The sequence below is a fragment of the Saccostrea cucullata genome, unplaced genomic scaffold (assembly GCF_032062105.1).
Source record: "Saccostrea cucullata isolate Sc308-1 unplaced genomic scaffold, CSIRO_AGI_Scuc_v1 ctg5, whole genome shotgun sequence".
Lineage (NCBI taxonomy): Eukaryota > Metazoa > Mollusca > Bivalvia > Ostreida > Ostreidae > Saccostrea > Saccostrea cuccullata.
Genome location: NW_026940631.1, coordinates 483,020 through 555,108, shown reverse-complemented (window position 1 = coordinate 555,108; position 72,089 = coordinate 483,020). Strand labels below are relative to the sequence as shown.

At 33.1% G+C, this 72,089-nt stretch overlaps 3 protein-coding genes and 1 long non-coding RNA gene across 5 annotated transcripts in view; 2 read left to right on the top strand and 2 right to left on the bottom strand.

Moving 5' to 3' along the window:
- Positions 1-1,292, bottom strand: part of LOC134255792 (uncharacterized) — a 4,220-nt gene extending 2,928 nt beyond the window's left edge. Inside the window, exons 1-3 of one of the 2 annotated variants that reach the window (XR_009989626.1) lie at positions 1,005-1,292; positions 766-887; positions 11-142 (exon numbers count right to left, since the gene is read on the bottom strand). This is a non-coding gene — a long non-coding RNA (uncharacterized LOC134255792). The remainder of the gene's footprint in view (positions 1-10; positions 143-765; positions 888-1,004) is intronic. The other variant, XR_009989627.1, reaches the window with a different exon arrangement.
- A 1,708-nt stretch (positions 1,293-3,000) lies between these two features.
- On the top strand, positions 3,001-4,780 carry LOC134255762 (uncharacterized). Its single transcript, XM_062738281.1, has 2 exons — positions 3,001-3,349; positions 3,889-4,780. Exons 1-2 carry the CDS (start codon positions 3,321-3,323, stop codon positions 4,766-4,768), a joined length of 909 nt encoding a protein of 302 aa, XP_062594265.1. The 5' UTR covers positions 3,001-3,320; the 3' UTR covers positions 4,769-4,780.
- A 15,386-nt stretch (positions 4,781-20,166) lies between these two features.
- On the bottom strand, positions 20,167-44,899 carry LOC134255805 (uncharacterized). The gene is given in 29 exon segments (XM_062738347.1): positions 20,167-20,616; positions 21,682-21,867; positions 22,093-22,533; positions 22,713-22,787; positions 23,194-23,361; positions 23,621-23,687; positions 23,803-23,882; positions 25,269-25,447; positions 25,545-25,692; positions 25,921-25,988; positions 26,186-26,403; positions 26,836-26,960; positions 27,150-27,217; positions 27,530-27,608; positions 27,851-27,937; positions 28,250-28,342; positions 29,862-29,921; positions 30,727-30,876; positions 32,838-32,923; positions 33,717-33,829; positions 34,077-34,246; positions 35,940-36,013; positions 36,708-36,777; positions 38,977-39,093; positions 39,426-39,583; positions 42,590-42,636; positions 43,317-43,516; positions 44,638-44,733; positions 44,832-44,899. Coding segments are annotated over 29 exon segments (3,612 nt in total). The 5' UTR covers positions 44,859-44,899; the 3' UTR covers positions 20,167-20,454.
- A 16,963-nt stretch (positions 44,900-61,862) lies between these two features.
- Positions 61,863-64,149, top strand: LOC134255746 (uncharacterized). The gene has a single exon (XM_062738257.1). The coding sequence runs from the start codon at positions 61,936-61,938 to the stop codon at positions 64,129-64,131; it is 2,196 nt and encodes a 731-aa protein (XP_062594241.1). The 5' UTR covers positions 61,863-61,935; the 3' UTR covers positions 64,132-64,149.
- Positions 64,150-72,089: the final 7,940 nt, after the last annotated feature.

Sequence of the window (72,089 nt, the reverse complement as noted above, 5' to 3'; positions counted from 1 at the left end):
AGTTTCATACCTGTATTTGATTTGCATTGTTTTGGATGCTGATAATTCAAAGTCATGATCAGTATAGTCTTAGGTGCTGCTGACTTTGGATCTCTTAGGAACTGCATATTTTATCTGTGTTACTGGTTCTCTTGTACCTCTGCTATAAAATAAGTTTTAGTGTATACAGTTGTGTAATATCAGTGAATAAATTGAACAGACAGATTGATTGTATATTGTCTATCGTTCCTCTCAAGAATTTTTCACTCATATGGAAACGACAGTGGAGAGCTGCAAATTTTGTCCTAATGACCTAATACTCAGCACTCAGGGCCATTGACTGATTGAGCAGGAAGGGATCTTTTTTTTTTTGCCAACACCTGACCTACTGCAGCAAGGGGCCACAGTTATACTGTATCATCCCAAGGACAGGTCTCCACATCTCACAGTGGGATTCAAACTCATGATGTAAGGATCAACACCTTATTTCGCGACTCTACTAGAGCAGACACTCTAACCACTGTGCCATGCAGGCAAATTTGAACAGACAGAAAAATTTACCAAAATCCATAAACCATGTTCTATAAACAGGAAACATACTCTCTAAAGTGAGAAATATGGTCATCTAAATTTTATTTTATGCAGAGAGATGCATGGCAAAATATATGAACATCTTATCCTTGTGAAATGGATCTAAATTGCTACAAACATTTAATGCTCAAAAAATAATCCACTGAAACAAATTAGGTTAAAATTAACTGAAAAAAAAGTATATTAAAAAATTACCCTAACAAAAATGATGCAGCCACAATATCATAATTTATGATGAATATGACGTTGGTACCCATCAATGACAAACTCCTCCTCTATAATCAGCTGATAAATAACATCTCGGATTCAAGAGAAATCTGTTAAAAAATTAAGTTAAAAGATAATTTCGAAACTATTTCATTCGGTTAAGAATAAAACACTTCATTTTCCCTCAAAATAAACAAGATACGGATGACACTCTCTGATTTGTTTACCTGTATTTCGATCGGTTAATTCCTGGTGGACGCTCGCACCCAATTTCTTATGCCATGAAATTCATACATCGTAAGTCGGACAACCCTTCGGCTTTGTAAAACTATTTAATTTCCCCCTGAAAGCTGTGTGTAACCCAGAAACATGCTGAACTCAATAGTACACATTCACCCTGTGCGAGGAAGTGAATATTATCGTAAAATCTCGCGAGTCACGTGACGAGACTTACAGACTCTGGACCGAATTTTCTCAGCTTTTGAAATAATGAATAAAAAGTTTACTTCCGGTAAAGGGAGAAGTCATTTCAAATGGAATTTAAATAAACATAATGAAGAGAGATATCTCTTTGCAATTAAGATGCAACCTATCAGACATTATTTTACAAAACCATAGTGCTCATTTAAAACAAAGAAATATAGAGAAAACGAACAGTTTTCAACCTTAAAGTTTTGTCAATTGTTAATCAGAAACTCAAGTATCTTTTAATATGAACTTCAGAGTACTTGTGTTTATAATCAGAATATTTCAATAAATATAATTTTGCAAATAACTTATGACCAAAGTAAATAATTTACGAGTACAAATTTTATTGAAAAAGAAGCTGTCAGTGATGTTGCAAAGTCTTGACTATAACTGTAGTAAGGAATGGTTGTATTATTAGTTATCCAGGTTCAATCAAGGGTGTACGGGGATTTACCCCGGGTTGTATTCCATACGTGTATGGAATACAACCCGGGGTAAATAACCGTACACCCTTGATTGGACCTGGATAACGAATTTATTTCCTTTGTACCCATAAAAATGCTTTGTAAACATGATTTTTAGCTTTTATCATAGAGAATGTATACATTGTGACGTCACGTTTTATTTACACCCGGCTCAAGTCGGGTGCACGGATATTTACACCCGACTTTGTAACCAATCAAAGCTCGTGTTACAAGCTAGATAGGAAATAAAGAGTTTTATGCTTATTTTATTGGTAAAATTTTGTGATTTCAAATTTTCCAAATGCTCCTTGGAATTTTTAAGTATCCACTTCTGATTTACAACATTTCTCACCTATACCTGTTGAACAATACCCTTGAAGTTCCTCCTTCACTACTGTTAATATTTTACATGTAAAGAGTAGTAAAAAAAGAAGATTGAAAGAACATTTACTGGAACCCGCTATGTATCTTTGTTTGTAAGGATTTTTATGATGTTTCAAAATCCAGTAGAGATCTGGTAAATCAAATTCATTTTGGTCGGAAGAAATATTTAAAATATTCAAAAATGACGTTTGCTTTTGAAGAATTTTCCCCCTAGAAAGGTACTATTGTTGGTATAAGTTTTAGTTTCTGATATTTAATCCATTTTGATAATTATCAGTGACAGGGAAAGTAAAATACTGAATTCCAATTTTATTGAAAAGCAGTTGTCGGTGATGTCAAAAGCCATGGAATTGATTTTTTCGATGGAAATGGTTGCAGCAAGTTTTAAAAAGTTATACAGTTTGACTCTAACTATTAATAGTCTCTCTAAAATTAAATGAACCAACAATAAAATGTAATTGAAAGCTAAGTTTTGCATTTTATGTCCGAGACCGAGAAGGGTTTCTCAATGAATCATTCCTATTTTTGTATGTATATTTTATATAAATAGTATTTGAGAAGTTTACTACTTAAACGCTTATTAAATGTCGTTATCTTCTTTTTTTCTATTTTCATTAACATATTCAAGTTCAGTTTTTATGCTCTTCAATTCTAATGCACGTGATGATAATGTGTCTAAATTATTTCTTTGATGGTGTTAGTCCTTAATTATGTTAACTTTTCATTATACACTACCGTGTTGTACTTTTATTGACAATACCTGAAGATTGTGTCTTATTTATTTTATTGCAAGAAGTCCTAATTTACATACATAAAAGTGTGCAGAAAAAATGTAAGTTTAGCAGAAATTAAAAAAAATCTTCTCTGGCTACATAAGGCGTAAATGAAATTTTAAATGATTTTTACGCTTTTTGTCATTTCATATAAGAATGGAATAGGGCTGAAACATGTCAGTTTAACACAATGTCAAAATGAAGCAAAGCTTGGGACTTCTCTGTTTCATAATAACACAGTTCAACAAGATCAATTTCTTCTAGACAACAATCTTAAAAGAGAACTTTTACAAAGACATTACAGCAGTTGACAAGTTATGAGAGGAAGATGTAAATACGGCCCTAATTAATTATGCTGAAGGTCCATTCATTTTAAGTGTACAAAGGAAATTCAGATCAAGTGCTTATTTACCACAAAGAGATTAGAAGTAAAGAGATTACGTAAAAGATTAAAATGTTTGATAGAAATTTTTTGGTGCTAAGGTAAGACTTCTTATATATTTTACTTTTTATTTAACAAATATTACGTTTATGATAATATTTAAAAAAAAAAAGATTATGATTTATGTACTAAATCTAACTTATATAATTTTTCCGAATTGTTTTTGTTCACTATTCGGAGTAAAACTGAAAGAAGAAAAGCATTTTGTAAGAATTTCAGATTTTTTCCCACTCTTTTCTATAAGACAGCAATAAAAATATATAATGCAATTATTTTGTTACGGTATCATAATGTAGTCTACTTGTGTACCAGCAGCTTTTGAAGTTGATTCAATCCTGTCAAAAAAAGAAGTTTTTCAAACAATCAAAAAGCTGTTGTAGCATTTAGGCTATAATCTTTAATCAGTAGAGAAACAATAAATAACAAAAGATAGTCTCTGTGTAGGCTGGTTCATTATGCATGTCACAAATTACCATCAAAATCCTTTTTTTTCCAACGAAAAACTTTTCTTTGGTTTTCATCCTACTCTGACTTCGATTTTGTGGTTGTCTGACAAATTCTTATTTTTGCATTCAAATAGGGTGTTTTTGTTTCTGACAATTCTTCTGATCAAGACCTCGAATTGTCAAAAGCTGTGGAATTCCGGGACAGAGGGGAGCCTGACTACAAATGTTGATTTCCCACGCAGAGCGCTAGAACCTGGAGGAGGGATGAGCCATTCCGTGGACCACAATTCGGAATCCGATTATACCACAACGCCAGATACGAGACACAACGTTTTTACCACATCTGCACATTTGGGACATAGTCGAAGGCATTATTCTATTTACCCGTTTTCTGGGTCTCGGAATAAAAATCCAGACGTTGTAGTTGCTAATCTCCCTTCGTCGTCCAGAAGGTCTTCACAACCAAAACATGCAGGAATCCTCAATCAGTCCAACATCAACTCTAGTCACCAGAGACCAAGACTTCCAGGTAACAAAAGTACAAATGGCAGATGGGTGGTGATAAATCAAGGGGGCCAAATACAACCCAAGAAAAATGACGGGATTAGTAAAAATGTCAATCAATTCTTTAGACACAATCGGAATAGTGTGACAATGATCAAGCCTTTCCAAAGGGGATTTTTAAGAAAACAAAATCAGCCACCAAGAACATTGAACAACATGCACGTACATGTACAAGCACCAAGTCCTTACAAGAACATTAACAACATACAGCAAAGAAGCAATTCCCAAAATAATGGCTTTCATTCCAGTGGACGAATACAAAATGTGATTGCTCCATATGATAAGATACAGTCCGGCTTGACAAGTATTAAAAAGGAGGTCCACATTCAGCGAGGAATGATCGCACTTCTGCAAAATTCTGTACTCAAAATGAAGCATATATTTTCTTCGATGCAAGAAGATATACAAAAAGTGGCTCACTCTATTGATGTTTTGGTGAAAATGCAATAATTAAGATCTGATTTTTTTTAAAAACTTTATTTCAGTTAAGGATACAATTCTCTTTAATTACTTCTAAAAGAGAGTCAGGCGATTAGATTCTACTGAGTATTTTTCATCAACATATTCCAGAATTGACTATTAAATGTTTGAATTCTTATATCAATTCTTATCTTTAAATAGGCATTTTATTGTTATGAAAAAAGATAGTGTGTAACGAATGCTTTGCCTTATTTATGGAAATTTTGCATAAAAGTTATAATAACGGTGAAAATAAGCACAATTAAATTATTTCTTAAAATTTAAAATTAAATCTACTGATGCCTTTTGGAAATTTTTTATGTGTGATTTAATTTCACTGACTACACCTTTAATTCTATTTTCTGCTTAAACTTTTTAAGACAATGATATTTTATGTGAAATGGGGATCCGACAGTATGTCTTTATCGGAGGTGTACCAACCAATGGCGATCATTAAATAAACTGCTGTCTTTATTTATATACTATGAGATGTAAAATTATGATGGAATAATGTTAATTACTATATAAAAATGCTAGCAATTATAATTTCTATTAAGCTATAATGCACAATGGCAAGAAATCTCGTGAGCGACTGCATACCAGATAATAAAAGTCACATTTTTAATACCAGTAATTAATTTTGAAATGAACTAAGGACAAAGACAAAAAGTACTTTAATTGATTTGCTTTATAGAGTAAAACATTTGTAATAATATGTCCAGTATCAGTTGTGAGTATTTTTTTGTTTGTGATCATGTTTTAACACTGATTTCATGTTTTTTCTTCAGTATCAGTTTTTAGCATTTTTGTTTGTTTCTGTTTTTACAATTTTATTTAGTATTAGTCATAAGTATTATTGTCTTTTTTCTGTTTCAGTCATTGCTGTAAATTATTTTTCATTTTTAATTAAATATGTATAAAATATAAATAAAACAATTATCTCGTTTTCTTTTTTGTATGTGTAAATAGCTAACTGATGAAGATATAATGACTGGTAAAAATACATCATACATGTATTAAACCTGTCTAATTAGTCAAAAATATTAACTATTTTAATAAATAGAGTAACAGAGAAAGACATTGTGTACATAATGTATCTTACATGTATTTGTCAAGAAAGGATGGAACTTAATTTTGTGGGATGGGAAAAGGGTCCAGAACGGATGGATATTCGATTTAGCACCCTTACTCTGTGAGGTTTGACTTTGGGTCAATGTTATGGCACATCTTTAAGTCAGGGCTTAAATTTTGATCAGTAATAGGTAAGGGTTTTGAATGCACAATCTGAAAAAAATATTTTTACAACAATAATTACAAAACAGTTATGCATTTTCACTTAATAAAGAGACTTAATCCAAGTCATAGAATACAACTGCATTTAAAAAAATACAAAACCAAATAAGGTATTGTGTATGTAAAAGTGAAAAAAGTTCATTACAACCAAAACTTTTCCAATTAATGCAGCAATTCAGACCGCAAATCGTTGAATTGCTCATATCTTAAAATGTTGATTAAGGAATCAGAAATTAAATAAACATTGCATGACTGTTTCTTTCAATCGTGTCAGTACTCCCACATTTCACCTGATTTACAATAGAAACTATTCTCTACTTTTTAATTTATTTCATGAAAATAATTTTAAAATTGATTTGAAAAATATGAAAAGAATGGATCTATTTAAGTAATATCAATTCATCTGCAGACCAAATTTTGTATTCGTGTGAATCAGAATTATTCATAAACTTCGGTCATTTCAAGTTTTTTCTCTGTTCACCTTGTTCGTACGCTTCATTTTTTCTATCCTAAATTTCTCTTACGTATGTAGCAATATATTATCACACGTGGACGGGATATATATCTTTCAGTTAATTCGATACGAAAGATCTAGAGCATGCTCTTCGTACGAACAATTTTTTAAACGAGGCAGGCAAGCAATTGGCAAGCAAGTTGATGAGCAAGAGTATTAAAAGTCTCTTTAAAATCATCATTTCGCAAATTCTATTGTCCATACAATGACCTGACTGACAATTTCATACTAATTGTTGGGTCATTATTCACACACTGAATGGTCCACGGGGTTTTCCGTTTTCCCGATCATGACAAGGAGCAGAGAGCTGGTATTACCGGTGACCACGAGATGATTACTCCTCCTTGGTACCTGATCCATGTTTTAGAGGTCCATGTTTGCTCTGCACCCGTTTTGTATGCTTTCAATGGACTTTGAGTTTAATGTTCGTCATCTCCATATTTCTTTTCATTGGAGTTCTGAGCTTGATTCCTATTTGTTATCTCCATTTGTTATGAAAAAAGCAGTTTTTTCGCTGAGGCAATCAACCTACTAGAACAAGTAAATCAATATATATTTTTCTCACTTTAAAAAAAAATAAAAACCATCCAATTATTGCAAGGGTTTCACAGGTCTGGAATCGACGACGGGCTGAAATTAATTGCTTTAGGTAAAATGCTTTAATAATTTTTTTTACAACCCAGAAAAAAATTCATTCTTAAAATGTTATTTCTATTCTTACCAACAAATGACAGACTGAAACATAATTTTTATCCTTAAGATTAAATGTTTCAATGTCTTCTGAAAACAGTATTATCTAAAAAGTTAAATACAATGTCTCATGCATATCATAAAATAACATTTATTCAGAAAAATCAGACCATGTCACCCACTTTAATGTGAGTGCAAACTTATCAGGCCATAAATTGTATGTTCCTTCATGTTAATGTTCATTTCTTTAAACGTCATCTTGAAAGACCGTGTTTTGAAGGGACAAGTCAATCTCTACAGCTAATTAAACTCATTAAAGAACAAGGTTCACTTTTGCCTTATTTGGCCCTGTGAATTTCTGAAAAACTGAAACCACATAGTTTTTGTTAACAATGCATTGAATATCACTTAGATCTTTGGTGATTGCTTATCTATCAAAAATGACGTAATTTTCTGGCTAGTCAATGCATTATGACGTCACAAAATGCGTCAATTTCCTCATATTCTGAAAAGTCCACAAAATCGGCCAATGTTTAAAGTATTTTTCGATATTTAATATAGAGCGCAATCTCTGATCTAAAATATGCAACTAGTAAATGATAGAACTGTTTCTAAGGATTAAAAGACATGGTTTATTTTTTAGATCAGAGAGTGCGCTCATATTATTTTTCTTCTCTGAAATTACTCAATTATACCTGTTTACCTACAAATTCAAGAACCTTGCTATTTCATAAAGCCAGTTCTCCGAGACCTGGACGTTTAGGAGAAAATTTCAAATAGGATATAAAAACACGAAGTCTCTATTTTATTTTAATGCTTCAAATGAACAATCAAGTATACATAAAAAGAACCGACTTCTTATGCATAAGATAAAGGATATATTTTTCTAGTCATAGTGTAAAGTATTAAGAAAACAAAGGGTTATCAAACACAAAGTCCTTTGGAACAATTTTAATTGGGAGTAGAGGAAAGACGAACCTCTAAAAGTATTATTGGTAGGATCACGTGCTATAGTTGCGTAAACATCCCCTCTCGGCCTGTCCTATAAGCCATATCCCCCTTGTCATGATCAGTTTAACAAAACTTTATCTTAAATAGTTGATATTAAAATGATACTTGAATTTCTGATTGACGATATCTTTGAAATGTATGGAAAAAAAGTATCGTCTTCCAACAATCTGTGGGAATTTCCATGGAAACCACTGGAACCACGTTATAAGTTGAGAAGACTTTTTGAATTCATATGAAGCAAAAGTAATTCAAAACTTTCACATTAAGAGATGTTTCTCTCTATAGCCTTCAATTCAACATTCAGATATATTGACAATGTATGTATTATTAATTTACAATGTCGACACGATATATTACTTTGATCTTGAGATAAAAGAAGAACAAACCTTTCTGATAAACGTGATGACTTCAATTCCCTTATTTAGTTAGCAATATACTATTATTACCTGCACATAGAGGTAATGAGATTTTCAGCAAGTACAATTTTATCATGAAGTCGAATGTTGTTGATGTCTTTCAACCAATAGTTAGACCATTATCTTACTCACTGTTATTTTTTTTCTCTTTTTTAGTAGAGAAATTGCTTTTAATTTTTCAATTAATGGTTTAATGTCTACGAAACATAATTACATTTTAATTATTATTTCATATTTTTTCATGCTCATGCAGCCATTCTCTTTTATTTCATTTGTATATACACTAGCAAAGCAAAAGTTGAACATAATGTCCTAACGCAGTGTTAATTATTGTGATATAATGCACATACATTGTCCCAATCAGTCAAAAACTGAGGTAAAAAAAAAGTCACAAGTTTCGCGTATAAACCTGCTTAAACATCCAAATACATGACTTTTGGAAATCGAAAATTAATCGAAACATTACTGAGGTTCATATCCTAAGACATATTTGCATTGAAAGGTTATTGTAATAATTACCCTTAATCATGATCACGAATACATTACATAATTAATATAAATACACCTCTACAGTAAATTTGTGTCATTTATCAAAAGTTATAAAATAATTAAGCTTTATTGCTCTAACCTTTCATTTTCTGTTTTTTTTTAAGCTAAATGCATACATTTACCTTAAAGATATTTAAGGCAATCATTCAACTCCTGATACCGGTAACAAATGCTAGAACTAAATGCGATTTTAAATTTACTAAATTTTCTAAAGGACATATGCTAGAACTTCACAATCAGCGTTGCAAACACAAAGGATATCAATTAAGCTGGGTAGATTACATTACTATAAACGTATTCTTTAATGTAAACTAGATATTTTTGTATTTTTTTGTATTTTATTTGAACCGGAGACATTACATCTCATAGGTATACAATATTCATACATAAGATTTGTACAGGCTATACAATATACATGTATTAATTGCATAACAATATCATTTAATTATTATTTAGAACATAATTTCTTAATTGATGAGAAAAATACAAAAATTTGCCCAGGTTACATAGTTCTTAAGTATTTGTAGAACTCAACAGCTGTACTAATTTAAATACTGATGGTTTTTTAAAATAATAACACTTAATATATTTATTTCTAAGTTCTTCATATCGAGGACATTTTAATACAAAATGAAATTCGTCCTCTATCTCACCTGACATACATATTTCACATTTTCTATCTTTTCTTTCTATATTACTATACCTTCCCCTTTCTATTCTTAAATCATGAGCTGATAGCCTTAAACGACTGATAGGTATTCTATACTTAGAATGCAATGGTTTTCTTAAATAAGTCTGTAATGCAACATTATCCACTAAATGTTGAAATAGAAAATATTTAGGAGAATTACAAATTCTTGCCATAATTTCTTGTTTACAACAGTCATACATTCTTTGAAATATAATGTTCAGAGTATTATTATCAATACAATCACTATTATACATGTCAGCTAAACCAAGCCTTTGGAAATTCCTTCTTAATGTTTACAATCCATTCATCATTATTTTCAACCATATCTTGATAACATGCTTGTAATATACAATTATCACTGTTTTTTAATTTCACCCAGTATTTCAAAATTTTCTTTTTCCTTTCAAGTATAAGTGGAAATCTACCTGATTCACAATAAACTGCATCATTACTAGTGCTTTGTCTGACCTTTAAGACTCTTTTACAATAATTTAAGTGAACATTTTCTATGTCTTGACCCTTGTGAAATCCCCATACTTCAGCTCCATAACTCATAACACTGTTAACATAAGTATCGAATACAGCTAATTGTGTTTCTACGTTAAAATGCAAATCCCTGATTTTACTATTTACACCATACATAGCTTTTTTACCTTGACATGAAAAATGTTTCTGTGTTTCAGTAAATTTTCCATTATAATTAAATAACATACCTAGAAATTAACCTGATTAACAACTTCAACATTGCAACCGTTGTATATCCAACGTTCATTTTCCAGTATTTTACGACTATTGCAAAAATTAATATTTTTGTTTTTTCAACATTAACAGTTAGATTCCACTGTTATTTAGATATTTAACTTACTTCATACTAGATACTAACATGGAACCTGGTATCTGTTCTGATATCAAAAAGTAGAAAAGCAATTTTGGTCACTACAGTGAGATGATCTATAAAATACTAAAATTAGAAATGAAATCGCAAAAAGCAATTTTATGTACTTGTACTTGGTTCAGATAGATAAAGGTATCAAGTACAATCTCTAGCCTTTCCTTGTTGATTCAAGCAATTTATGATATTGCATGATCACTGTTTGTTGTATTCGTTTTTTTTTCAAGAAGCATGTTTTCAACAGAAATTGTTTCAATATACATTGTACAACCCTGGATCAGTGACATGAAATGCTTATCTTTAAACAAAATTGTTAAAAGTACAAAATAATTCTAAGGACATTAACTAGGCTCTATCTAAGTCTCGTGATTTTGGAGTCGTGAATCTAATTTGAAAGTTTTCAGGGCTTATTAATCCTGCAAACAGTTTATCTTTAAAAAGTTGTGAAGCTCTTGTGCAAATGCCTCGCCACACCTTCAAACATTCAACAGCGAGACATGTATAAAGGAGACTGCTTATTGTATTCATAAAAACATAGTGTTTGGTGATGTGTAGGAGAAAAGGTTTTAATTATGCTTCATATTTTGATCCAAAAGGGCAGACCTATTTTAAATGTCCCATTACTCATAAAGAACATAATTAAAATTGGCTTAGCTGATTCACAAAAAAGACTTAATGTTCAATTCTTATATATGTCTCATGACGCATAGACGCACAAAAGGACTGCAATAGATCACCTGTCTTGAGTGGTCTAAAATTATACATTTATATCAAGATCAAAATATCAAGAATAAGAAAATGTCAAAATAATGCAAACAACATCTGCATTATTTTAACTTGAGGATTAATTATTCAATTCTTTTTAATTATAAATGCTGTCATTAAATTTACCAGAATATTATCAGGTCAAAATTATCATAGAACATACATTGAAAAAATACGCCTTAATATTAAATGGTCCCAAGTCAAGAACATATTTAACTGAAATAACTCATATAGGATTGTAAAAAAAGATCTAACATGTATGAGCTCCTTAGGTATAACACATAGTACTGTTATAGTCATTGCAAAATAATTTTAAAAACATGCACAAATATCCTTATTATCAAAATTATATACATTTAATACTATGGTCGATACAATTACCTTGTCAGCAAATACAACCTATCTTTAAACTGAATGCAGACTGATTTTTTTTTCTATTCAATTTTTTAGCTGTCATTTTCACACTCACACTTGATTTGATAGGCGAGAAAATGCTTTACGTACGAACAATTTAAAATTTCTAAAACGAGGTAAATTATTGACATACAATTTGCTGAAACAAGAATAACAGCAGTCTCGTTTAAAGCCATCATTTCATAAGTTATATGGTCGACACAATGACCTTGTCAGCAAATACAATTTATCATTAAGTCAAATGCTGACTTTTTTCATTATAATTGTTAGGCCATTATATACACACTGATTACAAAACTTCTATGACGTCACCCATTGTTATAAGTCTACGTATATATTACCGATTCAACCAGCACTAGTTGGATATTTAAAAGATCCAACTGACCATCAGTTGGATATTTTAAACATTCAACTGCCTATCGCTGGGATATTTAAATATCCAACTGAGGTGCATAAAACAAAAAACAATGAACACAAGAGAAAAACAATTTTAAAATGTATTTCCAATGCACATGAAAATAATAATTACATGTACTCCAAATTTGCCACACTATTAGAATTAATTTCCAGTGCACACAGAATTATCATAATTAACATTTATCAATTTGCTGCTCACAGAAATAACAATTCCTCCAAATTTTGCACCCTTTCAGAAATGTTTTCGATCTCATCACTTTTTGACACATAAATACATTTTCATTTTGTACATCACTTTTTACTGCTAATATTATTTGAGGGCGATACTTCAGAATGACCTTGTTTCATACTTTTCCGACAATTTTAATTAATTGACAGCCAAATTATTTTTCAAATGTTTTTATTGCAGATCTTGATATGGAATGTTTTTAAAGCAGGTTCCGCATAACACCGCCAATCTCTTTATCTGTTTAAGCACTACTACAAGTATTGTTTGAATAAAACACCATAAGAATCCAACACTTTTCCTTTAAAAACCATCATCTTATATGGTAATATATAATGACAGATTCCCATCCTTTTATCAAATTCTGTAGTTTTCTTCAGCTTTCATGTCAAAGGTATTCAAAACACTATCTAAATCTCTCTAATTTACTTTGGATTTTAAAATATTCTTAGTCTGATTTCATGACTGTTCAGTACAACGAAAAGGGTTGAAATGACATCTGGTCACCATGAAGTTTCACGCTCACTAGTCCATGACATTGTTTTGTGTCACGGTCTGATATTTGAATGGGCTCATCCTATTGTATTACAGCAAAGTTGGATATTTGAATGGGTGAAAGTTTCTTAGGGGCCCAACGTTTTTTTTAGGGATCCGTTTTTTTTTATTTGCTTTCGGAGAGAATTTATTGTTTCCCTTACAATGGACTTTTGAAGACATGGAGCACACAGGGGATGCTCACTCCTCCATGACATCTGATTCCTCCTCTGATGTTTTAGGGGTCCGTTTTTTCTGCTTTCGATTTTATTGTTTAAATGAACTTTTGAGCTTCGATATTCGTTATCATCAAATTTTAACCAGTTATTTGAACAAAGAAGATTTCTAAACAAAAAATCTGAACGACGACAAAAATGTTATTCTTCAGCTTTATAGTGATAGGGTTTCATATCCCCAAAGTATTATATTACATCAATGAAATTGTCTTTTTTATATTCCATGTTTGTTTCTTTTTTGAAAATATCTATACTTATGAAAAATGATAAGAAATAATATTTACAGTTGGTGCATATATATCTTTCATTTACAGAGTTAACGACCTGCAAAACTCTCTGTCCTACAGCTACACTTCTACACATGTCATATTCTGTATTTAAAAAAAACTAACCAATAAACATAAGGAGTTAAAAATAGAACATATCGTGACATTTTCAAGGAAATTCACCAATCATGGCTTTAGATAAATATTTGTGAATGATCATATTGACCTATCAATATGAAGTTTATACCATTAATCATATTAGTATCAATATAAACTTAGATATTTCAAATGTCAATCATTTTTTTCTCTTTCATATTTAGCATTTTAAGATCGAAGTGACAAAATATTTACATTTGCATCAAAGCATTAATTAAAGGTATTTAACAGATATTAATCACGCCCGTCTCGACCGAATAATATTGCAAGTTAATAAATTAAGTTCACATTTTGTTGCATGTCTTTGAGCAACAGTACAACAGTTCAGAGATCTTAAAATATTCAAAACATGCATTCTCGATGAAAACTCTGAAAATATTTTTTTAAATACTTTAATTCCCCCCCCCCCGTAATCAACGATTCAATTGTATATCGTTTTTGTCCTGTCCGTCCGTCTGTCTGTATGAGTGTATATGTCCGCAAAAAAACCCCTTTCACCTTGTCTATAAATTCATTATGTTTCTTGTGATAAGACCTTTCTTAGGTTACCAAGATATTTTACCTCTTCACCTTGGAATTGGTCCCACTTTTGTTACTATTCATAAAACTTTAATCTAGCTAATAATTTTTTAAACAAATGGTGCCAAAACTTTAACATTGGCCATATCTTTTGAACAGTAAGTACTTGGTTTTCATATTTCATAGGCGTGTTAGTATTTCCTGTGTCAAGACCTTTGTTTGGATACCAACAATTTTGACCTTTTAACCTTGACCTTTGAGTTTCACCTCCTTTTGAAAACTTTTACCTTGGCTATAATTTTCAAAAGTTGGTGTTAGTCCTTTTATAATTCGCATGCGTTTTCTTGTGACGAAACCTTAAGCTTCCCCGGCATGTATATAATTAATTTTGACATTGACCTTGGAGTTTGACCCACTTTTAAAACAATTTTGACCCTGGTCATAATTTTTATACGGTTAGTGCCTTTCCCAGGTGCATTCGTCAAGACAGTTCTTTTGTTTTGGGTGACATTTTTGGTCCCTGAACTTTGGTATTAGACTTGCATTCAAAAGGTTTTATCATAAGCTGTCATACTGGGGCATGTGTAATTCACAAGCACACCTCATTTAAAGCACTTCCTTCAAAAATGGCAAAAAAGTAATACTAAGTTTTAGCGACATGAGAGTTTCATGAGGCTCATGCATACAGCGATCTTTTCCTGGAACTAATCACATTTGTCATTATTACATTCAGTTCGACGATTTTTTTCTTCCTGTTTTATTCTTCAATACAGTTATCTTGTTCTTATTGCAATGGACAGTTTGTCAGATACGTCACAATTATACCTAGTAGCCATGAAAGATTTACTTTTCGCAATGTGATATAACAAAGATTTTTTAAAATTACATAAGCTGTTCAGTAAGAATTTGATACTGGAATAAATGTTAGTTGTTTTCAGTGAAGCATGATTTTAATTTTTATTCCAACCTTGCCATCGTCAAAATTACATCTATATTTTTCAATTCCATTGGTTCAGTCAAGTTCCTTCTATATAAGCTGCAATCTCCTGTAAATACTTAATTTAAATTTTCTGTGAATAAAATATGGACTTTTTTTATATTACAGATGTACTATGCAAATCATCATGTAAGCCTCGTACTTTTTTTCAATTTCATACATAAATTTACTGAATATATTTTCGAAAATCTAAAGGGGATGATATTTTTCTCACAAATTTAAAATTATAAGCAGTATATCACTTACAAGGATTAATTTATCGTGTTACGTTTGCATACTCCAGCAGTCAACAAGGAAATCATATTTATGCCTTGCATCTTTCTCCATGATCTTTTTTATGCTGGAAACATAAATTTTACAATTTTAGTCAAGAATTCCTTACTCATTTTTTTTTAAAGTGTATTTCTTCGAGATATCCACATGTATTTCTTTCTGCATTATACATTTTTTTTTTTACTTTTAAGTGTATACATGTATCTTTAAAAATGTCTACATGATTAATCTAAAGAGATACATTGAATACTTTACCATTAATCATACTGAATAAATACTGAAGCGGACTGTAATATGTCTTTCAGGAGAAAACTTGATTAATTTTTTTTTACATAAGCTGAAGAATAAATATCATGATGATAACTCTGAAGTACAGGCAGTATATAAATTGTTTATTTCTACCTTCTAAATATATATATATATATATATATATATATATATATATATATATATATATATATATATATATATATATATATATATATATATATATATATATATATATATATGTACATTATATCTTTCATTTGACGCTTTACGTATTAAGATTTTTTCAACGAGGTAAGTTTTTGGCAAACAAGTTGATTGAAGAAGACTATAGAAATTCTCATTTAAAATAATCATTTCGTAAGTTTTATGGTCGATACAATGACCTTGTCAGCAAATATAATTTTTTCATTGAGTCAAATGCTGACTGAAGTTTTTCATACTTATTGTTAGTCCATTATTTATACTCTGAATTGACGACGGGTTTTCCGTTATTTCCCGATCATGACAAGGAGCACACGGTGGGTGTGACAGCTCAGCAGTGGAGCTTCTTTCCTCCATGACGCCTGATCCCACCTCTGATGTTCATCTTTGCTCTGCTGCTGATTTGAATTGTTTGAAGGACTTTTGGGCTTAATACTGATATCTCCATATATTTCATAATAGAAGTACAAAATACAATTTAATTGACACAAATTCAGCCCACAAGTAGTTATGCGTCGGTTCATGCTATTCAATTATGCGCTGTTGAAGTTGCTAATAAAGCCAATAAATAAAAGATCCAAAATTTTACAGAGACTATTAAACCATGTGATTATGTCAGCAAAAACATATGTTGATACTATTATGATTTTGAAGTTTTCTTTAAAAGCTCCCAAGTAAAGGTTCCTTTGTTTAATATGTATACATACATGTAATTATTTACACTACTGCTAAAAAATTCCTGAAATGATATCATTAAACCAATTTCCCACAAACATTCAATGCAAAATATTTGACCAAGGATTATTACTTTATAATGGATATTATTGCTTTGGCATTCAAATAAGCATATCATCAAAAGATTATTAATTACATGAAGATTAATAATTTATATGAATATATATTTTGACAGTAGGACTGTCTGTCAATCTCATTCCCTAGCGTATTATTAAACAGATCATAAATGACACTAGTTTTACACGTATTGAACTTCCTGACACAAACTTTATACCTGGATATATATTAGTTAATATAAACTAGAGGTACTGTGAGCAATGATCTCACTAAATAATACCCCCGCCTCCCATATGAATATAATGGCAGTGTCCATGTTTTGCTTTAAAAAATGAAAAATATATGTCAGATCAAAAAGCAAAATAGGAGGTGCACAATGGCAATATGTAATTAAGAATCTGTGAAAGTTTCATTAAATTTCCTTCAGTGGTATGAAAGGAGTTGCGGATAAGAGATGGGTACCCCAAAGCGTAACAGACGGACGGACGGACGTACAGACGGACGGACGGAAATACCGATTACTATATACCCTCCCACTTTTAAAGTGGGGAGTATAATAACGTACAACTCTATGTATTTATTTCTTTTCTATAAATTGTAATTATAAGTATTAAGGAGGCTGGTGGGTCAACAAATTAATCCCAAATTAGCCACCAGATTTAACTTAACTTTTTAGATACGGTATCTTTAGCTGTCAACTATCATTTGACAAAGAAAAAATTCATACAACATTTTTGTATATCTTTATATGGAGCTCTCCTTTTAAAGGAGATTGAAATAGTCTAAAAATGGCTGCCACCCCCCAGCCTCTTTAAGTAAGTATTTAAAAATACTCTAAAGGATTAAAACACAAGGAATATAATTCAGAAAAGTTTTGGCTGAGAGATCTACACTAGGATGCAAATAACAAAGACGAACCATAACCATACTAAATCCTTCTGTTCCATCAAACACAATCTGCAAGTCCCCCACAAACAAAAGACTGACTGCCTGGTTTAGGCCCCTTTAAAAATATCAAAGATTTTTGGGATTTTTCCCCTTATTTTGAGAGATCTTTCAGCTGAAAGTGGACCGAAAATGTGTTTATGTGTATATAATACAAATTAAAAATCTTAATACCCTAAAAATATTTCTCTCTTTCAAATCTTGCAATGATCTACGGAGATAACGAGCAGTATTCAAGCTCAAAAGTCCATAAAACAACAATCTCAAAATCTCTCAATGACCTCTTGAGTAGATATAAATATACTACAAGAATCAGGTGGTGATTTCTGATGTTTCTCAGATCTCATCTTTAAATGCCAAAACAACTTCGTAGTTTGTTTGAAAGATTTCTGAGAGAGATTAGGGGGTGAATCATAGAAAAAACGGTATCGTAATTAAGCTCAAATGTCCATTTAAACAATACACATCGGGGACAGAGCAAAACACGGACCTCTAAAGACATCAAGGTGGAATCAGATGCCATGGAGAAGTAAACATCCTCGATCGACTGGTTACACCCACCATGTGCTCCTTCATGATCAGGAAATAACGGGAATACCCATAAACAATTAAGTGTGTAAAATATGGCCTAAGAAACAGTAAGAAAAATTGTCAGTCAGCTTTCGGCTTAATGAGATAGTATTTGCTGACATTGTCATTGCAAAACAACTTGAGAAATGGTGCCTTTTCATCAGACTGTTGATATTCTTGATTCATCAACTTGTTTATCAATAACTTGTCTTTTTTTTAGAAATTGTTAGTACATAGAGATTTAAGTCATATTTAAAGGGGCATGGACACAGTTTCAGCTAAAAATTTTCACATTTTCCATTTTTTTTATGTTCACATACTGATTAGGTACAGTGTATTTCTAATGGTCGTCAAATATTTGATTTTCAGTTGTCGAAATACAAGACAGATTTAGAGCTCCCAAACTTTGTTATGTAAACAAGGCCCGTGTCATGTTTTTGTTTGCATAGGCTAAAATATACTAAAATATGTTTTCTTTTCAATAAAAGAAAGTTTTCAATAAAGGAAAGTTATGTCCTTTTGTTATAATAGTTTTCAATAACAAAAAGTTAATTATGAAGAACTTTAAGTTCTATATCTCCTTTGTAAATCAACAAATGGTGTTTATTTTTGTGATTTGCCGTATTGTAAACATTTTGTTATAAATTTCAATTGAACATGATATTTTCTATATGTAAACAAAAACAAGGCATGTGCCTTGTTTACATTATGAAGAACTTTAAGTTCTATATCTCCTTTGTAAATCAACAAATAGTGTTTAAATTTTTGCTGATCATTAGACTTGCCTTAGTTAAGAATTGTAAACATTATAATTGGTAAATATAAATTTCAATTGAAAATGTGTTCATGCACCTTTAAGCGTTCTTTGAGAGGCACCTTATCTTAGCAATCGTACACTCTGTTTAGATTAAATTCATTTTGTAGTCTTCCTCACTAATATGACATTTTTATCAATTCATAAATTAAGTTGACTTTAGGTGATACTCTTCTATCATGCACCAAGCTACTCTTGAGCTGCCTGTCTAGGTTTTTATACTGGTGCAACATAAAATATGCTCTTGCGTATTGAAACTGGGATATAAATACCATTGGTTTAAATGATAACAGTATAATGGTGTCTATTTCCATGTACAATTTAAGAATTTCAGTAATTAATGTGATTTTATGATGCCTGATAATGCTGTACTCTTCCTCTGATTCAAATTTATAGGAAAATCAAGCAGAAATTAACTTTTTATTAATTTTCCTCTATAAATACAGGGATTTTCATCATATTTGTTAAAAACACTTGGTCATATTACTTCTGATTTTCTGTATAAGAATGATGGTACTAAAAGGATTTAAATTAAGAATAACTTGAAAAATTATCAGAGAGAAATGTATATTGTAAAGGTCCTGTACCTTTATATTGTGTATGTCATTAAACTTCCGTTTTTCTAAGATTATTCTTGATTTTTTCCCTATAAAAATTGCTGCCACCAACATTTTTCAGAATGTGAGGATTGGTTGTAAAAAAAAAAAAAATAAATAAAACATCGTCCAATTCCTGTTCTAACATTGTTTCATTCAAATATTTTTTAATAAAAAGCTAATCATATCATATCAGATTAATATTTCATAAAATGTTTCAAATCAAAAAAAAAACCCACTTGATAAAGAAAACCCATTTATTCAATACTTTAGAAGTATACAATGTCAATGGGTAAAATATGATACAATGAAAACCTTTAACTTGCTTCAAGGACTGGAGCTTCAATACTGAGCTAGTCCAAGGATCTCATGATAAATGGATTTATAGTACAATACCTCATCAACAAACATCAGATATTTGGATCACTGTGATATGTCTTTAACACTGCATGCAACTTATAATGTGTACTTACATGTACTTTGGCAACTTTCTACTCAATTAATACTGAGCAAGAGCAAAAGTGGCTGTAATGAAAAAACCACACTCTGTACATCTTTTGGATCAAGATTCTGGTAAAGAGAGGACTACAATAGTTGTCCTATTCCTTGTTAATTACAACACTGACTGGATTATGTTGCCTCTGACCCCTGTTCTGTTGCTGGGACTGGATATTTAGACCTGAGTTCACGGAGCAGTGACTGAACCTCTGGACAGATGGTGTGTGCGTCTCTTGTCAGTGTGTCCTGTATAGGGCGGAGAAGGTGTTTGATCTCTTCTAGTCTCTCAATTGTCTGAAACCATGAAAAATACGTACGTAAATGAATTATTACAAAATCTGCTTTAAAACCACATGTACAAAACAAAGCTGAAACGGTTCCACTGACGTCAATCCTGCATCACTGTAAAAAAGTCAGGTTTTATGTTTTAGACTAGATGACAGAGAATTTGCAATACTGGGTACTGCTATACATGTATAATGGAATCATCATTATTCAAGGAGGACCAATGTTCATGGGTCTACCTTAACCACCAAATTACATTCCCACAAACAGGAATTTTATCAATATATTTATTGAATTTTCTGAATATACATGTACTAAGTTACCCATTAAATTATGTACCCCATGTCAATGAACCAACAAAATTTTGCATACCCATGCATGAAAACAATTCCACAGTCTATAATGAACCACAGATTCTGTTAGAAGAATTATGAGATAAATTGTATGGTTGAACATCCACATATTGAACATTACTATCTTGAACAGCCAGTCCCAACCACTTTTTTTATGCATTTTAACCTCAATACCGTAAACCAACGTTTATTCGCGACAACTTTATTTCGCGATTTATCAGAGGTAAACTAGTTGGCGACAATTAATATTCGCGATTAGACCTTTTTCAATCTGTTGTAAATAGACAGAGAAGCTTTAAGTATCGGTTCACGGCGAGAAATATTCAAGATGACGAGGTTGTCGCGAACTTCGCGGAAATTTCTCGCACACGAATAAAAGTTGGTTTACAGTATCTCAATCCTTAGATATCTTAAAGATTATTCTTGGTCCTATTGAGTTCAGAACAGAGGCCTGACCATTTATCAATTAGAAAAACAACCTTGGGCCCTCTATAAAAAAGGTTCATAATACACAATCAGTATAAACGTGACAGAAAACACAATGGCATGCACAAAAAAAAAGAACAGAAAAAATTGGCAAATGTATTGCATATAATGGAATAAATGTAACTTTGTTTATGTTTTTACCTGTTGTTTGTAGGCTAGGTATATATGAACTAGTGTTCTGTTTTTACCTGTTGTTTGTAGGCTAGGTATATATGAACTAGTGTTCTGTTTTTACCTGTTCTTTATAAGCTAGGTAGAAGTTCCCGGACTGAGGATCGTCCTCCAGACATGGAGACAAGCGGAGCTCTACGTAATTCCTCAGACTCGGTGCCACCATGAAGATTTTGGCTGACAGGACCTGCATTAGTTTCCTCCAGTAAATCATTACCATCCTACCAAAGACTGCCTCATCAACTGTCACCTGTATAACATTCCCAGATTATAAACATTGTAATTTAACATTGAAATTTGGTAACAAATACCAAAATTATTATTATCCAAAAAGTACTTTTTTTTAAAAAAAATGAATCCCCAGATGCTACATCACTCTGAACATTAAACATGTATGGCTATTAAGAACAACCTTTCCTAAATTGTTCAATCCTCCCATTAGAAATAAAATTCTTGTAAAATTTGAAACAAATACCTTGAAATCCTCTATGACGGTAAATCCTGCCAGTTTAGAGGGCAGTGCTATTTCTTTAATTTCTTTTGTCTGGAATTCTTCCTCCCACAATTCCTCCGTTTCCTCCTCCTTTTCCTTCTTTGTTTCCTCTTCATTCAATTTCATCTTCTCCCTCTCCAGAAGATTTACTTTCACTTTGCTCTCTTTTTCCCTCATTTCTTTTGCTAACTTTTCCTGCTTCTTTCTCTCTTTCTCCTTCTTCTTTCTCTCTTTGGCTGGAGTGGGTGGTTTTTCTTCCTTGGTCACAGTAGACATGTATTTGTCGTATCTGACCTTGTACTGAATCATCTCCATAAACAGCTGAGTGAGGTCCTGTAGGGTGCTGGTCAGAGCTATCAAGTACTCCATCTGGGCCCCCATACTGTGTAACACATACCAGGCTTCCACAATAAGCTTATGTTCCTGTTTAAAAAGAAAAGTAAAATGTATTTTATAATTCTGAATACGGATGTAAAACAAGCTCTTTTCTAGGACAGTTCTTGAATCTTTCATTTGTACAGAAATTTGTTTATATTAATAGAGAACCTGTGATAAATGTTCAAACTGATCCACGTCTGAATCTGTCTCTGACTGATGCTTACCTGTGATAAATGTTCAAACTGATCCACGTCTGAATCTGTTTCTGACTGATTCTCATTGTCTTCTTCTCTCATCACCTGTATAAAATCAAAGGATGTTTTAAACAGGTCTTATACACAGGGTCTTACAATGCACTCCTAAGGTCAAAATTTTGTAAATGAGTTAAGTCCTCTAGAGTCCATTTAATTTTCTACACTTTTTCTAAGCACTTGTAGATAGGACCTTATAAACTGATTTGTGGTATGTGAGTGCACCTTGATGAGGTTTAAATTAATTTTGTGTTTTTCTCTACTGCAATGATTTCTGATCGATGTATGAATTTTAAATTCCAAGAGTAACCAGGTTATTTTGGCGGTAAGGGACTGGCATTTTGAAACATTCTCAAAATGCTTGTTTATTTGATCTCAACCTCAATCTTGACCAACTTTAGTTTGAAGAAGTAAATTCCTGATATTTTTCAACCCTTTACCCCCTGATCCATACCAATTGTAGCAGACTTTTGAGAAGCACCCCTCTGTGGACCTCTAACCACTCCTTCTGCTGGGCCCCCATCACAATCAGCTGATCCACACATTCCTCCCCCGTCACCACATTCTGTTCCTCATCACTGTCCACGTACACGGTCTGTCCATTGTCACGGTGATACTGGGCCTGAAATATCCACAACTGACAATTCATACATTACTTTATTGAAAAAAATATTCCTAGTATCCAATGTTGTTAAAAGTACAAGTCATTATATCTCAACTAAAAGCATTTAATTGGGCTAATTCTTATTCTGGATTAAAATGAGCATGAACAGTAGTTGTTTTACCTAAGGAAAAAAAGGATACTTGGATAAGAATTTCAAATAATTTCTGAATTATTTCCATAAACAGAAAATTTTTGCATTTCAATTTTGAAAACTCACTTTTTCCTTTGAGAAGAAGATGCTCTGATAGATGGTCACTCCACTCTCAGGATAAAACAGTTCTGGTCTGAAGGGAGAGAACATTTGTCAGCAATTTCAGAAAGAAGTTAAGAAATGTAGTGATTGTGTACAGGAATAAATAGCACAGGACAATATCAAAGAAGAAGTGAACATTGTTTTACTTGATATACTTGTCTGTGTGGTAATGCAATAAGAAGTACTTCTCAACAGTTACATATCTCCATTCCATCAGCACCAAAGCCTGTCAAAGCAAGACCACTACCTCTCCTCAGGAAAACGTTTGATAAAATATTGAGTTTTTAGAGGTTTCCCTCTTATAATTTCAATAGTTATTTTCTGACATTGCAATTTCTTGAAACAGATACAGTGGACCCTCAGATATCCGGATGCTTCAGTATCCAGACCAATTTTCTTAGGAACAGAATTTTTTATTGTTATTTATTCTTGTTTAACTGGTAATTCAGATATCCAGACACTTCACATATCCGGACAAATTGACTAGGACCAAAGTGTCCGGATAAATGAGGCTTCACTGTACTCAGTTTATGTGCACAAGTGAAAAAATTAGGGATGTCAACCGGGTACTCGATCGAAGTGAATACTAAAATCGGTACTCGGTTACTCGGATGTTTATTTTTGAATATTTCTAATATTATTTATTAATGCATTAAACAATCCGTTTTAAAGCGTAAAATGCTCATTGCACTTGTACATACAGTAATTAGGGTTTACTACGACTCTAAATGACCGTTATCGCCTGTGGCAGTGTTTATACAGTAATTATCGTGACCAAGTACCTGGGGTACCTGGCTTTTCTCACCTCGCCTTCTTCCCTTATTTTTTGTTTGGCTTTAATTATTTGTTTTCACTGAACATCGTTTAAGATCCATTATGTTTAAATAAATTAGATAATTTTGTCAATTCTCCGAAAAGCCGTAAATTCTCGGGAAAAGAGCGGATGATATTACATGTGTGATTGTTGATATGGTTGTGTTTGATTACATGCCAAAACAACTGGTTGAAGGCAAAGGCTAAAAAAAAAAACTGATGTCCATCGTTGCATCAAACTACAAAATACCGTCCTGTAATACTATATAAATCTCGGATCGAACAAGTGTACTAAAATCGTAAATCCGCTCTATTAGGAGATCTTGATCAAGTTCAAGTTGATACTGTACGTAGCTCTGACGACTGATAGTGATACCTGGTTGTCAAAGGCGACAAAGAGTTACATTATACAATTACGCAGCAGATTATTTTTTTAAACAAAAACACAGTGAACAACTTATGATTTTATTTCTTATCTTTATCTGATAAATTTAAAAATTGTTATATTAAATCTCATCGGGCACGAAGTGCTCATCATTATTACAACAGAAAAGCTAACCTCCTATAAGTGCATCTGGTTTTATTTCTACAAGAGTTTACAATGTTTTACAGTCTTCAATTTACTTACACTTTTACCGAGTACCCGGGTACTCGATCGGAAAAACGTCCGAGTAACCGAGTATTGAAAATTGACCGATTTGACATCCCTAGAAAAAATGTTTACACATGTATATTGTGAAATATCAATATTGGAGAGCTACATTTCCTTGCTTAGGGTTCAAGATTTGGAAAGTGTTACCTTCATACAGATTGGTTCTTTCCTTTGGACATGATGATAAACTGTAGATGAGAAGGCTGAGAATCCAGCCTTCTCGTGTCTGTTTAGAATGTTCTCCCAGGACCAGCGTTCTGAAGGAAAGTAAACTCCAATCACTGCGATCTCGTTCTTCTTTATCAGCCCAAGCACATATGTCTCAACTAAAAACAAGAAAACTCAAACAATAAAATGAACTTCCTTTTACAAAGATTTTAAAAACATAATCTTATCATCAGATTAATTTTAAATATTATATACCCAGATCAGCAAATATTTGAATGGCGTTTTCTCTCTGATCTGCAGGTCCCTTTAGGTAGTAATGATCATGAAGGTCTATCTTCTTCAGATAAGGCTGAGGTTTGCCGTAAAAAATGCTTGGACCACTCATAGCTGTACTGACATGTATCTACAATAATTCAGTGTACACACTCAGTAAGAAATTCAATCTAAATACATCTTCTTCAAATTTGAACTTCATACTGCCACCCTAGGACACTGTTTCAGATCATTTCTCACATTTATATCAATTGCATAGGCAGACGAGAGTACGGGGTTTCATGCTACAATTATGAGTATTTGAAATGCTTAGTTCGAAACTCTAAAAACTTCTTGAATCAAAGAAACAATAAAATACCATAAACTGTTTCCTTCTCTGTGGCTGGTTGTTAAATTTATGAATTAATGGTTTTAAATCAAAAATTGCTTCATAAATAAATCGCCGTGCTTGATTGCATTGTTTTCCTCGAGGCGATAGATGATTGACACGCCGAGAAGCCAAACTTTAAAGGTGCTAATGATAATTATCGAGTAACAACTACCGGGGTAACAATAGTTTAATAAAATTATAATTTGGCACAACTATTTAAATCATAGTTTAAAAATAAAAAAAATAAATGCACTTTATATATGACGTGATGAATCAAAAATTACATGTAGGTCTACAAGTTTTTTGGAAAAATGTCTCCAGTATAATATGATCTTACCATGAGCATCCACTCCGTTCATGTAAATATCTGACATCTTATTTTCTTGCCCATCTTTTTTCTCTTCAGAGATTGGATTAATTTGAAACAAAGCCTTTAATATCTGTGATTTAGACTGATATACAAGATCCATTCTGCAAAAAAAAATTAAATTAAAAATTTGACATTTATTCCGGGCACTAAAGCATATTCAAACTTTTATCAATACTTTAGGCCTTGGAAGTTGGAACTTTTCTTGAGTAGGCAAACAAGAAGTCCAAGGGCCTTAACAGTCATTTGAGTATACATGTAATACAATGCTGGTCTTAGTAGCCAGTAAGAAATGTTAAAGTAGACTTATTCACTTGCTCGTAACCCCCCCTCCCTTTCCCATTTTTCATTCATTATCACTTTGCAGACTTTACAAAATGGTAATGCTATAGAGCACTTTTAGTACATGTTGTCCCATCTCATTCCATCTCACATTGACCTTGCTTGTTCTCAGGTGAACATTTAATGTACAAAGCAATGCTTATACAGTACTCTTTACGTGTATTTTAGTAAATTCTGATAAAAATTAAGTTTACCTCATGGCCTGTTGTCTAAATAGTGAGATAAGTGAGGGGTAAGGGTTTGGAGGGAGGGGCTCTTTATCTTTCAGGGTGGTCAAGTAACTTTCCCATGCTTCATCTAGATGTGTATCGATGGAATACTGAAAACATAAACTTACGTTTAAATGAATATCAATATACATGTAATACTGAAAATACAAATTAACATGCAAATGCATATCAACTGAATGCTGCAATACATTGCTTTTAGTGGCATAAAACAACATATTTACATGCTGATGACTACTTCATTTTAAATCTGCTATCACTTTATACTATCTTTTACTTACTTGCATTAGTACCCCCTCAACTCTAATCAACTGGTTATAATCACTACCATTTGCTTCAACGTCTATAACTGAAAGAAAATACGTGTACATGTGTTTCATCACAACTATAAAATACAGCTTTTAATGCATGCTATATACATGTATGTACCTTATATGTCATTTGTCATATTGCATCAAATCCATTTCAATGCATTGAAAAAATGATTTTTGATTTTTAATGCAATTCTTTATAATCTGATACAGAGAAAGTCTACAGATGAATACTGTTAATGTAGTAAATTTCTTTTGTTGCTATGTAATTACAGAGTAACCTAAACATGAAGCATGCCTTTTCAACTGACATATGTATGTACTATTTTATTATTACTAATACTACTCACCCATGCGTTCATGTTCTAGATCTTTCATTTTCTCATCTTCCATACCATGATCAACATCATCCATGTGTTTGCCACCTCCCTGTCCACAAAAATTACACAAAATGCATCTGTGTAATATTCTACTAAAGTGGAGTTTTAAATATTCTACATTTAAAGACATTTGCCTAAAACAAATAAATATTCTTGTCATTTTATAACTTATATATTGTACTTATCATATTCAATCTTGTACACATCAAATGACAATTAAAACAGTGCAGTTTGAGAGAACACAGTAATTTTTCCACCCATTTTGTACACATTGTTTAAGACTATCCTTACACTGGCATCAGGTCCCTGTCTTCCTGTGAACACTGGTTGGGGCTGTACATCACGATGATTCTCCATGGCAACATCCAAAATCTTCATCTAAACAAATCATATAAATTGTTTTATGTTACTGTGCAATATCTAATATGCACCAAATCTTTTGATACTTACAATCACTGTTTTGTAACACACCAATAAACAAAGTAAAATGTGAGATAGTTTCTATTACATGCACATGTTTTACTCCAAAAACAAATTAGTTGGCTTGCTCTCATTTTGTATTTTACAAATAAGTACTAAGGCATTGTACTCAATAAGGCATCAAGTGGTCAATTTTACATCAATATCATCCAATTTATATTCTAACAACCAAATGAATTAAAATTCTAGAGCGGTCATTGTTTAACTCACTGTCAGAATGGGACAATAATCCCTCAGATGCTCTGAAACCTGAATCAACATTCCCTGGATGTAGAAATACAATGAACACAGGCTTCCATGGAGCTAAAATACACACACAAAGTCATGTTATTCACTTAGGCAAACTATGGTGGAGCTATAATATTTTTTATATGCTTATAAAATGAAGTCCAAAGAGATGGACACTTTTGGTTCCTTATAAATGTATTTTGTGAAATCCATCTAGTGTATATTTTAAAGCCAGTGGGAAAGAAAATAACTTCACTGTTAGCATGTTTTACTGTAATTAATGTCACTTATTTCTTAAAATGTATTATCTGAAAATTCACTATTATTCAATTGAGACACTTTGTAGGAATATACATATGTAAACAAGTCAGTAGGTTTTTGTTCTGAAAATTTTACCACTATTTAGTATATATATGAATATACGAAAATTTCAAATATATATATGCATAAATAAACAAAATATAAATTTTATGTAAGTACTAAATAATGAAATGCTTTGCTCTTTGTTAAAGTTACTCTCTTAAATTTATATATTTCATTGATTCACATACGTGAGTGTCTATAACCAGTTAAAGTACCAATCTGGCACATACATGCAATCTTCTGAAGATTTACTATGAAGTTACTATTCTCACCATCAGTCAACTAACAGACAATCTCATATCACCGGTTGACAGCGTCTTTTGCTATTACAATAACAGTTTGTCCGTATGTTTTGTATACCTGCAGGGGACTCGACAAAACACGTCCATTTCTTTATATACTAAAGATCTGGTGATTTTTGTCATATTTTCTTTCTCTGTATTCATTTAAAGTCGCATAAGGTGTCATTAAAACATTTTAACATTTTTAATCATCAATAATCGCAATTTTTCGTATATTGTGTTTACCACTTTCCCATTTCTGCTCCAAAAATTAACCAAATACCTTGAAATTTTTATAAAGACGTCAAAATTGATTAATGAATCGAATTATGATAATTTTTATCCCAGGAAAACTTTTATTCCGACTTAATTTTTGTGTATTCTCTAACATAACCTTGTCATTTTTACCGTGCGCCGTAGGACTGTACCCTGTGCACATTCAAGCATAATAAAATCTTTATTTTTGTCTATATATTATCAAAAACATAAGGATGCACTAAAGTATGATGAATAAACATTTACTAATTTCCTTACTTTTCGGTGAATTTGCCCTCGTACATGTAATAGTATTTAATGAAATGCTTTGCTCAAAATAATTAATTTCCTTGATATATATTTTTTGACATTTTGATTTGTATTGATATAAATAATAAATCTTATAAAGAAATCAATATATATATAATTCCATACAAAATTTTGCACAATTTTTAAACTTTATGACAAAATCTTATAAAATCCTCCCGCTCTACTTTGTAAACATTATTCAGGTTTTCAATTTAAATGTAAATCTATGAAAAATAAAAGTGATTTCTGAAAAAAGTTTGTTTGTGTTATTTATCCTTAATGTTGTACAGACCTCTTCTCTATTTAAGTCCTCCAACAGATAACTGGTGATTTCAATTTTTTGATTTCACAAAAAGTCAAAAAACATTTTTTTATTTGACAAAAACCAAGCAAAATAAATGCTGTTGGTCCAACTGTCTTCTAATTTCCTTGGTGAATTTGCCCTCCTATAATTTATTTCCAAAATAATTAATTTTCTAACATTTACTTACAATATACACTGTAAACCAACTATTATTTGATTTTTTCGTGAAAGTAGGTCGCAAAACTCGCAAATATTTCTCACACATGAATAAAAGTTGGTTTACAGTAACTGAATATATCTAGGTACATGAACATTATGTGAAATGACTGTGCATTCATAATTCAATCATTTTGGCAAGTTTCATATGGGTTCAAGTTACGTGTATAGTTATTTTGAAGTAATCCTAATCTGAAAACTTTAACTATTTAGTCATTCAAAAAATATATGCCAGCATTTGAAGCTTACCTGATAAAATGCATCCCTAGATGCTTCATCTATGCAAGATTAAACAACAAATGTCTAATAGTTCCTTGGAAATGAACCTTGATCCAAAAAATTAAATTTCATCATTCACCTTGAAAAGCTAGGTGAGCACCCAGGATCAAATGCATGTCCAAAAACTTAAACCAGGTCACTCATCCAGAAAAAAGTAGGTCAAATCCAGCATCCACAGCCAGATTTTTATTGTGCATCCCTAAATGCATTAACCATGCAAGTTTCATTTAGGCAAGTCTTTCTGGGGAATGCACATGCCCCATTTACTTTAACCTGGATGTCTATACATTGGATTTAGCATAACCTCATCTAGCCTTCTACATGGTTATGATGTGTCACATGACTAAGATTTCAAGTAAGGATTATTCCTACTTTAAATACAAAGCAGTTTTATTTTTCACTTTTTGTGTAGATGTAATGGTAAATCTTCCTAACACATGTATGTAACTTACGCTGTCATGCAGTTTGGTTAGTAACAGCAGACTTTTACACTGGTCCCATAGAACACCAATTTTGCCAAAGGATGATCTTAACAGTAGAAAGAGCTCTTCTGCTATCTCAGTGGGGTATAAATCTCTAACAAATACAAGAGGCCCACGGGCCTTATAGGTCACCTGAGTTTCATGTAACAACTTTCCAACAATTGAATTTGGTTTGTGTTTTAAACCAGAGGCCATGAAATTCACAATTTTGCAAAGAGGCACTGCTGCTTATCATAATTATACACTTAGCAATGCTTACCAGATAGTCACTTAACACCCATAAGTAGATTAGAGTAACTAAGAGAAAAATGCACTTCCATTCTAAACCATGCAATTGTGCACCCCATCCCACAGAAACCATAGACCCTGGGGCCATTTTATCATCATGAAATTCACAAATTTGAAAGAGGCACTCTTGATCATAACTATGTACTTAGTTAGTTTATTTAATACCCAGAGCAGAGAAAAAGATTTTCAGAGATTCAATGCATTTTCACTATATAATCAATAGAGCCCCGCCCTAACACCAGAACCCCTGACCCTGGGGCCATAAAATTCACAAATTTGAAAGAGGCACTCTTGCTCATCATAACTATGTACTTAGTTAGTTTATTTTTTGAGATTCAATGCATTTTCACTGAAAATCTATATAGTTTGACCCTGGGGCCAAGAAATTCACAAATTTGGAAGAAATCATAACTATGTACTTAGTTAATTTATTTAATATCCAGGAGCAGAGAAGAAGATTTTCAGACATTCAATGCATTTTCACTATATAATCAATGGAGTCCCGCCCTATGTTGAAATTCACAAATTTGAAAGAGGCACTCTTGCTCATCATTAATGTACTTAGTTAGTTTATTTAATACCCAGAGCAGAAGATTTTTTCAATTATATAATCAATAGAGCCCCGCCCTAACACCAGAACCCCTGACCCTGGGGCCATAAAATTCACAAATTTGAAAGAGACACTCTTGCTCATCATAACTATGTACTTAGTTAGTTTATTCAATACCCCAGAGCAGAGAAGAAGATTTTCAGAGATTCAATGCATTTTCACTATATAATCAATAGAGCCCCGCCCTAACACCAGAACCCCTGACCCTGGGGCCATGAAATTCACAAATTTGAAAGAGACACTCTTGCTTATCATAACTATGTACTTAGTTTGTTTATTTAATACCCTAGATCAGAGAAGAAGATTTTCAGAGATTCAATGCATTTTCACTATATAATCAATAGAGCCCCGCCCTAACACCAGAACCCCTTGGGGCCATGAAATTCACAAATTTGAAAGAGGCACTCTTGCATCATAACTATGTACTTAGTTTGTTTATTTAATACCCTAGAGCAGAGAAGAAGATATTCAGAGATTCAATTTTCACTATATAATCAATAGAGCCCCGCCCTAACAACAGAACCCCTGACCAGGGGCCATGAAATTCACAATTTTGGAAGAGGCATCTTTCTGCATTATAACTATGTACATAGTTTATTAGTTTAATACCCAGGAGCAGAGAAGAAGATTTTTGATGAATTAATGCATTTTCACTGTATAACCTATTTAGTACAGAACCCCTGCCTGGGGCCATGAATTTCACAATTTTGGAACTCTTATTACATTCATGTCAACAGTAGAAAGCACACCCCACCCCTCAGAGGGGGTGGGGATCTTTTTTGTTCCCCTTCACCCATAGATGCTGTATACCAAATTTGGTTGAAATTGGTTTAGTGGTTTAAGAGAAGAAGCTGAAAATGTTCAAATGTTAACACACGACACACGACGGACGACGACGGACGAAAACGGATAGCAATAGGTCACCTGAGTGACTCAGGTGACCTAAAAAATGAATAATCCAAAGTGTTATTTCACCAAAAATGCATGGGATTTTTCATACTGAAAGTTTGCTGTGAGAAATGTATATTATCTGAATAACACTATGTTGAAAAGCAATCAGAATTTTTTTTTACTTAATAATGAGGTAGTTCACCGTTTAACAATGCAAAAACAGGGGTTCATTGTTAACTTCATCTATTACATTGATGAATTAATTATAAACTTCATCTAGCTTTATTCATACACACACATACCTGACTCCTTTAATGACTTCTCTTGTAAATGGTCCCTTAGGTATGAAACCTTCAGTGTCCTTCACTCCCCTGAAGACTGTAAACAATGTCAAGGTCATATTTATTACAATTATTGATGAAAGAATATCCTAGAACAATATTATCACAGATAATTCAATTTATGCCGCTATGAGAAATCTTTTAAATTTCACACCAGCAGATAGTTACAGATTTTTTAAACCAATCAAAATTTTTGTTTTTGTTATGCCATTTCTGCTAGCTTGTTATTGATGTGGGAAAAAAAACACCACCCGCCCTTTTTATGGATTCGATTTTGTATTATTTTGCATTCTAGTCAAAATTTTTATTTTACTAATAACTTGTAATACGTTTCTTGGATTGCCGCAATTGTTTGCCATTGGAAACCTCCAAGGATTAACTCATTTATTTTATATTTTATGCATATGTATATGTACTCCGATATTTTCACTGCATGTAAATTTCTAGCCAGTCTCAGGGGGATCACACTTGTACCTTTCACCTATGTACATGTTTTTTTACTGTATTGATTAATATTAGGTGGTCCACCTTAATGGTTTGTTATACATTTTACTTTAGCTCATTCAATTAAATGATCTAATGGACAAAACTGCATATCTGTGTTTGGGTTATATTTTGCTGCACTTTCAGGCTGATATTTCTCATAGGAGGCATAAATGTTATTCTTTGTTTTCAGCAGACTTGTATCTTTGCTTGAACATCTTGAAGCATAAATAAATAGTTTTAAATACCATATTACTAAGATTTATGTTAAGAAATTTTCACTCTGAATTTGACATTTTAAAATTAAATTTAATTTTTTCAATCACTTGAATATTTTTCTATAGTACCAGATTTCTCAGTGTCCTCTTGAATGAAGAGATTGAAGTAATACTCAGCGTGATGTTTGTCCAGATAAACTCCATCATACAGAGATAGCAGGGGGGTACCCACTTCTGGAAGTCTTCATAGGGCAAAAAGTATACATATTTATCAATGAAAACTACATATGGGAAAAATCTTTCATTTACATGTTTGCCAGCAAAAAAAATGCTTTTCAACATATTTTAATCAATATCCAAAATAAGCATTATTTTCTTACATTGCACAGAACCCTCAAGGTTTTAGCCAATCAAGTCAAGAAAATCGCATAACATTCATGTCTACATTCTTAATGGCTTGACATTTAGTTGTAACACAGCCTGACGTACTTGATATCCTCTTGATAAGGAGCGCCCTCGGGTGGATGACGGAAGTTGACGGCGTACTGTATCTGACCAGCGGAGTAGCGATCCCCGGCCGCGTCCAGAAGAAACACACAGTCTACGGTAGGATATAAATGATACAACACAGCACGGCTCACTGCCTGTATAAAGTTCTCCTGTGTGCGAAACAAACAAAAGATTGTTTTCTACCCAAAAATACACATATTTAATGAAAGACATTAAACAATACACAGTCAATCATCATTATCTCAAACTCAAGGGGACCTGCAAAATATATGATATCCATGCTTATATACATGTATGGTCGAGGGTCCTATAGTCCTGCATGCCCAGTAGTCGTGCACCATTTTGTTTGTTGTCAAAAGTTGGTCACGTGCTATGATATTACGTCATAAACAACTGATTTTCAAAGAAGAGAGAAGGAAGTGCCTATATAAAACAAAAAGTCAAATATGCGGAGGAAACATGTATAAATTAATCAAATAAACATAAGCTATATAAAAGCCGCCATTTTGCTAATACTCTCTTCAAAGTTTCTAAATACCGGTATATACTCTACCTGCACAGAAGCGCCACCTATGGACATGGCGAGCACATGGCTAATTAGCATAATCATACGTGATGGTCATGCGGTATTTCATTTTTTTCCATTTGTCAAGAATTTTAAAAGATGACTTCATAAAAATGCTATAGTCCATATACTGAAATTCGCAATTATTACAAAGGAATACATGTAAATAGTGATGAAAAACTTATGACTTATTTTAGAAAAACAATCGTACACCTAGTCAAATCAAATAAATTCTAAAAATGATTGAATTGGTCCTTGAAGAATCACCTGAAATTTGTTTTTATTGTTTTCATTTTTCTTGGCCCAATATTTGCTGTTACATTGGAACGCACGAATACTGCTCCAAAACAAATGTGGCTGACGTAAACCTCACTTGTTCTGTGCCCCAATATTAAATTTAATAAAGCGCTTAGAAATATTTTTAATAACAAGAAAATTAGACAATTACACGGTAAGTTAAAATATCAGATGAAATAACTATAATTCTTATTTAAATTGTACTTAGCACTGATACTCTCTTAAGATCATGACTACAGGGCACTCGAGGGTACTTACAGAATAAGCAGTTAAGACTTATAAATCACTTTGACATATCTGCTGTATTTGAGATAATGTTTGAGATTTTGAAGTTCAACTGTATATATTTACATTCACTGTGTTTTTCTACTAAGCCAACTGTGAAATTGATTTGAAAACCATTTTCGTGTATACCCACATGTAGAAATATACTCAGAGAAACGTGCATTAACGTGACATCACATTAGGGCTGCAGCAACATTAGTAAAAATGCAACAATATAGGGCAGCAAAAAATTCAAATATTGAGTATATTTTAGCTGCTTCTAAACATATAAAATGTTAATATAAGGAATGTTTTTAAGTTTTGTGTGAGTTACACAGACTTGGTGTGTGAATCACAAGCTTAGAAAAATTGCACGTAGGCATATGTGTTTCACACACCAATAACTCACACAAAACTTACATTCCTTATGTACTTGAACTTCAATATCTCAAACATAATCTCAAATACATGGGATATGCATGAATATATGCATGAATAATCAATATTAACTGAACTGTGAATATGAAAAATATGTCAGTCATTAATTGTCTTACCAATAATTCATAATTTAAAATTAAAAAATGTAGTTTATATAAATGATTCAACCTTATATAGAATGGGTGTTAACTGTGAAGTCTAGCCTACAGATTGTCATATAAATAAAATCATTAATTTTTTTATGAAAATGAATTAATGATTCTGTCTTTTATTTATACCTTGTCTGTTTCTACATTTTCCAGATTCCATTTATCCACAAAGTGCATCTTCTCATGGTGTGGAATATGTACATCTGTAATGATATACCAATCATTTGATTAATGTGCTTTTGTTCTATTTATAGCATTAAAGGAATGAGAGAGGAAAAAGTTTAAATATTACAACACACCATCTACAAATCCAAAAACTATTTAGTCTCTACAGTCATTTATCCTTTAAGCTATCAAAACAGTAACACATCTGAATTGATTGAATTCAGCTTTTAAAAGAGTGCGTAATACTTCTAGCTACACGTACTATAACTGTCAGTTACACTACTTGTAATCCCAACAGTCAGTTACACCACTAGCTATTGCAAGTCAGTAAAACTTCTACCTACATTAAAGCAGTAATTTACATGTATGCTTCTAGCTCCAACAAGTGCCAGTCAAACTTTTAGCTATCATACCAGTCAGTTACACTTCTAGCTATCACGATAGTCATTTTCATTTCTAGTTACTGTAAACAGGGAAATTTTCGTCCCCGTTTTATTTTCGCCCCTTCACCCTACACTTGGTTGCGCAAATTTAAAATGGGGCGAATTCAAAGAATGCAGTATAATATCTTAAACAAAACTGTGAATGGGCGAATTTAAGACAGGGCAAAATTGTTTGCAAGTTTGAAAGGGCGAAAATAAAGCAGGGTGAAAATAACCCTGCATACAATATTACATTAGTCTGTTAATCATCTAGCTATCATAACAGTTAGTTGCATGTCTATCACCTTACCCATGACATGGTGTCTCTCGTCAAGGTCCCTCATGTGGCTAATGATCCCATCTGCAAACTCCTGTATACCCTAGAAATAGGAAAAATAATCCTTACAAACTTAAAAAATTAAAAATAAAGTGAAGATGTGCATCCTCACACTTAATCAACATTTGTAGGCAGGCTAATTTTAAAATGTGAACATGTATTTATATATGTACTTTTTATGCATATTTTCATTTCTCGCAAACGCAAGTAGGAATGCATTTTTGTATGCTTTATATAAAGGATGTGGTTAACCTTGGTTAATTCCCCGGTAAATTGACAAAATATAAACTGTGGTATATTTTGTTCAAATTTTTGCATGCAGCTAATCACTGATATGTGTACCTTTAAAAATACTATTTTTTTTAAACAAAAATAGAAACGTATTTGAAAGATATAGACCCTTTATTGGGGTAGGGGTATCATGTTTACATCCAATTTCTTTGCGTTTTAAACGCCCCATCTAAAAGCCCTTAAAATATTTTCATGATATATGTTCTTTTTAGTCACTGGATTTTATTGAAATCTACCTATTTGTAAAAGGAGAAAATTGTACCTAACTGCGCTCACATGCTATTTTTAAAAAACTGTAAAATCTATTTTTCGCATTATGAACAGATCGACGGAACTAGATTTTCTGAGTCAGAATAAATTCATATGCTATCGAGGCACTGGCGATACTCTCTAACTGACCAATCAGCTAAACAAAATTCGTTACGATGAGTACCATAAAAATACTATGGAAACATGCTTGGAATTTTACTGCTATCCGATATTTTTTTTTATACATTTGAGTCACAGATTAGACACGGATCAACATATGTACAATTTCAGATTACAGTAAGATTTTCATACAGTTACAAACAATTTATAAATACATGACAGTATACATTAGTTAGTCTGGTAGCGTGTTTGGTGAGCAATTCGCTATAGGTCTACGCGTATTCCCTAGTATCAGTGAATACAAGTTTCATGTGCATTTCTTGCCCTAAAAACCGTAAATGCTGAAAATACATGCGTATTAATAAGTACAAACAGACTTGACTGACCATTATAAAAGTCTGAAATGTAGAAAACTATGACAGGTAAATTGACCTAAACCACGTGTCTGTGATAAATTGTAAACGTAGTAAACCAGCATGTTTTGTTGTTCTGTCATCGGATTGGACAATGACTATGTGCGATATAATAACAATAGCCATATAAGGGCTTCTCGGACACGTATATTCTTCTTTTGTACTAAGACCCGCCCATTCTCTTGCCATAAAAAACATATTCTCACAAACCTGGCCTAATTTAGCTGTGATAGGGTGTAAAAAATCAAAGGTAATGCAGTTTTCCTTGCAATTAAAATGTGTCTGAACCATTGAAACTACTGAAAAGGCGTCGTATTTATTCACTCATGTTTGAAAACTACCAACATCTTTGTAGATTAAATATAATTCGTCGTGGAAAAAGGGGCCCAAGATAGCAGTTATGTCACATCATCCTTTTAGCGCTTGCACTTGTCAGTAAAAATGTGATTTTTTTTTTTATCCACACCCGTATTTGACTTTTTAGTTAGTCAAGCACGGAAACACATTAGTACTCCCGTATATCAGTAAACATTCGTTGACTTTACAGCGGTACGTGTTGCTATCACATGGACGTGGTACAATGTTAAAATTTATTATATTTCTATTTTCAATTAAAAGAAATGGAGTATTTACTCATTTAAATCACATTAAAATAATGCATGCATAGACAGAAAATTACTTAGATAAAACGGTAATCCTAATCAGGTATTTTCTGCAAGCTAAATCGCCGTGCTTGATTGCATTGTTTTCCTCGAGGCGATAGATGATTGACACGCCGAGAAGCCAAACTTTGAAGGTGCTAATGATAATTATCGGGTAACAACTACCGGGGTAACAATAGTTTAATTAAATTATAATTTGGCACAACTTTCTGTCTTCCGAACATGTGCAGTGCTAGTGTGTATAAAATCCAATGACCCTTGGACATTACGTTCCGGTTTATATGTACTTATGTAAAAGCTTTGAACACACAAAAATGATATTTAGAAATCCTTTAGCGCACAATAAATTTTAGTGCTCAGGGGCTCTTGCGCCAATGGCGCTAAAATTAGTAGTGCGCCAAATATTCTCGTTTTACAGTATGTACTTTTTATGCATATTTTCATTTCTCCAAAGAAAGAAATAGAAAAACATTTTTGTATGCTTTATATAAATTGTATGTGGTTAACCTTGGTTAATTCTGGTTGATAGACCGTCACCTCCAGCCTAAACTGTGGGGTATGGACTTCTGAGTAGTATGTTCCCTCAAAGACAGCTGGCCCAACCAATGACAAGGACATGGACCTCTGTAAAAATTTTGATTTCATAATTTTTTTAAAATTACTATTATACAATGTTTATATGAAAATTCAATTTCTTGAAACCTTCATATAAAATCTTCAAATATTTTCATGATATATGTATTATTAATGTTTTATTATGTAAAGTTGCATCTAACTTAAGTCCCACAAAATCATGAACAAAATTAAACATTAAAGTAAAACTTTTTACTTTTCTAACTGAATTTAGTCAAATAAACCTAAAAATGGCCTTGCATTTTATATAAAGAATTAAAAATATCCTTTTTTCATGGAGATGGCCAGAAATGGATAAAGTATAGGATACTGTTAGCACTCACAGAGTGTCCGGGAAATGTGCTGAGGTCTGAGACAAGCCAGGCATACTTCTGTAGATGAGTGGGGGACACAGCACTAACCACTCCGCTCAGTCCCCACACATTGTGATGACCCCTGACACTGACCACGCCCTGCAGGTGAGAGTGGTCAAACTGTGTATCTGTGCAAAAAGAAGGATGGAAATTAGCTAAAAATAGAGCAGAAACAATATATCTGTACAAAAACAATTATGGAAATCACCTAAAAACAGACCATATTGAATTGCAGAAAAAGTCTGAAAGTGAAAGGTGCACGAGTGGAAAGCCATCATGTTTACCAACTTGTATGTTTAAACATAGGTAATCAGAGATTACAGAACTCACCTCAACGAATGTTGTCTTTAAGTAAGGCAAAGTCACACAATTAACCAACAAAAAGTGTACATCCAAAAATGCAAAATTTATCCAATTTTGATTTGATACTTTGGAATAGACCTATATAAAAACTTCAAACTAGTTCTTCATCATGAAAACGTCATTAAAATCCAGCATCTGAAGCACGTTTGAGAGTTTTCATCCCTTGATGCATCATTTGTACAAGTTTGGTTTATATAAGCCTTATAGTTAATAGACCTGCACCCATAACTTTTACAAGGTCTATTACCGGTATCTGGAAAAAGTATGTCGAATTCAGCATCTGAAGCAAGTCCATTAGTGTGCATCCTAAGATGTATCATCCATGCAAGTTTACTCAACATAGAGCTCAAAATTACTTGGAAATGAAACCTGTATAAAAAAACTAACCTTTTCACTAATCCAGAAAATGTAGGTCAGATTCAGCATCCGAAGCCAGCCTAATAGAATGCACCCTTAGATGTACCATCCATGCAAGTTTGGTCACTATAGTGCTCATAGTTACTTGGAAATGAGACCTGCACTGAAAACATAAACCTGTTCACTCATGCAGAAAATGTAGGTCAGATTCAGCATAACTGGAAATGAAACCTGCACCAAAAAAGAACTATATGCGGTATATTGCATATGTTTGCCCCCACAAAAGTCAAATTTTGAAAACTTCCTGAAATGTGCTGAATTCAATAAATTGTACGAGAAATATAAGTTAACAAAAAATATTATAGTTCCAGAGCAGTGTATTCACAATTTCTGTTTTTATGACGTCACAAACTTCCGATTTTATATCCTTTTTCAGAAAGAGGACAAAATGGACAAAATTTCAACAATTTAAGCTTTAAAATTTATAGAGCGCATGTGTGTTCAGGAACAATATTGACATATTTCATTGATATTATCATTCTACACATTATATCAAAATATTTATCCTGAACACACATGCGCTCGGTGACTTTTATTTAAAATATCGATGAAATATGTACATTTTTCTGCAAAATTCATAAAAAACTGAAATTTACGTCATATTTGTGACGTCATTACGTACATATGACGTCATTACTTATGAAATTATTCAGTGCTTTGAAGTCAGCATATACTCCCCTGTTTAAGGACTTAATTAAATATTACTCCATCAAAGTTTGATTTTGGGGGGCAAATGTTGGTTAATACCGCATATAGTTCTTTAACCTGTTCACTCTACCAGAAAATGTAGGTCAGATTCAGAATCCAAAGCAAGTCTGGTAGTGTGCATCCTAAGATGTACCATCCATGCAAGTTTGGTCACTGTATGGCTCATAGTACCTTGGAAATGAAACCTGCACCAAAACTTTAACCTGTTCACTCAACCGGAAAATGTAGGTCAGATTCAGCATCCGAAGCAAGTCTGGTAGTATGCATCCTAAGATGTACCATCCATGCAAGTTTGGTCATTATAGGGCTCATAGTATCTTTGAAACGAAACCTGCACCAAAAACTTTAACCTGTTCACTCAACCGTAAAATGTAGGTCAGATTCAGCATCCGAAGCAAGTCTGGTAGTATGCATCCTTAGATGTATCATCCATGCAAGTTTGGTCACTATTAATAATGCTCATAGTTACTTGGAAAACATAAACCTGTTCACTCATGCAGAAAATGTAGGTCAGATTCAGCATCTGAAGCAAGTCTGTTAGTGTGCATCCTAAGATGTACCATCCATGCAAGTTTGGTCAACATAGGGCTTATAGTTACTCGTAAATGAGACCTACACCAAAAACTGCACCAAAAATGTTAACCTGCTCCAAAAACATTAACCTGGTCATTCCTTTGCTGAAATTGCAGCATCTGAAACTTTGACTGGTACAACGAAACACACTAGAAACATCTTCCATGCATGTCTAATCAATATAGGACATAGAAGTACTTAAAAAGAAAACTGCTCCAAAAAACTTAACCAAAACCTGGGACACCGACGGTATTACATAAGCTCCCCCAACTTTGTTGAAGTGAGCTAAAAATGAATATGGATGAAAATAACCTAGGCACTGTATCCTACAACCATAAATCATTTTAACTACAAGTAAATAATATTTTGCAGTTACTGTAATATTAGATAATAGCTCAAGAGCCTTTCTTTAAAAATCAAAGCATGCAACACAATTCAAAATTGACAAAACCAGCTGTTAAACATTACTTATAAAAAAAATTATGCAGTAAAAACAAAAATCAGTTCCCCATTACAGGTGAAAACATTTTTTTTGTAAGTAACAGATAAGTATAATTTATTTAAATTATGGTAACAACACCTTAAGTTAGGAGCTCACACAAGTTTAATATTTTTCATATCAGCTACATGTTCAATTAAGGGTTCTTCTCTTTGGAATTTTGAGTAAGTCAGCAAAATACATAAATTCTCTACTTTTCATCATATTTATCTTGTATTGTACAGTGATATAACCTACAAAATTGATTTTCAGTCATTTTAAAAACAACTGACTGCATTTATGGGTCACTTATTCTTTGATTTTAAACAGATTAAAATGTCTTTCTGTGATGATCATGAGCCAAGTACATTAAAAGATCAGCCCTGCAAAGTGCAAAAGTTTGAACATGTACAGAATATTTCTTCCTAAGATTTCCATTCTAAATACTCTAGGTTATCATATAAAATATTGCAATTAATTACTGTATTTCTAGCATTGTATTTCGATACCTTGATTAGAAACACAACTCATTAGTTACCAGCATTATGAAAACACATCTGAAGCATATATTTTTAAAAGTGCTTGCAATCATTACTCAGTAAAGAATAAATTATTGTTCCATCAATAAGATTCAGAAGAAATCTGAAAGGAAAGAAATAGTGCAAGCCATACAGATAAAAAATGTATATGACTGGAAAGTTTATAACCTTATTTTACCCCAGACACAATTCCTCTTAACTTCCAAGGTTTAATAATTCAAAAACTTATAAAATAAATTAAATAGATGATATTGATTTAATTCAACTACCAACAATTAAATGTGTGCAATGTAAGTTATAAATTCAACAAATTAACAGGGTTGTGGTTAACCATTTACATCCTAGGAGCCATGTGGCCCCCTTACTTTTAAAAATTTAGGGGCCCACAATGTGGTTTACGGGCCCACATACCTCATCAACAAAATATTTGAAAATGCTGCTTTTCTAAACCGCCACATTATTGGTTTCACTAGGGCATACGTCTAAGTCACGCAAGTGCTTGTATCGTATACAAATGTAATAGTTTGCACACGACACCAAAAGTCATGGTTAGCGTAGTGTTTGTTATGAAAAAAGGAAGTGGATTATAAAAATACAAACAAAGCACGGTCATGTTCCGGGAACAAGACGCTCGCCATGTGGGCGATCAAATTTTCATTTCTTCATCGCCCACTTGAAATTTTAATCGCATTGGCGAGTGGGCGAGTGGTTAACCACAACCCTGTAATTAAATTTGAAAACGCATAGTGTTCATAATTATGATTTGGTTTTAGCACTACATACCCCTCTTCTAAGCTAGAAAATTGCATCACAAATCCTGGGTATGGATTGTATGGAAGCCTGGACATACTGAACAGCTGCTTCATTAGAAGTCGAAACTTTGCCTGAACTTCTGTCTCTTCTAGGTACGTAAGGAAAACTCTCATCTGTTCTGTGTTAAAATCGGGAGTCGGAGGGTTATAGCCTCGAGGTCGTGCAATCTCCTAAAATCAAAATGACACCACCTCCACAGCTACACTTCAGGTTCAATGTACAAGTTCCGTTTCTTGTTCTCCATCCTTTACAAAACCAGGGGACATACTAAAGACCTGATATACTAAAGACCTGATATTGATCTGATGGAAATTTTTATCAATGTGGAATTTCCCGATCTATTTTTAGATCAATGTAGAGAAAATAAATCCTTGTATTTACCTGGAACGTCACGTGCAGGTCAATACAACGTAGTATTTTTCTAACAAAAAATAATGATACAGACAGAAAAGACAGAGATTTTATACGTTTTTATTTCCATCAGGTCAATAAAAATTATCAGGTCAATACATTTTCCTAGTTTATGCTCGTTCCCCATAATTATATCAATATTTTTTCACATAATTATACCTAATATATCTGTCTTATACCCCAGTAATATAAGAATAACCAAAAAGTTAAGATAAACACAGAAAACAGAGAGATATTATTAATTTTTTTTTCATCAGGTCAATATCAGGTCTTTAGTATATCAGGTCTTTAGTATCTTCCCAAAACCAGGGGTTAATTGACAAATATATTTTTACGGCACTTGTCCATGAGCAAGTACATTGTCAAAATTCACTTGCCCTACTTGAATTTTTGCTAGCCCGATAATACTGTATTTATAAATATTTCATAAAAAGAGGTAGAAAAATACTGAGTAGATCATGCAAGCCTCAATGCCCAGCTTTAAATCTATGGCTTACATATTGATTTATTTTTGATAAGTCACTTGTCCACAGACAAGTGGCTGATAAAATTTCACTTGCCCACCCCTAAAATTCATTAGCCCCGGGTTTCGGGCAATGGGATTTGTCATCCCCTGCAAAACGGAAAGAATATTCTTCATCAAGCAATATAGCAACAAATAATACAGCATATACATATTGCAAAGGCTTGAGAGTTTATTCTGCATTTCCTAGAGTGTTCTAATTTAATTTTAAATTCTTATTTTTAAAATATCAATCTCCCTTCTTTTTTCTTAGCTAAAGGTCAGATTTTTAAAACTGTTATGCAGTTATGAAAATATCATTTAAAAATTAAAATGTTGAAAGTGGCAGTGGCAAGAAAATCTTGAGCAGTCTAATACCTCCTCCGCTACCTCCTCCTCAGTGTCCTGGAGGGGACGTCGTCTGACCTTCCGAGGTCGAGTCCTGCGGACATTCCTACTGTCCTCCTCAATTTCCTATAAAGAACAATAAACATTTACCGGATAAAAAGATGAGGAACAAGAAAGAAGAGACGTTATTTTCACCAAGTCTAATTTCGAAAATGCGAACTCACTGTTTCTTCTGTTCCTGGTCTTGACATGTTTTATATTAAAATATAATATCCCATCAACGTCCTTAGGATTCTGCAGTTTGTCAAATAATATAAATTTACTTTAAATATAAGCAAAATTTGGGGAAAAGGTAGTTTGCCTTACACTTTACAGTTTGAACTTGTTACAAACATTGGCGCCATCGATAATCAAGAAGTTAAGACTTACGTCAAATAATTCGTATTTCACAATGGAAGTGTTCCCCAATCTATTCCGGGTGGGGGGGGGGGGTTAATATATAAGAATCTGAATATAATTTTAATCTAGGTTGTTAAATTGCATATGTTAGAATACATTACAGCATAACTTTGTATAAAAATTGTTCAAGTTTAAACCGGAAAAAGATAACTTTTAATTTTAATTAATTAAAATTTAAATCATTTGCAGAGACATTTTCAATATGTCTCTGATATTTCTTAATTTTGTAAAAAATATTTTTAAATTACAATCAAATGTTTTTCTTAAGTAATGCATTAATTGTTCTGGAAAATATTATTGAGCCATGCCACATTTTTATGTTTGAACTCTCATCTATATATCCAGCTGGCAGTTGCCACATATTACTATTATTACAATAAGCAATGTATATATAAGACCTAGAATAACTTTATTCTTCAATAATCTTAATTAAAAAAAACTGACAAATATTGTGAGTAAACTGATGGCTTACCGTCATGAATTGAACGCTCAATGCAAATGGAAGGGCGGGGATTGCGTACGTTACCTACGACAAACAATGTGGTTCCAAAATAACACTCTCAAAACGAAATAAATTCATCAGTTCATCTGTTTTAATAAATGCTTATAAAAATGTCAATAAAATTAAATGCTCTCAAACAAAAATTCTGCTATGCTTTTATAAAGTTTGGATTCTGATTTCATATTCGTCCATAAAAAGGGGGGGGGGGTATGCATCTAAATTAATGACAAGTAATCTTTGAATTCAATATTGAATTTTAATCCTATTTTGTGACCAGTGAACTCTGATCAGTTACCCGTTAATATTGTAAAATTTTGCAGTCGTAAATTAATAAAATCTATAACATCACTTTGCGGTCTTTAGTCAGTTTAATTTATCACTATCACAACATTTTTTGTTTGGAAAAGTAGAATGTAAATAGTCTCTGAAATCTCATGCAATGGTCGTGGAAGCCAGAAACAACAGAAAATGGTGAAAGTCTCGTCATCAGTTCGTAAGATTTCCAATGTTCCTTGTTTAAGTGATGGAACCATTCTCACATTTTGGTAAGCAAGTTTTTTCTGAAACCCTACAGTTTTTAAGATTGATCCCCAAGAAGTTACGGAACTTCCGAGGGATCGATCTCCTAAACAATGGACATACAGGAAAACTTGTCAACCAAAAGTTATTCCTTTATAAGTGTACTGATGCGGATTTATGATATTTATTGCCAAAATAAAAAATTACAATTTTTGTACTGTAAATTTATAGCCCATTTGGGATATTATATCCCAAACGGACTATTATATCCCATTTGGGCGATTGGTCCCAACCTGTTTTACAACCAAATACACTTGTGTACATTGGCAGAAAAGTGTTGGTTAAGCATTTTGCCAATTTGTACGTCTTCAGTCTTCCGTCATTTGGATCATGGTAAAGAAGCCGCGACAACTCTAGTAGGGGCGCTGTAATGCGAGTGTTAGTAACACTGAATGCGTGTTCCCCGTCCCCAGTGATGGCAAATATTTCAATTGGGGCAACTTTGTGAAGACAATGAAGGTAGGAGAAAAGAAAACTCGAATTTTCTTCCTCTTGTGATCTTGACTCTAGCTCTGCAACATTTTCTATATCTTCCGGTGATATCTGAAAACACAGACATATATCAATGCCCACGTCCATATTGTTCTTTTCAGAGAAAAGATGGAGAGTTGTAGCAATGAGTGATGAACAAACGTCATCATTATCCCCGGGAAATCTCCTCCAACCAGAAGGCAAAGAGGAATCGATAATATTAAGGATTGTTTTCAGTATCAGCTGCTTAAAAGTATACTTTAAAAACACGGAACCCTCATCAAAATCTAATAAATCCGGGACCTCCGATTGCAAGGTTTCCATGAATTTTGTCGGTTTTAAAGCAAATTTAAAGTATTTATCTGAGAGACGTAGATCAAACGTTTCCCCGTCCGATAATACATCCAGAACCAATAAATAATCATATTCATCTGCTTTTCCTACTTTTGTTCCCTCGGCAACACTTCCACACTGTATTAATCTACATCCCTTGAAGAATACTCCTGCGGTCCTCAGGTTCTCTGAAAATGTCTCCATCAATTCCTGCACTTCTTTGTGAACATGTGCATTTGTTCCGTCTTCTAGCACGTTGGTAAATAAAGAAGGGTACCTGTAAAGTGCGAAACGAAATAGAAACGAAACGAAACGAAACGAACTGAAACGAAACGAAATCTGCCGAAACGAAACGAAATCTACCGAAACGAAACGAAACCTACCAAAACGAAACGAAATCAAGACGAAACGAAACGAAATCAAAACGAAACCTGCTGAAACGAAACGAAACAAACCTTTCAAAATGTTTATATGGTCTATTTTTACTTCATATGAAATTTATATAGTTCAAGCACCACAGGCAATTGTTTCGCTTCAAGTTCCTACATAGGCGTCGGAAGGAAATTGAAAGTTGGGGGGGGGGGGGGGGGGGGGGGCTTAACCAACAAAAAAGGTAAACCCAGTTTTCAATACCTATGTAATATATATCTTTGCAAGATAGTGGGGATTGAGGCTAACCCACCCCCCACCCCCACCCCCCTCCCTGCCGCTTCCGACACCTATGTCATATTTTGTTAATATCTTACTGAATAATTTACCTACTTAAAAGTGACATCGTTCGCTTAGAGAGACTTAAGCTTTTTACTTGTCAGTTAAATCGTTTAAGACGTCTATGGTCGAGCCTCTTTATTGCAAACCACTCCTTTCCTCCTCCAAAATTACCTCGATAAAAATAGGACCATATGTACGTGTAGAAAGGATACACAAGATTTCGGTTGGAGTTACATGTATAATCTGATTGAACAAAAAACCAGACACCTTGGAATGGAATACTAAATACTCTAAGTCTCTGGTTTATCCTATGTTTTAGGACATTCGCAATACAACAGTACAGTGACTTTATTTCGACCCGTACATAAACGAGCCTTTACATGTATAACATCAATGTTGATAGATATGTTGAATCTAGATAAATAAGGACTGAAAATAAGAGTAAGATATAAAAATTAGAAAATAATGCACATATTGAAACTATACATGCATAGTACGCTCGTGTATATTTGCAGCTTGCAAACATGTAAATGCATCATTAGACTGAGAAGGGAGCATAATTTATCGGTAATTAAATTTTATATTAACATGTGCTTGAAGTATATGAATTTTATTTGAAATAAAAAAAAAAAGTCCACATATAGTTACACATTTATAATTATATACATGTACCCTGATTTACAAAAAAAAAAAAAAAAAAAAAAACATTTTGATAGTTTTGTTTTGTTTCGTTTCGGCAGGTTTCGTTTTGATTTCGTTTCGTTTCGTCTTGATTTCGTTTCGTTTCGGTAGGTTTCGTTTCGTTTCGGTAGATTTCGTTTCGTTTCGGCAGATTTCGTTTCGTTTCAGTTCGTTTCGTTTCGTTTCGTTTCTATTTCGTTTCGCACTTTACAGGTACCCAATAAAGAAAGATGATCTAAAAGTTCCTCCAAGGCAGAATTAGTTTGAATTGTCGGTAAACTTTGATAACGACATGGTACGTGTACTACATGATCATTTTCTGCAACCATCTCAGTGACGCCAGATTTCTTGACCTTCTCCCATTGGTCGTATGGCCATTTGGGGGCGTTTATCTCGTATTCTTCTTGATCACTTGAGACAGGCGACTCGTTTCCAATGTTTGAAGCCATGCATTCACGCACGTGAATTCAATTTTCTAAATTTATAAAGACAGAAATGAGTTATTATTACCATTATTATTTTCATTATTTTAATTTAAAAGATATACTTAAACAATAATTATCAATGAAGCTCATCTTTATATGAAAAGCTTTATGCCTGCATATGTTTGAAAAATGTTGAATTAATTAATAATTTGAATGTCGGATTAGGATTTTTAACTGTCGTGGGCTGTCGTGGGCTGCCGTAGGCCTCTCATAGTCTTGTTAGAAAGAAACATTAAAAAGGAGGCAGTTTGATCCTTTTCAAGGAAAGCTTTATACCATTTAAATTTACAAACCTCAACATAAATAAATACAAAATTATACTTACAATATTATCACATGAAAAAAAATAAAGGAAAAAAAAGTAAATCAAACCTTGTTATTTACTATTATCCACTTTCGCTTTATAAAACGTATCGTAAGGGGCGATTTGTGTGACATAATGTGGAAAGGTTTAAAGATTCTGGAATCAGCAAAATGGCTCGAAAGAGCTTTCAGTCAAATAACCTAGAAAGAAACTTTGAAGGATAAAGCAAATTAGTAAAAAACCAAGACATAATGTGGAAAGGTTTAAAGATTCTGGAATCAGCAAAATGGCTCAATAGAGCTTTCGGTCAAATAACCTAGAAAGAAACTTTGAAGGATAAAGCAAATTAGTAAAAAACCAGCAGGAGTAAAGTTTTCAAGTTTTACAATTTTATGCCATTCATCGAGTAAATAATATTTTCCTCTGATTAAAAAATAATCTTGTTGAACAACTCGATAGACTATCACCAAAAGGATGTTTTCTACTAAAGAGTGAAATAAAGGTTCATCGACATTGATAGCTTAAAAAGATGACCACCCCTAGACCATTAACAATACTGATTGTATGAAAATGTTTTAAGTTAAACCTTGATATCAAAGCCTAGAAATTGAAATGTTATGAATCACTTTTCATATGAAATTTTGTCAGTTCAAAGTAGTTTGACGTCTGAAACGGTCTTTAAAATATCTTAAAATAAATGCCCCCTTTTGAAGATCAAAAAGATTATTTAATATTACTGTGATATATCTTCCAATGACATTACATTAGACTTATCTGCTTTAGATCTATGATTACATACTTTTCACACAACATAAATTTATTCATGTATATCGTATTTCAAATTGAAGTTAATTGCAAATTTATGGGAAATGTCATAACTTCCAGAGAAAGTTATCTTTCTTTTACAAAGAGTCAAAGAAGCAATTTTTTTCAGACGTCTGAAAACTTATTATTATCGCGATAATGATGTTTTCAGACGTCTGAAAAAAATTGCTTCTTTGACATCTGTAAATGTGTCAGTCTATCCGTCTGTCATAAAAAACTTTAACATTAGTCATATCTTTTGAATGAGAAGAGACAGTGCTTTCACATTACACATGTGTGGTCATATCTTTTGAATGAGGAGAGAGAAGTGCTTTCACATTAAACGTGTATTACCTGTGACAAGACCTTTCTAAACAATACACTAAGATTTTGACCCCGTGACCTTAAAGATTGACCTACTTTTAAAAAATTTAAATGGTGCAATGAATTGGCAATAACTTCTAAATGAGAAGAGATATGCCTTATATATTAAATATTTGTATTACCCATGACAACAAGATCTTTCTAAAACACTATCACTCTATGCAAACCTATTGAACTTGAAGTTTTACCTACTTTTCAAAAACTTGAACCTTGGTCATGACTTTTGAATGAGAAGAGATAGGGCTGTCACATTTCACATGCATATTACCTGTGACAAGACCTTTCTAAATACACTATGATTTTTTGTCCTGTGACCTTAATTTAATCTTGACATTTAACCTACTTTTCAAAAATGTTATTTCTTACACCTATAATATATTGAACCTGAGGTTCAAAATACTGTTATATAATTTACTGACCATGGGTTCGAATTTTAGCAGAATATATGACTCCATTAAAAAAAATTCGCATTTCCTTTTTGGGTGGATGTGTATGTAGGGTTAATAAGGTGGAGGAGCACAAGATATAATGATTGCAAAATACAGTCAAACTTGTTTTAAGAGGCCACCTTTGGGAAGTCTGGAAACTGGCCACTTAAGACAGGTGGACTCTTATTCCAGCTTGCCCTCGAAAAGGACATTTGGTTAATAAATAAACAACATTAAGCACTACAGTTTAATTAATTAATCATTATTAAACAGTTCAATTTCACAAAAGCTTTTTATGTGTATATATAATCATTATAGCTCCTTTAAAAAGAATATTAAAGAATTAGAAATGTTTAAGGTTTTGTGCATGTTTCTGTTCCTACATATTAGTTAAACATCTTGCATTAATAAGTGTGCTTTTGTTACATTGAATTATTAAAAAAAAAATTTAATTTTCATTTGAAGAAATACATACAGTGCTTTACTATCATCCTTTTATAAACAAAAAAAACACCAAAATACATTTTAATGGTAAATAAAATAAAACATAGGTATTTAAGTAAAAATATGTCAATAAAAATTTCACTTACATAAGTTAAAAAGATAGCAGTGTACCCCCCCCCCCCCAACTTAATAAATCGGTAATTAACTTACTTGCTGAAGTTTATAAAGTCTGATTAATTTTATTGTTTATAAAGCTTTCAGAATTTTTATATAACATACAGACACAGAAATAAAATTAACCAGTTGACCAGAGATATGTATTTACGAAAATCATTCCATAACACAGGTGTCAAATGCAGTAGAGCGTAACTAATCCCTATCGACCCTCTCTTGATAGTGAAATTCACGAGATAATCATGCCATATGAAGCACTTTGTTTTTACAAGAGTAGCAATTAGGGCTTCTACATAGAATCAAAATCTAAAAGGTGTGAATTTCTTAAGCTAGAGGAAAGTATCAATTGTAATAAAATTCTTTTAATTTTTCCATCGGCGATCTTGAAAAATAATTACAAATTGATCTAACAGGATAAATTTTTTTTTTTCATAAACACAAACAGAGTTCAGCGTATCTAAAAGCAATTTCTTTAATTGCATTAATAGGTTAAATTGACTATCGAGGATATAATTACCCAAGCCAACACGTTTAAAAACGTGATAGAATCGCAACAAGTGACGAAATGGCCGCATAATACAGTGTCAATAAGGCTGTTGGGGGAGGATTTGAGTGGCCGCTGGCCGCGTTACACAGGTGGCCGTTTATTCCAGTTAAAATATATAGTAAAAATCATCGGGGGGAACTGAAAGTGGCCGCTGACTGCAAGTGGCCGTTGATTTCGGGTGGCCGCTAAGACAAGTTTGACTGTATTAAATATTTGTTTTCAAATTAATTATCAACTTATGTATTTATGTAGAATGTTGCCTCAGTTGCAAAAATTAGTAGTCATGGAGGATTCCAAACTGAAAAATGGTAAATAAAAGATGTCACAAAGAATAGTTGGTTTACAGCTTGATTCGAGATGAGAAATATTCGCTTGTAAACGAAGGTCCCGAAACTAGTGGATATTCTCGTTTATGAATAAATGCTGGTTTACAGCATCCTTGGAGGATAAGTTAAGGTGTGAAACTGACTTAATTTTCACTGCAATACCTGGTTGCATGCACACACACCTGCTCGCTGGAAAACAAAATATTTAGGACAGAAAATACTAGAAAATTAAATGTTCAAATTGAATATACTAAATCCGTAATGTTTTAATCCCCCCTTTACTGTACAAGACACAGCCAAACATTTAAATACATTAACCACATCCCCCTAACTTTTGATTTATACAAGTGTATAATTGGGGTTCAATATTTTGCAACATTATATTGTGACCATCAAATAATTTATAACATCACAGGTAGGATCAGGTGCCATGGAGGAGTAAGCATTCTTAACGTCAATACTGCATGTTGTATAAATTTGAGGAAAATAATAGACAGACATAATTTAAAATTTCACAGGTCTATGTTTCAAAATGATCAGAGTAACAAGTAAGAAACAAATGCATTCTTAATAACATCACTGATTAAACAGGTACACATGATTCAGTGATAATTATCACTGGAAATGGGAAATTTTTTTTTGCATTGTTATGAATGCTTTAAAGCACTGTCACTTCTTGTGAGCAAACTACTTCCTGTTTTACAGCATATTGTTGTGAATAAGAAAAGTAAATGATTCATCTTCAGTTTATTATCAAAATGTAATGAGAAAAAAAAAACACAGAAGATAACAAGCAAAAACAAAACATTCATAACAGTATATATAACTAAGTAAATCAGTTTGTTTCAATTCTTAAACAAAAAATCAAAAAAGGAACTACCATAAAATATCAATATGGATAACCATTCAAGTTTGTTGAACAAAGTAGACCCAGAATATTAATTGTCCAAAGGGAAGTTTGATCATAGAAGGGGGATATTTACAATTGAATCTTCCTTTTTTTTTGCCGAAATATGGCTGAAATATTGCCGACTCGGTGTTAAACAATAATATTCAATCAATCCCTTTTTTTTTTTACTAGACATGAAGAATAATTATTCTTGTTGCAAATGTAACTTTCATAAGCCCCTCTCCCCAAAAAATTTTTAAAATTCGATGTGAAAAATATTAAAAATCAGTAGGATCTTGTACTCACTATTTGTGTGATATTTTTTTTCTAAATCATGATTATAAATTGTGACTTTCCCTCTTTCTTAAAAAAAAAATGGATCCTAAAACTTTACAAGAATGCAAGGTAGCAATAGGCCATTAACAACAACATTCACCTGATTCAATTTGTCTGATTTTCTTCATCAAATTAGCCCCCTTCTAATATTTTGATTCCCTATTCCCAGGGGACATGAGTTGATCAATTTATAAAAAAAGCTACCTTTCAGGATGTTACATCTTTTCTAGCCAAGCTGTTCTTAAAAAGATAAATCTGTATATGAAATTTCATTTCAATATGTTCTACCAGGGTTCAAAATTAAATTTTGTAAGCACTTTTTTTGTAAGTTTCAGATTTTCTGGCCCAGTGGTTCTTGAGTAGAAGATTTTTTAAAGACCCCACCCTATTTTTGTCTTTTCTTGATTATCTCCCCTTTGGAGGAGACTTGGCTTTCATTTTAGCAATTTAAACTCCCCTTCACCCATTAGGAAGCTTTGTACCAAGTTTGGTTAAAATTGACCCAGTGGTTCTTGAGAAGTCGAAAATGTGAAAAGTTCACAGACGGACAGCTAGACGGACAAAATGTGATCAGAAAAGCTCACTTGAGCCTTACAGGATAAAACAGGATACAGAGTAAACGATGAGCCCATTTCTTAAGCTTTTAAACATTTTTTTCTATACATCACACTTAGTAACAAACAAACAACAATATAACGCAGCATAGTTGACAATGATGTTGCACGTCAAAGAAGGTAAATAATGTAGAAAAACCCTCTGGTCACTGTTGTGATTTTTATTTATGCCAGTTTTCTAACAATATATGGCAATTAAAATATAATTTAACAAAACTTAGTTTACCAAAATGAGCAACATTTTCAACCAGTTTTTCTTAACGTGTTGGAAACACTAGCTATAGTATGATGTATTCATTAAGAGTTACCTCTCTTAGTTCAGAATTATATCCCCTTAAACTAGGACTTAATTTTTTAAACTAATTCTTTAATTTCTTTAAACTAACCCAATAGTATGTACTTTATCTACATCTGACACACTTATCATGAAAGGTGTATGAATAGGAAAAGAGTTTACTTGGCTTTATAGAATATCTGGCTTAAACATCCGTAAGTTTAAAAATTCCTTATTTTTCCTGCTCAAGTGATTCTGCATTTACTTTGCGACAAGACTTCATGTGTATCTTGAGCTGTACATTCTGTGGATAACCTTTACTGCAGATCGAGCATCTGAAGGGGAGGATCCCAGTGTGTAGGCGGGTGTGTATCTTCAGGCTTCCCTTGGTGGATAAACTCTTGTTACAATACTCACACACAAACAATTCCCTGGATCTCTGGAGCCTCCGTGTGGCACCAGTTCTTTTCCTAGGCTTTGATGCTGTTTTCTTGCAAGCTGAAATTATTAAAGATACATTTATAATAATCATAAAAATCACTGTAACACCTAAAACCTTTCTTTCAAATTATTGAAATATTAGTGATCACTTTGAATGTACACTATGAAAAAAAATATTTTGGAAGTTTTTTTCATTATTTATGCAAGAAAATATAAAATTAAGAATTTCTTTTCTGAATCTTTGGCATTGAATTACAATTTTTCACAACACATATATGGAATTAATAATTTTAACAACATACTAGTTATTCATATAAACCTTTAGAATGACTCTCAATGGAATGGTTGTGTAGTTCCTCTGCTGTGAGGAATGTCCTTCCACACTTTTTACACTTGATCCTTTCACCATGTGTCTGGATGTGCTTCCGGAAGCTTCTCATGTTGGGGACAACTTCATCACAGAGTCCACAAATGTGAAGAATCCCCCCTTCCCCAGATGTCCTCCCTCTCCAGTGCTTGGTCACACAACCATACACCTGTCTCAGGTAGGCATTCAGATTCACTGTGGTCTGACTATTATCTTCATGTTTCCTGTGATGCTGAATTGCTAGTTTCTCCGACTTGAGAGAAATTTCACAGGCATGACACCAGTAGTAAATTGTACAGGACTGTAAAGACTCTGGGGTCACTCCTTGATCATGCTTTTCCATTAGGCCTGCACTGGTGGTATCAGGATGCTCCATAATACTTTTCATTGTCTTCTGAATCAAAATGTTGCTTATGTTTTCTTCTTTACATCCGTAATCAGCCCTTCCTCCTTGTAAATCTTCATTTTTCCATTCTTCTTTACTATATCCATTGTTGTTCACATCTGTGCTCTCTTCAATTATTCTTCTTGAATCAAATTCATTTTTTAACTCTTGAGTGTGTGACAGGTTTTTAGCACAGACAGACAAATTGTTAGATCCCCAACTGTTGGTGGTGAAATACTGACCATATTCAGCAGAGTCCCATTCTCTCTCAGGTGTAATATGTAAATCAGCACTACAGTCTACCCACTCTCTGGTTCTTTCTATCTCTGGTTTAACCAGTAAATCAGCACTACAGTCCACCCATTCCTTGGTCAGTTCTCTCTCAGGTTTAACCAGTAAATCAGCACTACAGTCCACCCATTCCTTGGTCAGTTCTCTCTCAGGTTTAACCAGTAAATCAGCACTACAGTCCACCCATTCCTTGGTCAGTTCTCTCTCAGATTTAACCAGTAAATCAGCACTACAGTCCACCCAGTCCCTGGTCCTGTGAAGACTTGTATCTCTACAAGATTTCTCAAACTTTCTCAAGAAATGTAACTTGGGTTTAAATATCCTATATTTGTCCTTATATTCAACAGTCTCCCTTATAAATCCAGTGTTTTTCTTGCGAGATTCCTGGTCCTCCTCATTTTTGGCCTGAGTTCCAGTACAATAATTGCTGTCTTTGTTTTCTGAAGGCTGGTTCCCTGACACTCCTAACCTCTTTCCTCCCTGTAACAGGTTTGTTAGTGGCAGTAGTTGGTCATTAGTACTTTCACTCAACAGACCACTGTCTATAAGTAACTTGGGACTAACTGATCTACTGTGGATCTTCAGTTTATCAGTGGTGGATCCAGACACAGTTTTAGGACTGTGACAAGAAGTCTGCAGATTAACATCACATGAAAAAATGTCCGAGTCAATGCAACCACTTCTACCGACTACGTCAGGTATATCTGTAATGTTTAAATCTGTTGTTAACCAGTCTTCATCTTGGGGATTTTCCAAGGTGTCAACATCTTAATATAAACATCAACAATTAGAAAATAAGTTACTTTTTGTTTGTGAAACACTTATGCCTCCCTCCCCCAAATAATTGGAATTTTTTCTAAGTCCAAGGTGCATAATTCTGTCAAAAATGGTAAGATCTTACCCAAAACAGATCTTGGCCTAGATATTCATATGATAAATCTGTATAACAAATTTATCAGTATGTGCAACCGCTGCAAAGAAAAGGAACAGAAACTGCTAGAATTTCTCTAGGTCCAAGGGGCAATCCTCTGACAAAAATGGCTCAATTGTAACCAAAACAAAATTTGACCTAGATCTTCTTTTGATTAATCAGTATACCAAATTTCATTCCAGCATGTGCAACCGCTGCAAAGAAAATTAACAGACACTGCAAATAATTGGAATTTTTCTAAGTCCCGGGGCATAACTCTGTAAAAATGGCTCTATCTTACCCAAAACAGAATTTGACCTTGATATTTTTATGATTAATCTATATATCAAATTTCATTTCAGTATGTGCAACTGCTGCAAAGAAAATTAACAGAAACTTCAAATTGGAATTTTTGTAAGTACAAGGGAATTTTTCTAAGTCTAAAGGGCCTTACTCTGTCAAAAAGGGCTTGATCATACAGAATTTGACCTGAACATTCTTATGATAAATCTTATACCAAATTTCATATCAGTATGTGCAAGGGTTTTGAAGAAAATGAATGAAAATTTGGTGGAGAAGCATGGACAGACAGCAGCAAAGAGAGAAAGGGGGCATAAATATAAATAATTTTTTCTCACCTCTTAATGTTGTTCAGAAAAATCAATAAAAATCTTACCAAAGTTACTTTCTGTATTTGCTACTTATATTGTTTATTAAAATACATGAACAAATTTTGTGACAATTAAATTATTTAATACCTTGAAGATCTCTGTGACATGAAATTGAAGACAGACATCTCCCTTCAGGAAAGTTCTGAAAATAAAGAAATAGAAGCATGGATAAAAAGCATGGCTAGAGAAAGAAAATAAATTGAATAATAATATTTTACAAAATGCTAGTGGTAAATAAATCATTATAATGGCCACTCCTAAAGAAATAAATGCCACCAGAAGCAAGTCTGCTGTACAGCATGAATCATCATACATATACTGTACAACAATAACATCTGGTAGGAAAATTCCATTTAGGTAATGCTATAGTTTACTTGACAAAATGGTCAAACTAAGTATCCAGAACGGTTATGAATTCCCAATCATGACAAGGAACACAAGGCGGGTGTGACTGGTCGGCAGAGGGTGCTCACTTCTCTATGGCACCAGATCCCACAACTGATGTATTGAAGGTCCATGTTTGCTCTGCTCCTATTTTGTAATGTTTTATGGACTTTTAAGCTTGAATACTATTAGTTATCTCCATATGTTTCATGGGACCCTATCACAAACATCAATGCTTATACATAGTGGTAAGAGTTTTAGCATCAGCAAAAATTGCTTATTTTGTCACAGTGAACTTATAAGTATTCTACACAAGCAGGTCTAAAGCACTTATGTATTAGATGTAAATTTACTTAATGTTTGTTGTTACTTAACCAGTTATCACCCCTTACCTCTGTAATAGTCTGTTTCACACTGTATCTCCCAGGGGATGAAGATTGAAGAATCTCGTGATTGGAACAAGATGGAAAGTCATCTTCAGAAAATGAAAAATCATTGTCACCATTAAACTGAATCAACTTATTTGCACTGGGTACTGCAGATAAAAGGTTATCATTTACAAGTATATTATCTAAGCACAGTGGATTTTTAACATTATGACTGGATGAAGGTCCTTCATAATCTCTGGCTTTTCCATCTAGAAAAGGGATGCACCTGGTAATTGTCTCAGTAGGTCTTGCTATTTCTTGACAGAGGGCATCAAGATTTTTCTCACCTTTTTTATTTGTATCTTTTTCTGAGTCTATGAATGATAATATTGAATCTTCATCAGTAGATAAGAAGTCTGACTCAATATCCTGTAGCTGTTGACTTTCTCTAACATCTTTTGTTTTGTTCTTTGATTGACACAAGGAATTGATACCATGCTTTATAAGTGGTTTTGTTGTGGATAGAGAGCTGGAATTTCTGTCTTCAGTGTATACCCTTCCTGGTGAATGCTCCAAGTTAGTTCTACAGGACTGTGCAGGATTCCCCCTGAGGGTCTCTTCTTGTGCTTCTAAAGGCTGGGTTCCTTGTAACTTTGTTGAGCAAGGGGTTGCAGCTGAAAAAGTATTGAAAGAAGGAGGATAAAAATTGTTCTGCATTTGTAACAATTGTCTTTCCTCATATGTATACCACTCTTTTGGGCTATTTGGTGTCCGTTTGTAAGGGTGATTATCATTCTGTGCTGTTGCTGATGCTATTTTACTCATTTTGTCAGAAAATCCACTAGGACAATGAGTTTTGCCACTTTGATTAGAAATTGAATAACTGTTTTGCCAACCAGCTTTGGCTTCTTCTTGTTTATTCTTTGTATGGACTCTTTCTTCATGTGAAGTGGCAACAAACTGAGGTTGATGATACTGCCATGATGAAGTGATACTACATCCTGTGTGATGTGAGTCACGTAAAAACCACTGTGCAGGTGCTTCAGATCTTTGACAAGCCTGACTTGTGTTTATCCTACAAAAGGAATAATCCCTGGGGTGAGAGTAATATCCGCCATGTTCTTGTGATGTTCCTTTGTCTGGTGACATTGCTCTTTTCCTATACTCCTGACTTGTGGTCCAAGTACAGTTGACATCCTGGAAGCTACTCCAATGACTGTCTGTATTCCAACTACATTCAGTGTTTCTCTCCATCCAATAAACACTGGGACTATATGAGAATGGATGAGAGTAGGAGCTTGCAATATTTTGATTATTTTCCTTCACACAATGGTTAGTTCTATATTTCCTCATATTCTCTGTTTTATGGACACTGTTCATGGAAAAGCTCAGTTTGTCTGAAAAATACATTCATTCAAAATGATTTTAAAGCCTATATGCATAAATCATGTGACCATATACATTATTGAATTTAATCAAATGTTTTGTACAGTGAAGCAAATATTTAAGACAGATTCACATCAACCACAACTGATCATGACCTATCATTTTCCAATAATTACATGTGCAAATGTATTCTGTTATGTATATGAAATTATTTTGAGCAACTATATTATATCTATCACTGTATATACACAGGTTCCTCACATCACAAACTTTTGACACAATTTCTCTGTGATTTCATAAAGTAGTAACGACCTTTCAATGGATCAAATTGTGCCATTAAGTTTGAAAACTATAACATTTCATGCCTTAAAGATTACAAGCAAACATGAGAGATAAAATATGTAACAAATTATGTAAATATAAGTAATAAGGTATTTTAAAATATTTATAGGGACATATTTACATTCAGTGTAATTTTCTTTATGAAATCCTTTAGATATCCATGACGTTCAAATCTCTATAACACACACAAAACCTTGTCACCGTGCATTAGAATACACAGTAGGAACTATATACGTTTTCAATACTCTAGGAACACCAAATGTAAATTGTTTTGACACAATTTAATAAAAAAAAAATTAACCCTGTTAAATTAACGTAAAAATACGACAAATGTGCTTTTCAAATTAATTTGTCACTTTTTTTCCTTGCAATGTTCGTTTGCGTTATTTAACTTTGCAATGTCACAAATGGCTCTTACGTCTATAAAGCACACCAGTTTTGAAGAGCGCTAAATTCACATTAAAGATTACCGAAATAAACAATTACGAAGAGGAAAAATTAGAAAATGTAAATAAAAGCATTGAATTCAAATGGGATGTCTTCGGTCCTATAACACACATGGTCGTGCCGACAAATTATCATACTGCACTAACGCATGGTATTCAATTTCTTGGCACTGCCAGGTGTGTTATAGGACCAAAGACATCCCAAAATGTGAATTCAATGCTTAAATAAATACGGGTTAGTACGAGATCAAATTTACCATAAAGTCCATTTGATCTTGTGACCAACCCGTATTCATATCCCGATAAATAAAATTGATACTACGGGTAAAACGGTTCACTGCATTATTGATTAACTGTGGTACTTTTTCTCAGTTTGATACACGTGCAAAATCTTTACTTTTGATTCGTTTCATTTTTGGGGCAGGATTGTTATTCATTTGGATAACATAAATTATTCACTTGGATTTGGCATAAGGTATAAACATGTTACCCAGTATAATTAAGTATAACAAATGTACATTTTTGCACACTGATAGTAGAAAATAATTTTTAACAGTCAAATCAAGCTCACCAGCTTATTTGCATCATTTTGCACATAACTTATGTGACTGAATTTAGTAAAAGAAAACATAAAACAATGATGAATTTGATTTCTTCTATGAAACTGAAATGCATCGAAATTAACTGTACCAAAAAAAATTATACAATACATACATGTATAGAACCGTGAAGGAGGTGTATCAATTCACCCCTAAATCATAGGCGTCGGAACCGGGGGGCTACCTACGTCCCTATTTTTTGCAATATAGATATAATACAGAGATTGAACACTGGGGCATGGGTTTAGCCCCCCCCCCTACTTTTAACAGGCACGTTGAAGTTAAAGTCAAAAAGAGGTAAGTGGAAGTGTATTTGGTACATATATTGAAAGAAGATTGTTCCCGTTGATTGGCCTTGGAGGGGGTGGTGCTTAGTTAAAAGAGCACCTGCCTAGTGATGCAGGGGTCCCGGGTTCGATTCCCGGGTCAGTCGTACATTTTCTTCTTTCACGCACAACATCATGAACATGAGCATGCAGCATGTTCCTGATTGTGATACAACATGATTCATATGAAGAAAAAATATCAGAAAATTCGTTTATGTCATGGTATATTACCTATAAAAACTACCTCTCCTATTCCTATCAAAATTTCTGGTATTACTTGTCTCCAGTAAAGGTGTTTGTTTACAGCGTTGTTTTTCAAAAGACTTGGGGACTTTTTCTATCTCTAAATACCGGGGAGCAGGAAGGAGGAAGATACCTCGGGGCAAATTTATTCGCGTTGCTCAACATTGACTGCTCCTTTTTAAAATCAAAGACCTATCAATATTTGTGTTAGCTTAGAGATTTATGGTTTATTGTAGCATAAATAATTTCAATTTAATTTATTATCAACTAAAACTAAAAATATTTTATACAGTGAGATAACATTATTTAACGTAGTGGTATTTTTAACGTGCGTTTTAACGCACACAGGAAAAGTGTATATTGCTAAGCAACAACGTCTACTTTTTTTTCAACGTCATTGCAACAAAAGGAAAGGATCAAAACAATGGAAGAAGGTAATTTTAATTTGTCGAATTTGAATGTCGTGGCTTGTCAGATAGCTTGTGAAATTGTTGAAGAGCAAGTGACTGTTTCGAAAATCGAGAAGCCCTTACAGCTACAGGATGAAGAAGCAAGATTTTCTTGGGCAGATGACAGTGTCCATGTTGCATGTAATGACTTACAGGAAATCAAATCAGAAGAATTTTCGGACATTTCTAACTCACACTCTGCAATCGAAGAGGACCAAAATTACGATCCATTAATTGATCAAAAACTCAAATCACAGCAGTTAGTCACTCCAACTTTTCAGGAACATCCATCACCTTCAGACGATCTGTCAACTCCCTACAAGGAAATTGACACTTTGCCGGACAGCTATTATAAAAACATGTGTTCAGAGAGGTTTGTCATTAATCCAGATTCCAGTTCTAGCGATGAAGATGGCGAAGGCATGTGCCAAAAGTCAGATGACGTTGAGGCAGATCTAGAAACAACAAACTCAAAAATTACAGAAGAAGCTAGCGATAAGAATGAGCAGAAAAGTGACACAGAGGAAGAACAAAAGGCAGCCCGGAGCTGTGAGTATGGACAGAAAAGTATTGCAGAGGGACAACAAACAACTGCCCAGCAGAGCGATGAAGTTTTAAATGATCTTGGAAGTGCAACCGAAAAACCGGCAGATAACTCCGAAATACATGTACCTTGCGAGACATTCCAACAGAATATATATCCAGAGCTCAGCAGTTCGTGTGAAAATAATCAATCTTTTCAAACAACAGACAATGGACAATGCATTGAATCTGGCGCTACTTGCTATGTTTATCAAACATACCAAGGTTTTACCACCGAGTCATCCGGAAATATGGTCTACTTTCAAATGCCGTGCTGCAATCCACATTTCATAAACGGGAGTTATTACTATATCCCTCAAGAAAATTCGGTGGTAATGAATGAAAATTTAGAGAATCAACAATTTGTTTCTGTGACAGATGAATCCCTTTCAACTAACCAGAACACGACAGAAATTAAAGAGACATTACAAAATTCTGACACCCTCCAGGCAGAAAACCAATCTAACACTCCGTTTGAGGGTGTTCTGAAAGAAGAGACATCGGAGGTCTGTCAAAATGAGGAAATAAACAATGAGGGTGAAAAACAATCAGATAATTGGGACAATTTTACCGAATTATCGGACTGTCCACAGACAGATAGTTATTGTTCCGAGTTTGCTTATCAGTTTCCCTCATACGGAGACCCTGATGGAGGACTGACGCCTTTTAACCCTTACCAGACACTTCAGCAACCTTTGTTTGCCACCGACATTTACCAACCGTTCACGGACCCAGTCCGACTCAACACCAACTTTCAGTACCCAGCTGTATACGTATCTCAGTTTGGGTTGATAACAGTTCTTCTAAAGCACGACGTATCAGTTGAAATGACAATTGATCGAGCAATCCGGTTGGTTAGTCACCAGAAAAATCTCGTTATTGCATCGAGCGCCAAGGGTGATAAAAACTTTATTGTTCATCCAGCAGGGAAAATATCGCATGATGCATCAGAGGTTGAAGCCGATATTTACCTAAAGCGTAGAGTTAAGATGTCAGACGAGGCAATTATCTTTGGCAATGCAAATACAAGCTACAGGTTCAACAACGACAAAATCAAAGAGGAACAGAAACCTAACTTCTCAAAGCTGTCGAAAAATAGCTCCGTTGGCATTTTATTTGCCTCGGACAAATCTCCTGACAAAAACCTCGTCATGTCCTGCATGGACCTAGTGGCAAACGCCCAGTACCACCCAATAAGACACGTATCTGGAGGCTACGTAGTAAAGATAAACCAAATCAAGGTTATACAAAATGGCAACGGAGACGTGAAATTGGTGTGTCCTGACAAGTATATGAGGCTCTCTTCAGTTAGGGAAGATCTTTTGCTGAGGAGCAAACACTACATTGAAATGGGGATCGAACCCGACTGGAGCATCTGGGTCAACCACGGTAAAAACTTTATGAGAGCAAACAGACTGGGTCTGGTGTTGTGCAACAGTTGTATTGAGGCGGGGTTTGATGCCCGAGATTGTGTCAGGGCTTGTCGCATTCCGAGCGGAATTCCGATATTTGTTGGCGAAGAGTCATTTCTACCCAAGCGACGATATGTTCCGAGGGCTCGCCAAAAGTCTTCCAAGGAGTTTGATTGAAAAGCAGTATAGCAAAAATTATGAAACTTTTGACTTTACCAGAAAAATAACCAAGTCCTAAAATGTTATAAACAATAGATAAACATTAATTGAATTAATAAAAGAAATAACATATTTTATTTCTTTTCTTGTTTCTGATGTTTAAATGTTCAAAGAATAACTTGCAATATTACTTTACAATTTTGGGTTTTGATGAAAAAGAGAAATATCAAAGGTGGTGGTGAAATAGACAAAGAAATTTTTATCTAAAAAACAAGATGTGTTTGTGAAACACTGATGGCCCCGTATGGCAACATAGTGGAGTTTAAACTTTTCTTAAATGCAAATTAAATTATGTTGGTACCCAAAGTAAGGTCTTGTCACAAGAAATACAACTGTGAAAAAATATAAGAGCCCTAATTATACCTGTTCAAAAAAGTATTGTCAAGGATAAGTTTTTGAAAAGTGCATCAAACTCCAAGGTCAAATGGTCAAAGTTGTTGGTTTTAAAGTCTTGTAACAGATTACATATAAATGAAAGGTCCTTTACCATTTATCAAAAGTTAGAAATTAATTTTTATTGATGCTTTACAACTTTAGCTTGATATCAAATAAAAGTGTTGTCACAAGGAATAATTTGTAGGTAAACAAGATGAAAAACTGTATTTTAAACTGTCATTTTCAATGAAAAATTAAGAAAACAAGTCATGAATATGGGAGTTTTTTTCGTATTCGGCAAAGGAAATGTATCCAGATTGCCTACAGTCTTTCAGAAAACGGTAATTAGTATGTTCATGGCCTCTTCTTTAAATCAATATCAAATTCAATATGGGTACCCATATGATTTTTTTTATGATTTCATATGATTTTAAATTGAATGACATGAAAATACCCTATTTTCTACATAATTCTGCTTAAGCCGTAAAGTACGGGAAAAAGAATGTTGAAATTGATTAAGACGTCATAATTGATCTAGCACCAAAAAAAAATAGTCTCAAGTTATTTACTAGATCTTGATCTTAAAGAAAGGTCTTGTAACAAGAATTACATATTCAAAGTATGAAAGCCATGTCCTTTACCATTCAAAAGTTATGACCAAGGTTAAAGTTTTTAGAAATAGGTCGAAATCCAAGATCAACGTCAAAGGGTCAAGATTCTTGATATCAACTGAAAAGTCTTGTCACAAGGAATAAGTATGTGATTATTGTGAAGTATGAAAGACCTAACCCTTCAAAATATATGGTCAAGGTTTGTTTTTTTAAAAGAAGGTCAAACTTTAAGGTCAAGGTTAAAGTTCTTGGTATCCAGTGAAAGCTCTTCTCACAAGGATTACATATGTCACTATGTGAAGTATGAAAGCCCTAGCCCTTGTTCAAAAGTTATGGCCACAGTTAAAGTTTTTTCGTAAGTTCGGAAATCTCCAAGGTCAAAAGGTCAAAGTTGTTGGTATCCAATGAAAGGTCTTACCACAAAGAATCGATATTTAAAATATGAAATTCCTAGTACCTACTGCTTAAAAGTTATGACCAAAGTAAAAGTTTGGGTTTTTTGTGTACAAGTGGGTCAAACTCCAAGGTCAAGGTCAAAGGGTCAAAGTTCTTGATATCATGATATCAAATGAAAGGTCTTGTCACACGGATTAAATATGTGAAGGTTTTTAAAAGTAGATCAAACTCCAAGGTCAAGGTCAAAGTTCTTGATATCCAATGGAAGGATAAAGTTCTTGATATCCAATGGGAGGATTTCTCACAAGGATTACATATGTGAAGTATGAAAGCCGTAACTCTTATCGTTCAAAAGTTACGGCCAAGGTTAAAGTTCTGTGATACGAAAATCTCCAAGGTCAAAAGGTCAAAGTTGTTGGCATCCAATAAAAGATCTTGTCACAAGGAATACATATATGAAGTATGAAGGCCCTAGCATCTACTGTTCATAAATTATTGCTAAATTAAAGGTAATGAAATTTTCTAATTAAGAATGCAGTATAAGTTAGGTAACTTATATTCAATTTGATTGTTGGAAATATTAAAAATATCTAAAACCACGTATGATCTTGAACAAACTCAGCAATTGAAAGGGATTTATGGGTATAAGTTGGATTACCACTTGTAGAATTAAATTCCATTCTAAAATACAATTGAAATAAGGAGCCTTACAAACAAAAATAATTGCGCTACCCGCTTTATCAGTTTATTCTAATCGTGTAATCTAAATTGTTCTTTTCTAACTTCCAAATTATTGAAAACTGAGAAGGTTAGACTATTTTCATTTTGCTCTTTAATGTAAGATTTTAATATTCATCTTTCAATCCATTCTGACAGTGTCAATGTCTTCATTTTTATGTTTGGTCCATCGTCTGGCGTATTCTTCGACTGAATTCAAAACATGTTTGGAAATTTGACTCAATTTCAAAAATTGGGGTTCCCTTAATTTTGACCCATTTAAATAAGTGATTAAAGGTCCTCATTGTTATCTTTGTTTACGTCACCTGTAATGACGTGTCCAGCAAGACTATTATATAGTTGAAGGAAGAAGAACACGAATGCTTTGGAGGATTATGTTCCATGTCTTGGCACTGATCGAAGAGTTTATTTTGTAATTAAGATGTAGTCGATGTTTATTTGGAAGAAATACATGTATAGGATGTGGACTTAAACTTGAAATATTATACATAAATTTATTACATGATAGTGAGGGAAATATGAATATATCTTCATGTTTCCCGAACATTCATGCAATGAATTGTTTATTGTACCGAAACAAGCAAAAACTTTGAAATAAACATAAACTTCAAATTTAGCACCGCTCTCAAATTCACTTTCATTTTTAACGTAAAGTTACTGAAACCCTTTGACAAGTAACGTTACATAACTAATCATCAATTTTGTGACATAAACCAGGCTATTGTGACGTCTACTACTCTCGGGAGTTTTCTTTCAACGAACGATAACCGATTGCGGAAAAATGCACCAAGTTTCCGAAGAGGTGGAATATGATGAAAAGCATGCCGACGACCTACCCTGGTCCCCTGTCTCATCCTTGCAAAGGCAGGAGAGCCAGGTGGATAACATTCTTTGTTATGCCCTTGTAAATAGCTTTCTATATATTTATTACTAATAAAAAGTCCAACAAAAGAAATGTTTAGTACATCGGTCTAACAATTTCACTGTTGACTGGCCTGCCGGTCCAACATAAAAATTGTTAGACCGCAACGTCACTGCTACGTCACAAGTAATTAATCATCGTTCTATATCGGCGACACGGAAATAGCCGAAGTTAAGAGCTGTAAGAGTTGTTGCTACTAGCAAGGAAGAAGGGAAGAGTATATGTTTTGTGATAAATAATTTTTGTGATATAATAAAAATATAATTAATTTTGTTCTTTCTCAGCTATTGTTTTATATTTACTGATTAAGCCATAATTTTCCATATAAAGTAATTGATAATATAGTGTGTATTGATTAAATCTTAAGTGAGCACTGAAGGGTATAACAAAACAGTTATAGATTGGGATTCGGGCAACATATGATTTGTTGGACCTGAAAGGTAAAAATGTTGTTCTTGGCCTGCGGCCTCGGGCAACATTTTCACCTTCATGTCCAACATATCATATGTTGCCCTCATACCCAGTCAATAACTGTATAATGCTTTCCTTTGATTGGTCAGAACAATGCGCGCTAAATCGTGGGATTTTGAGCCGTTCCCGCTAACCACGGAAATAATCGACGTAACAATGACACATTACGTCGACGGTGTAAAAAAAATACGACGTCACAATGAACGTCTTCACCAGAAGCGCAGCTAAATTCGACGTCACAATGGGCTAAGATTCAGGGCAGATTTCGCCCTAAATCCAATGTACTCCACCTTGCTCTAGTGACGCGGAGAATACGAAGCATAACGGGACAGGGAACCAGGCTAGCCGACGACCGTGAAATGTGAAATTTTATGGCCCGATCACGTGACAATCTAGATCCAATCAGATAATGTGTTGTGTAGAATAATTATAATGAGTTATAATAACATGGAATATGACCTTTAAGTGACGAAGAATATTACTTATGATATATTTACAGCGTCGATTCCGTCGGTGACAAATGTGTACACACGTATCAATATAAGATGTCTCAATCGCGACAAATAAATTCGATTTTACTTTGTAATATACGGCAAAAATGTCAATATGAAAAGCATATTTTTTATTATTGGGTCAGGGATTACCATTTATCTATAAAGAAGACCAACGGAGTAACATTATCAAAGCGAATTCATTATTTATTGATGACAAAATAATGCCATTGCCAGAAATAGACAATTTTGGTGTTGACAATCTTGTTTTAATGAAGAAAAGGTTATCTCATGAGAAAAAAAATTGTGAGTTTTATCATGCTGTAAATTTTACATTTATTTCAAGTTAGTAATGCTTGGGAAATTCGATTGCTAAGAAATTTAACCTCTGAAAGGTTATATTTCAATTAAGTGCATTTATTCTTTAAAAAAAACAGAGGGTATTTAAGGTGAACAAGAACCAAACGTGTTAGAAATTTTTGAGAAAGAGTGCAAGTTGGTACATATAAATGAAAATTTTATATTTTGTAATAGGTAGATGAACTCAAAATATTCAAATCAAAATTTTGACTTTATTCTGTTGTCAGTTTATGCATGCTTTAACTCACTCAGAAATTCAAGCATCTTTGTAATAAAATGATGATTCTTATGCCTCTTCTCCGTCACTTAAAAAAATGACCAGCGAATGACAGTTTTGGGGGCTAGAATGAGACTTTTAGGACTACTGTGTGAAATCCTCATCTTTTGTTTTTTCCTCATCAAGCTGTTATTTGTATGTCCGTCGGAAGAAGTTAATATAATTTTATCCAGTCGGCATTATACATAGTAATAGACAGTCGGACAACAATTTAGATGTTTGGTTGACAGACCAAATGGACCTCCTGTTGGTATCGACTGAGTTCAGATGACAGTTTATAGATTTTTATAGCTGTGTATCGTTTCTACAACGAAAAATTGATTATGATAAATTAGATTTCGAATTGAAGTTTAAAAATAAAATTCTTCATTGAGTGATCTTTTTCTATTTTGTAAAATTTTGTGATTTCAAATGTTCCAAAAATTCCTTGGAAGATTTTAGTATCCTAATCTGATTTACATCACTTTTTGAATACATTGTTGAACAGTACTCTTGAAGTGTCTCCTTCAATACTGTTAATATTGAGGAGTAAAGAGAGAGGCTTGGTAGATTTACTGGAGCCCGCTGTATATTTATCTTTGTTTGTAAGGATTTTTATAGAAGTTTCGGAATACAATATAGATATGGTAATTCAAATTCATTTTGGTTGTTTGGAATTTTAAATATATTCAAAACTGACAAATGACTATGAAGAATTTCCTCCTTAGCCTCCTTAGAAAGGGAACTATGAGTATAAGTAGGAATACCACTTGTAGAATGAAATCCGAGTTACTCTAAATTACATTTTATATAATGAGTCATTGCTGTTACCTGTTTGTCAGCATGGACCAGTACGTATTGATCATTTAATCTATCTATTTTTTTTTTCATTTCTATATTATTGAATACAGAAGGAAAGATGGTTTTCATATTGTCCGTCAATCGCTTAACGTTCGATTTTAACATGTGTATACATCTGATACATTAAATCCATTCTGACAAAGTGTCAAGGTCTTCTTTTTCACGTCTGATCCATCTTCTGGCGTAATCTTCTACACAATCCAAAATATTTATGAAATTACGACGCCAGTTGAAGGAGCGTGGTTCTCTTTATTTAGGACCTTTTAAAATTAGTTATCTAAGATCTTCATTATTAACTATATAACTATATTTCGTCACCAGTAATAACGTGTCCAGCAGGACTATAGTTATAGAATGATGAAGAACATGAACACGATGGAGGATTATGGTTCAGATACCAAGGCCCTGTAAAGTTTTCTTGTAATTAAATAGTTTGGAAGCAATTGTCGATTTATATTTGTAGGAAATACAATAGTCTTTAACTTGAAATATTGTGGAATACAAGACTGGACCCTTTTGTCATTAAGAATATTAATGATGTCAATTCCTTTGTTGACATATTGAAGTTTAAGGAAAAAAAAGAATTGTTTTAGCTGCATTTTCTTCTCTAAAACTGGTGGTTAAAAAGCCTATGATTTGCAATATCTTTAAATACAGATCCGAACCTGTATTCTGGTGTTGATGAATAAAAAAATAAAAAGAACTTTCCCTGATCTTTTTAAGATTATTCGATCGAGAGAGAGAGAGAGAGAGAGAGAGAGATTCGTGCTACAGTGTCCCTACTTAGTCTCCAAAATTTAACTCCAAAAAATTGATAGACTGACATTTCAATAGTTTAAATTGGCATCTCAATTGTCAATATCGATCGTGCGTGTTATATAAGTCGGTTATTATGTAACATTAGCGCCTTACTGATTACACTGAGAAAAAAATCAAAATAAAGCTTTTGAAAACAATACGGGTCCTTAAAAGTCTGCTAATAACGGGACAGTGTTGGTACCAGTTATAGACATTCAGACAGATTGTTAGAAGAATTGGTCTCCAAAATTAATTGGGAAACTCAAGCATTTTTAAAATCGACTCTGGAGAACTTTTATGTACAATCCGATTTATTGGTCAAATAGCAATTGACAAGGTAAGGAAATTCACGAGTTTTATTTTTTTTTAATTGAAATTAGCAACTGACTGTGATGTAAAAAAAATACTGATAATAAACTAATTCCGAGTTGAATGCTTAAAAATAATTAATCAATAAAAAACAAACAATTAAATTAAATAATTTCCACAAACGTTTATCTGTTCACTATTTCTGTACTATTTACATTATTATAGGTGACAACTTCAGAAACTAAAATCTGCATAATTACGTGTATTTTCTTGAATTTATTTGAAATATTGTATTTTTTTTAAACTTTGTTTTTATATAAAAAAAAAATGTTAATCTATCAAAATCATATTTTAAAAACTGTATAAATAATGTATAAAAGTGGTCGATGAATTTATTATCAAATAGATAGGTATCTTCCTTGAGAAAAAAGAAGACAATTTCTTTGCACCTCCAAACTTATCAAACGTTAAACAAAATTAAGCCAATGGAATGTAAACAAAACGTCAATAGATATCAAAGTTTCAGAAATAAACACAATATTTATTTAGCGTCATTAAGCCTTCAATATTCTTATCGGACGTTCACTTGTTGAAAATGGTGAAACATTGTTTGTGAGATTCTTAGCTCAACAAATCTGTACATCTCACTATATTTGTTTTGTGCGATAGGTAAATTATATCTCTTTAATTTTACACCTTCATTCATCATATATCAGTAATTTAACATAAAGATCACAATAACCTAGCTTACAAGATTCAATTTATATCAAAGTATTGGACTTGAATAAATCTAAGAGATTAAATCTCGCTGTTGTTAAATCAAGAATCCATTGAGTGGTAATCACTGGGTATTTTAACAGTGTCAGATAGGCTTAGGAGCAAATCATTTATATTAATAAAAATCTCTACATGGAATTTTCTGCACTGAATTGCTTAAAATATCTTCGCCTTGGCCCAGGTTTTTGAAACAATTAATTTAGAATTATGTCAAAATCTCTATATGTCCACTAAATGATACAGAGGTCGAAGAGTTCGAAGTGAAAATCAATCCCACTATAACATGGCAGGTGATTTAAGTGATTTACTTATGCTCGTCACTAAAATTTAAATCATTAGGAATATGAAAAATGCAAAAAAGAACTGTGAGCAATCTTAAAACACTACTAATGTTCAAATGAAAAATCACGAGAGCACTTGCGTATCTTTTGGAACATTTGAAATCACACAATTTTATCAAAATCAACATCATAAAAACTTACAATTTTTCGACTTCATTTACAAATATTTCCTACGATAAATCAAAGTCCAGACTTTCTGACATCATTGTC

Excerpts from the sequence above, each read along its gene's own strand:
- LOC134255762 (XM_062738281.1), top strand. The coding sequence starts at position 3,321 with ATGTTTGATAGAAATTTTTTGGTGCTAAG. Across the intron at positions 3,350-3,888 it reads AGAAATTTTTTGGTGCTAAG|GGTGTTTTTGTTTCTGACAA; the intron begins GTAAGACTTCTT and ends GCATTCAAATAG.
- LOC134255746 (XM_062738257.1), top strand. The coding sequence starts at position 61,936 with ATGGAAGAAGGTAATTTTAATTTGTCGAATTTGAATGTCGTGGCTTGT.